We start from the raw sequence: 72,089 nt of genomic DNA on the forward strand, positions 1-72,089 counted from the left end.
GAGGTTTGAGCGTCCCTCTGACGTAAAGGATGGCGGCGCTACGAGCGGGCTTCATCTCGCCGGGAAGCATAGCGGCCGCGCGAGTGCGGAACTGGCCGGCGGTGAGGACGTGGTGGCGGGGTCGAGGTTGGACTGAAGGCGCACGACGATGGACGGGCGAGGGGACGGCCATGGCGGCGCTGGTCGCCGGCATCAGGCCGCGTGGCCCGCGGGCAAGCAGCGAGGGCGAGGAAGGCTGTCACGGGCGGTCGTCTCGCGCGCGGGGTGGCCGTCCTGAAGGAGCTTGGCGGCGGCAGAGGCATGGGACGTGCGGCGAGGAGTTCGTCCATGGCGACGGGAACCTGCGGGGGTTCTCTGGCGCTGCTACTTGGGTGGCCGGCGACCACCGGCGAGGCAGAGGCGCGGGGACAAGGAGGCATAGCCTCGTGCGTTTCCTCGGGCACGCGAGCGTGGGGAAGGAGCTCGAGCTCCTGGTTGCTACTGGACGAGGATGGCCGTGGGGATCTCTGGTTGGAGGGGATGGATCGATGGGGTTGGTCCGGTGGGGAAAACTAGGTGGAGCTCGGGCTGGCTAGGTAAATTTGACCTATGGACGAAATTAATTCACGGAATGAACTGCTCGTGAAACTATTTCACACGCCTGACCCTTTTGTGTAGCGTCCGTCACGACGGCGCCACACTACACTGTGCAACGCCTCACAGGTAGGCGCTACACGGCCAGCGTCATACCCGTGTAATCCGAAAATTTACTAAAACAGTGTGCAGCGCCTGAGAGCTAGGCGCCACACTATACAGTGCAGCGCCTAGCTCCCGGGCGGTGCACTAGTGCAGCACCTAGCTCCTGGGCGTTGCACTAGTGCAGCGCCTGAGAGCTAGGCGCCACGGGTCAGCTGCGTGAAATAGTTTAACGGACAGTTCATTCTGTGATTTGATTTCGTCTATAGGTCAGATTTGTCAAATTTGCCGGGTGGCTACGAGGTGGATCTGGGAAGATCCCGAGGGGAATGGTGAGTGGGTGGCGGCGGCGCGATGGGACAAGGGGAGGATTTTTATGGTTGGACCTTGTGTATTTATATGGCAGGTGGATTAAGTTGGGGCTATCGGATCCCTCTGATCGTAATCGGGCGATCGAGAAATAAATAGTTAGGAAGTCCAAATAGGAAAAAGGAGATGTTTTGTAGACGTTTGGGGATGATCCGGACCCAACGGTGATGATTGTCCGAGTCGGGTACGGGTGAGTTTCGGACACGCGCGAGGGGTCGATGCACTGTGCAAAGAGGGGTAGGCTGGCCTGGCGGTCGGTAGTGAGCTGTGTAGACGGTCTCCAGCTGAGAGAAGAGAGGGAGGCCTGGCGACTATTTTCGGAGACCGAAAACGTCCGACGTTAGACCGGCTATAGTGCCGCTATAGTTTAACGGTTGGGCTATCAAACGAACTCCGAATGCGATGAAACTTGACAGGCGGTCTATCTACACTATAATAAGACCGCACGTCAACTCTCATCCCATTCCGAGAACATATTCCGGCCACTTATAAAATACTATTTCGGACATGCCGCGGGCGCGTGCAAGTGTATCTGGACTCGGAACGGACAACGGAGAGAACTGGGGAAACCCGGACGGATGCAAGTTTTGAAAACATGATGATGCAATGCACATGATGACATGATATGAGATGCATGACAACGACAGCAACACACAGTGACAAAGACCCGAACCCGAGAAAATAAAATAACTTAACGCTGGAAATGGCAAGAGTTGGATTACATATTGGGTAAATCATATCCGGGGTGTTACAACTATGTTGTCACTGGCCAGTCACAACAAAGTCTCTCACCAACCAGTGCTTCCAGTCCTCAACAAAAGTATGTTCAGTGTAGAAGTGGATGCAATGCAACCAAAAGACTAATTTGACTCCGATATCATGTAGAAGTGCATTCTCTAGCCAACGGAACCAAAAGACCAATTTAATGGAAGTGACTAGGCAATACATTTATACGTCAAAATTCAGGAACTCCTTGATCATTCTGGTCTTAGTGAGGCTCACATTGCTGAAACTCCTATATGCGGCCTTAGCTCAAGCTTCGTGTTACCAATGGAGATCCTAAGGAAAAAACAATAGAGTCATCTTTTTTAAGGAGGATAACTCCTGGCCTCTGCATCGAGCGATGCACACATCCATCTTCCTTGTATTATTCAACAAGGTCTTAGAGCAGAGTGATTACAATTCACACAAAAACCAATATATTTCTTGCATGACATTAAGGATATACTTCTCACGTTGTAATAACAACACCAAAGCAAGGGAAAGGTTAGTACCATCTACAAATGGCCCAATACCATCTACAAGAGGCTCCAGTACAAACCAAAGGCTTATCACATGACAGAAGGTACAATAAATTCTTCTCACTCAAGAATATCGACGCCATTACATGGGAGGGCTCCACATGGATGAAGCAAATAGGAGAAGCATCCTGCAAGTGACCAATTATTTGCAATCAGCTAAAGTAGGCAAGAACAAAAAATATAATCAGGCTAAAGTCTTGATCAATCCAATTCTAGTGGCAACATGTACTTCTCTAGAAGGAAGAATATCATACGGAAATCAACATTCGGTGGAAACCGATGAAAACCATGAGAAATAGATGTTTTGAAGTTTCAAAAATATCTGAAAAAACGGGATGTTAAGAGGATGATGTTTTATTGCCACACAAAATTTCAAGTTGAAACACATTACGATATGTGAGCTATGGAAAAGACAAAATTCAGCTTTGAATAGTGTTTCAACATCCCGTATTTTGAGATGTGACACTATTCAAAGCTGAATTTTGTCTTTTTTCATAGCTCACATCTCGTAATGTGTTTCAACTTGAAATTTTGTGTGGCAATAAAACATCACCCTCTTAGCGTCCCTTATTTTTTAGATTCTTTCAAAACTTTAAAATATGGTTTCCACGAAGTTTTCATTGAATATTGGTTTCCGTATGATATTCTCTCTCTCTCTCTAGAATATAACAAATTACCAAGTACAACATAATGTAGAAGATTTTAAGTACATGGCCATTCCTATCTGCCATATGCATCGACATATGAATATATCAAGAGAAAATTATATTTTCCGTCTCTTAACTTCACCGATAGTCTAGAAATAGTCCATCAACTCCAACCTAGAGAAACCAAGTCCTTTAATTGTTGAAACCGATATTTTTCGTTCCTCAAGTTGCTTTGGTTGGTTTTGTGTTAAAGTGGCATGGTTTTGAAAGTTGACCTCGCCGCATCATTGTCCACCTCACCTTCGTATTATTCCTCTCTCTTCTCTTTCTCTCACTCTTCAACACTTTGCGACATCAACGTCGATGTTGGGCGATGAGAAAGCCACTGCCGCCACCGCTACCGCCTTGTGGTCCTTGCAGTTGCACCAGAGCGCAAACCCGACATTGTCGAATTCCTTCCTCATAGAGGCTTCGGGGCTCATCCCTCACCTTCCCTTGAAGCCGCATCTAAAGCCTGGGTGTCACCTCCAAGAAGAACCGACAACACCTGGTCTCCATGGGCTCGCAGCCTCAGGGCGCTCCACACGGGGAGCGGCGACGATGGCTGCAAGTGCATGTTGCTGCTCTCACACAGTGGTAATGAGGCATTCGACTGCGTAGAGGTCGAAGGAGGGCACGGTGTCCATGCTCTCAGACGCCGGTGCACTCGAAGGGTGCCTTCACGCATCCCATCTCAGAGTACAACATGTATGGCAGTAGAAGGTTGAGCACGAATGTGCGCCTCGCCGAACTTCCGACCGCCATCACAGCTACCGTTGACACTGCAGGGCGGGAGCGGGAGCATGGCATCAAGCTCGGAATCAGCTAGGGACTCTACCGGTCGATCTTCTTACACCAAATCCAACCAACATTCATAATTCTAATCCAATATCGTCATGCTTAAATTCCAATATATATAATCATAATCCAAGTTTCAAGCATTCTAGACCACAACACCACCCCCATGGTGTCATCCCAAAACGTGGCCTCCATTTTGTTTGAAAACATTTTTTTCAAACCAAAACATCTATGATCGTGGACATAACTATTCAAATAGTTTGAGACTGTTCTGAGGTTGTACACTTTACCCACAAGATTTAGGATGCTTTCCGTGCCAGCCATGGCTCGCGATACATTATGTACCCGAGTTAAGCACCCGATCTAAACTTTTCTCAATTCTAGTACTAAGTTATTCCCCTGCACCCCATCCAAACACATTCTTCCCATTTGGGCAAGAAATATCCAAATAAGATCATTACTTTCCTTCAACCATAACCTACGGGTGTACCACCGTTGTGCCTAGTAGCGAGGAACACTGAAGATCCCTCCTTCGGAGTTGGCCCGTCCCGAGAGAATTTACGCTGTACCTCATCACTATAGTGTGGGCTCCAAGCCAGGTTATCCAAATTACTAAGTTTACCCCTGTCCCATACCAGGGTAATGTGGTTGCACATGTTAGGCTAGTTTAGCGGCACTTAGATTTATTCCTAGAGTTGAAAAACCACCTTACACCATTTTATCCATAATAGCCATCTTCATTCCCATCATCATAGTTTCATTATAACAATTCCATCACGTCCTTCACATCTTTCTTGTTTCAAAACATTCTTTTCAAGACATTCCTACCTCTAACTACAATATCATTTTCCTTTTCAATTTTCTTGTCAACATCACTCATGGGCAATAAATGTCTCCCAAGAGATTTTATAAATAGTTTTGGAGAAGCTCCCAAGTATGAGCCCTAGGGTTAGAAGGATTGGGTATCCTTTATCATATATACTTAAGAGAGTAATCCTCACTAACTTATTTATTTCAACATGCAAGCATGCCACATCATCACACAAGTATGGATGGGATAAGACCCATCTCAACATGCAATCATGCATGGGAAAAGACCCACTACCATATGCAACCATGCATGGGAAAATATTTTTTATTCTATTATTCTACTTATATTCAATAAAAATTTTACCACTATACATAGTCTCGTATGTGTTTTTAACTTTGGTTCACGTGTTATTCTATAAATATGTCTATTCCACGCAATCAAATGAAAAAATGTTCGTCGATTCAAAAAATTTCACAAATTTCAAAACCTGTTACCGAATATTAAAAAAATTCAAAAAATGTTCCTCAATTCAAAAAAAGTTTGACAAATGTTCACGAATTCAAAAAATATTTGCGAATGTGAAAAATTGTTCCTAGATTTAAAAAACTATCACGAATTCAAAATATGCATGAATCTATTTTTTAGAATTTAAAAATGAAAAAATGAAAAGAGAAGTAGAAATCGAAAGAAAACATAAAAATGAAAAAAAACGCATAAAAGCGTTCACTAATTAAAACAAAAACAAACTGAAAGTAAAAAATGAAATGGAAGAAAAACATGATTTTTTAAAAAACTGGTTCAGGGAATGTTCTAGAACATTCCCAAAACCGGTTGGAAAACAACACAGAAAAACCCTATAATGGGCCGGCCCATGTTGCCTGTTTACATGCTGAGGAGGGTGTACGTTTCCTCGGTATCCATCGACCATCATTATAAATAGGATCCGCCATTTTATTAGCAGGTTAGTCCTCATCAAAATAAATTGCGGGCATATGGTATATTTGGTGGGAACGTAGACAAGCAGTGAGAGGAGATTTAGTTAAAACTGCACCAAGCTCGGCGTTCGCTACTCAGGCAATCACAATGAAGCATGCAGTTCGCCCCACTATCCCTGTTGTCGAAGTAAGATGGCAGAAACCTTCAGCCGGTTATTACAAGCTAAATATAGATGCATTCTTCTTCGAGGATGGAAGTGCAGCAAGCGCAGCTATCCTTCGAAACTCTCGGGGAGAGGTTGTAGCTGGTGTTATGCATATTATGAACGCACAAATGGCAGAGGCGTTCACATTACGACAGGGCCTGGAGATGTTGTACGATGTGAGTTGTACCAAAGTTCAGGTGGAATCGGATTGTCTGGAACCTATCAAGGCTTGCAACGGAACTTTAGATATCTTGAGTCCCTAGTCCCTACGCGCCGATGCTGGCTGATTGCTTCCACTTAGCTCACGACATTCCTTCTATCTCCTTTTCTTTCTGTCCTAGGGAAGCCAATGGCATGGCACACTTTCTTGCTAGATATAGCTATGATCATCAGACTAAGTGTGAGTGGGTAGATGTTGCACCTAATTTCATGCTATCTCATGTACTACTTGATGTAACATTGCCACTGAGTTAATAAAGTGCATTGCCACTGAGTTAATAAAGTGCTACGAGGGGTTTCAAAACAAAATCAATTGTTGTTAGAGATCACACTGCACATTCTCGGAACTATGCATGTTGTTGTATTGGAAAGTTGATGTGTACCGAAATACTTGTAGCTGGGGAAACTAATACAAGGTCCCCCAACACTGGTAGAAAAAGGGCCTGTTGTCCCGGTTCGTAAGGGCCTTTTGTCACGGTTCTGGAACCGGGACTAAAGGGTCGGTACTAATACCCTGTCCCTTTAGTCCCGGTTCAATCCAGAACCGGGACAGATGGGCCTCCACGTGGCCTGTGCGCGGAGCCCAGGCAGGAGACCCTTTGGTCCCGGTTGGTGCCACCAACCGGGACCAATAGGCATCCACCCGTCAGCATTTCTGGGGTTGGGGTTTTTGTTTTTTTTTTGAAAGGGGGGGGGTTTGGGGGTTTTGGGGGGTTAATTTAGGTGTTTCATATATTGTGTTAGCTAGTTATAATTAATAGAGAGAAGTGTCCTCACTTATGTCCGTACTTGGTCGACGCTACGTACTATACATACGTATAGAGAGGACTAGACACGCTAGCTAGCTAGTAAGCAAACGAAGGAAACAGAAGATCGTCATGAACATATATGCATACAGAGAGAAGTGATATCGACCACCTCTCCTTCTCCGAGAGATTGGTCGAACAACAAGTTCTCGTATATCTATCCGACACTACCGGCTACATATATACAATAATTATCTCTTACAAATATAATCATACGGACTCAGGGTCCACATAGTATTCTCCGTCTTCAGGGATCACGTGGTCAAGAAAGAATGCCGCCAATTCCTCTTGAATTGCTCGCATGCGAGCTGGTGCTAGGAGTTCATCCCGCTTCCGAAACATCTAATTTAAAGAAGGGGGTCAATACATATATATATATATATATGAATGAATGAAACTCAACACAAATGATGGTAATAAAATAAAATTGTGAATGTTGTTATTTACGTACTTCATATTGTTCGTCAGTGTAGCCCCGCTCACAGGTCGTGTGGCGGATGGACTCGCAAACGTGGTATCCACAGAAATCATTCCCTTGTTCCTGCCACAACCACTTTACAAGAAATAGAGGTCAATCAAACTGATAAGCAAGAATGTCAAATTGTATTGATGAAACTAGCGCTTGAATGACTAGTAGATGCGCGGAACATGCTACTATAGTACTTACTTTCGGGTGTCTAAATTGCAGCTCCTTCGGCAGTCCCGGAGCTTTTCTGGTGAATTTTCTCCAAACCCTGCCGGACAAAGAAAACAATTACTTGATATATCAGGAAATGAACAAAGTTGCTGATATGGTGGATAATGATCGATTTAACTTACTTCTCGAGTATTTGAGTCATGTCTGCATAGTCCTGGGGATCTTTTCGTCTTGGGTCTAAGACGGTTACTAGTCCCTGCTCAAGCTTAATCTCTAGGAGAATATAGTGGAAACTGCACACGCATGCATAACTCATCAATTACATTACTATAACCTTGACTAATATATAAGGGAAACCGAATACGCACAAGACAGTAACACTCACTTGAAGTTGTAAGGAAAAAGTATTATATCTTTGTTTTCATTTATTACCAACGATCGTAGCAAGTTGACCTCGGTAGATGCAGCATGAAATTTAACCTGAGTTGCATCTATGAGATATGTGTTAATGAACCCAATATCACCGACTTGTCTTTTCTTCAATTCGGCGATCTTCAATCTGCATAATATAGTGAGGATGATTATAAATACATGCAATGAAAGAGCTGAGCTATATAGAGAGACTTAATGACAGAAGTAGTACTACTTACAGACATTAGCAGGCGACCGTTGTTTTATCGAGGGCCAATTGATTGAAAAACTGATAGAACTCCTCAAATGGAACAGGCAACAGTTCAATTCCAACGAGGTCATGCTCCTTTTTAACTTTCACATACAAATTACTCCTCCCCCCAGAGTCTCTGCAGATTTTCAAGTACCAATCATGCAATCTTCGCATCATCGTTGATAGAGATCTTTCATCTTTGGCGAGAGGCTTCCCGTACTCGTATCTTTGTATCTGCACCTCCATGGGTTCATAATGTACATCGTCGGGCAGGTAATCTGCAAGATTGCTATAACCCGGCACCATCCTCGGATCATTAGCGACGTTGTGGCTAGGCACCTTGAGCGGGGGGCACGATTGCTTCGCTTGTTCGCCGAGCTGGGCAATTTGTTTCCCAGCTCGTCGTTCTTTCAGCCTTTGATCACTGACAGTACTTCCCGACCGCTCCGCTTCGGCAAATTCCTTTCCAATAATGCGCTCATAGTTTCCTTTCGGCGGAGACTTGGGTGGTTTTGTCAGGGCAGCCAGAGTGCGCTTCGCTTTCACCGGATCTACCTTCTCCTCCAGAAGTGGATGTCTCTTTGCTTTCAACCCTTGAAACCAGTCATCCACTTCGGTTCATGCGATCTCGGCGTTCTCCTCCGGGGTCCTCTCGTATGGTAACTTCTCTGGAGTCTTCAGAGAAGGACCGAATCTGTATGTCCTCCCGCCTCTGGCTGTACTGCTAGACGCCGGTCGAGCAGACGGAGCGGTTGTCTTCTTTACTTGCTTACGAGGCGGAGGAGAAGGACTACGACGCGCCGGAGCAGCCGGAGTGGCGGCAGGTCTGTTCCTCCCTTGCTGACGAGGCAGAGAAGGAGAAGGCTGGCTGCTCGGGTGCGTCAGCGCAGGAGGAGAAGGAGGCGGAGTGCCGCCACGCACTGGAGAAGGAGTCGGTCGAGTGCCCTGATCGTCACTCGCCGGAGGAGGAGGCGGTGGAGGAGGCGGATTGCCCTGACTCGCCGGAGGAGGAGGCGGTGGAGGAGGCGTAGTGCCCTGACTTGCCGGAGGAGGAGGAGGAGGCGGAGGCGTCCAGTTCGGAAGGTTGATGAGCTCCTTCCGCCATAGGCATGGAGTCTTCAGAGCAGACCCCAGCCTAGTCTCCCCTTCACCGGTAGGGTGGTCAAGCTGGAGGTCCTCAAATCCCTCCGTTATTTCATCCACCATCACCCTAGCATATCCTTCTAGAATCGGCCGGCAGTGAAAAGTTGCGCCGGGTTCAGTAGGATAAACAGAGCCAACAGCCGCCTTGACCTTCAAATTCATCCATTGCGTCATAAGATGGCAATTTTGAGACTCCGTGATAGCATCCACGGGATAGCTGGCAGGAGCCGTCAAGGCATGCTCCGGCTGAAGCAGCTCGGTGGAAGCCACGCTGCTTCTCCGCTGAGATGGCGGGGTAGCTTCGGGGGAAGCTTCGGTAGTACGTTTGCTGCGATTTGCTTCTCGTTCCTCTATCGCTTGTACCCTTGCTTGCAGCGCCTGCATTTGGGTCTGCTGCACTTTTTTCCTCCTCTCATGGGATTTGTAACCGCCTGCGTCCGGAAACCCAACCTTCCACGAAATGGAGCCTGGCGTGCCTCGTGTCCGTCCAGGGTGCTCAGGATTCCCGAGGGCCATTGTGAGCTCGTCGTTCTCTCTGTCTGGAAAGAACGTCCCTTGCTGCGCTGCTTCGATATAGTGCTGAAGCTTCCTGACTGGTATGTCCATTTGATCATTCGTTCAAATGCACTTCCCTGTTACAGGGTCCAAGGTTCCGCCAGCCCCAAAGAACCAAGTCCGGCAATGGTCTGGCCAGTTAATTGTCTCTGGTTCGATCCCTTTATCAACCAGATCATTCTCAGTCTTGGCTCACTTAGGCCGGGCTACGAGGTAGCCACCTGACCCCGTGCGATGGTGATGCTTCTTCTTCGCAGCATTTTGCTTGTTTGTCGCCGACATCTTCTTACTCTTTTCCGATGTCTTGTGGGCCACAAATGCGGGCCAGTGATCTCTGATCTTCTCATATCTGCCCTTGAATTCTGGTGTCTCATTATTTTCGACAAACTTATTCAGCTCTTTCTTCCACCTCCTGAATAGTTCTGCCATCCTCTTAAGAGCAAAAGACTTGATTAATTGCTCTTTAACTGGCTTCTCTGGATTATCCTCTGGCGGTAGGGTGAAATTTGACTTCAGCTCAGTCCAAAGATCATTTTTCTGCATATCATTGACATAAGACACCTCAGGGTCTTTTGTAGCCGGCTTAAACCATTGCTGGATGCTGATCGGGATCTTATCCCTAACCAAAACCCCGCACTGAGCAACAAATGCGCTCTTTGTCCGGAGGGGTTCAATCGGTTGGGCGTCGGGCGCGATTGCTATGATCTCAAACTTTTCATCCGAGCTCAACTTTTTCTTCGGGCCTCGTCTCTTTACCGAAGTTGTGCTCGATCCAAAGAGCTAGAAAAAAGAACAAAGACTTAATTAATATGTGTACATACCAAAACAATGAATGCATCAATTAGCTAGTCAGCAGAAGCTTAACTAATATATATACCTGGCCGGACTCGGTTCGGTCACCAGAGACGTCATCACGGTCTCCTTCTTGCACCGGCATTGGGTCACCGGAGCCGTCCTCATGGTCTCCTTCTTGCACTGGCATTAGGTCACCGGAGCCATCATAATCAGCTGCTTCCAGACCATCGGTCTCGTTGAGAAACAACGAGCAGATGGCATCACTTCCTCGTGCGATTATGTCCCCCAACAACTCTTCTTGTACTTCGTCCCGGGCGGTGTCCATAGTTTCTACAAATATTGACAACATGGCAATTATTATTCAAACATGACAGATGGATATATTAGTGGCAAAAACGTAGAACTAATATTAATTAGTGGCCTCGACACTGCTTCTCTAGGGTTTAGGGTGGCCTCGACGCTGCTTCTCTAGGGTTTGGGGTGGCCTCGACAACGCTTCAAGGATAAAAAAAGAAGAGGAAGAAGAAGAAAAAAGAGGAACTCCTCCATTCTTTCTTATCCTCTTTTTTTCTTCTTCTTCCTCTTTTTTTTATCGGGAACGAGGGTCACCGAGCGATAGAGGAAACCCTACATAGCAAGTATCGTGGGTGTGAGATACTAGTGGGACGTGGATGTAGTGTCCGACACCGACGGCCACATGTATCTCACACCCACGATACTTGCTATTTAGGGTTTTCTCTACCGTTCGGCGACCCTGACCCTCGACGACCCTCGTTTCCGATAAAATAAAGAGGATGAAGAAGAAAAAAAAAAGAGAAGAAGAGAATAAGAAGAAGAAAAACAAGAGAAGAAGAGGAAGAAGAAGAGAAGAAGAAGAAAACCGAGACCAAAGGCCTCTTTTCAACAGCCCAAAGGGTGGGAAGCGGCGGCCTTTGGTCTCGGTTGGTGGCACCAACCGGGACTAAAGGGGGGCATTGGTCACGGTTTGCGCCACGAACCATGACCAATGGGCCCTTTAGTCCCGGTTGGTGCCACCAACCGGGACCAAAGGCCTTGTGCGGCTGCTGCGTCGAAAGTTTAGTCCCACCTCGCTAGTTGAGAGGGGTGCGCAGTGGTTTATAAGTCCCACTGCCGCACCCCTCTCGAGCTCCTCTCCATTGTAGGCTTACGGGCCTAATTGTCACTGCTATGCCTGTGGGCCTACTGGGCCTCCTGCGGGCCTGAATCCTGGCCCTTGGATGGGTTTCTAGTTGTATTCAGGCCGTGGGGGCCCAGTAGGTGGCACTTTTTTGTTTTTTGTTGCTTTATTTATTTTCTTTTATTTTTTGCTTTATTTTTTAATTCTTTATGCTTTTAGTTTTAGAAAAATTATAAACTTTTTGTTAATGCCATTAGTTTTCAAATTTGAAAACACTTTTTTTGTTTTTTGGTTTTCTTTGCTGCTTCATTTATTTTATTTTGTTTCTACTTACAACAAAATACTTATTGTTGCTATTTTTTCCAGTTTTTTTGTTTTGTTTTCTGCATTATTTATTTTCTTTTGTTTTTTGCTTTATTTTTTTATTCTTTTTGCTTTTAGTTTTAGAAAAATTATAAACTTTCTGTTAGTGCCATTAGTTTTCAAATTTGAAAACACTTTTTTAGTTTTTTTGTTTTCTTTGTTGCTTTATTTATTTTATTTTGTGATTAACTTTACTATAAAAATAGTTTTTTCCTGTTTTTTTATTTGTTTTTTGCATTATTTATTTTCTTTTGTTTTTTGCTTTAATTTTTAATTATGTTTGCTTTTAGGTTAGCAAAATTATAAACTTTCTGTTAGTGCCATTAGTTTTAGAAAAATTATAAACTTTTTGTTAGTGCCATTAGTTTTCAAATTTGAATAGTTAAAATTTGAATTCTTTGAAAAAAAATTGAATCACAAGTTTGTGATTAACTTACTAAAAAATGAGAATAGATGCGCTTATAGAGAAAATTCAACCTAAATTCCTAGTAAATTTCTATGAATTTCAGAGAAATTCACTATGAATTTAGGTTAAACTTTTCTCTATTAGGGCATCTATTTTCATTTTGAGAGGAGCTCAACAAGGCAGAGAGGGAAGGTCTTATAAACCGGTGTGAGCCCCCTTCGGTTGGCGAGGTGGGACTAAACTCTGCCCGCAACGAGGACCAACCCTTTAGTCCCGGTTTGTGGCACAAACCGGGACTAATGGTCATGGGACAGGGGCGAGGAGCAAAATTATAAACTTTCTGTTAGTGCCATTAGTTTTAGAAAGTTGAAAGTTGAAAGTTGGCATGGGCCAGGGACTAATGGTCATGTTATTACGAGGGCCGAACCATAAGACATGAAAGCATTTCAAATGAACTCTGAAAAAGTTGAAAGTTGGCATGGTATCATAATTTCACCCACATAGCATGTGCATGTACAAAACGGACAATGGTAGCATGTTCGTGTGTTACAAAGTTGGCATGGTATCATCATAATAGTTGCGGGAAAAAGTCTTCACTTTTTCTTCGCTTGTATTATTTGCTTATTGCGCCGTAACCATGGATAATCTTCATTGTTTATCAGGATGCTTGGGTCAGCCTTGACATTGAAGGGAGAAATTTCATGAAACTTTTCATAATCTTCAGACATGTCTGTCTTGCCGTCCACTCCCAGGATGTCCCTTTTTCCTGAAAGAACAATGTGGCGCTTTGGCTCATCGTATGATGTATTCGCTTCCTTATCTTTTCTTTTTCTCGATTTGGTAGACATGTCCTTCACATAGATAACTTGTGCCACATCAATGGCTAGGACAAACGGTTCGTCAGTGTACCCAAGATTTTTCAGATCCACTATTGTCATTCCGTACTGTGGGTCTACCTGTACCCCGCCTCCTAACAGATTGACCCATTTGCACTTAAACAAAGGGACCTTAAAATCAGGTCCGTAGTCAAGTTCCCATATGTCCACTATGTAACCATAATATGTGTCCTTTACGCTCTCGGTTGCTGCATCAAAGCGGACACCACTGTTTTGGTTGGTGCTTTTTTGATCTTGGGCGATCATGTAAAATGTATTCCCATTTATCTCGTATCCTTTGTAAGTCAATACAGTCAAAGATGGTCCCCTGGACAACAAGTACAACTCATCACAAACAGTGTTGTCACCTCTGAGACGTGTTTCCAACCAACTGCTGAAAGTCCTGATGTGTTCACATGTAATCCAGTCGTCGCACTGCTCCGGGTGTTTGGAGCGCAGACTGTTCTTGTGTTCATCGACATACGGGGTCACCAAGGTAGAGTTCTGTAGAACTGTGTAGTTTGCTTGAGACCAAGAATATCCGTCCCTGCATATTATTGAGTCTCTTTCAAGAGTGCCTTTTCCAGTCAGTCTCCCCTCATACCGCGATTTAGGGAGATCTATCTTCTTAAGGCCGGGAATGAAGTCAACACAAAACCTGATAACATCCTCTGTTTGATGGCCCATGGAGATGCTTCCTTCTGGCCTAGCGCGGTTACGGACATATTTCTTTAGGACTTCCATGAATCTCTCAAAGGGGAACATATTGTGTAGAAATACGGGCCCCAGGATGACAATCTCGTCGACTAGATGAACTAGGACGTGCGTCATGATATTGAAGAAGGATGGTGGGAACACCAGCTCGAAACTGACAAGACATTGCGCCACATCACTCCTTAGCCTTGGTACGATTTCTGGATCGATCACCTTCTGAGAGATTGCATTGAGGAATGCACATAGCTTCACAATGGCTAATCGGACATTTTCCGGTAGAAGCCCCCTCAATGCAACCGGAAGCAGTTGCGTCATAATCACGTGGCAGTCATGAGACTTTAGGTTCTGAAATTTTTTTCTCTGGCATATTTATTATTCCCTTTATATTCGACGAGAAGCCAGTCATGACCTTCATACTGAGCAGGCATTCAAAGAAGATTTCTTTCTCTTCTTTCGTAAGAGCGTAGCTGGCAGGACCTTTATACTGCTTCGGAGGCATGCCGTCTTTTTCGTGCAAACGTTGCAGGTCCTCCCGTGCCTCAGGTGTATCTTTTGTCTTCCCATACACGCCCAAGAAGCCTAGCAGGTTCACGCAAAGGTTCTTCGTCACGTGCATCACGTCGATTGAGGAGCGGACCTCTAGGTCTTTCCAGTAGGGTAGGTCCCAAAATATAGATTTCTTCTTCCACATGGGTGCGTGTCCCTCAGCGTCATTTGGAACATCTAGTCCACCGGGACCCTTTCCAAAGATTACGTAGTGTAAATCATTGACCATAGCAAGCACGTGATCACCGGTGCGCATGGCGGGCTTCTTCCGGTGATCTGCCTCGCCTTTGAAATGCTTGCCTTTCTTTCGACATTGATGGTTGGTCGGAAGAAATCGACGATGGTCCAGGTACACATTCTTCCTGCATTTGTCCAGGTATATACTTTCAGTGTCATCTAAACAGTGCGTGCATGCGTGGTATCCTTTGTTTATCTGTCCTGAAAGGTTACTGAGAGCAGGCCAATCGTTGATGGTCACGAACAGCAACGCCTTAAGGTTAAATTCCTCCTGTCTGTGCTCATCCCACGTACGTACACCGTTTCCATTCCACAGCTGTAAAAATTCTTCAACTAATGGCCTTAGATACACATCAATTTCGTTGCCGGGTTGCTTAGGGCCTTGGATGACAACTGGCATCATAATGAACTTCCGCTTCATGCACATCCAAGGAGGAAGGTTATACATACATAGAGTCACGGGCCAGGTGCTGTGATTGCTGCTCTGCTCCCCGAAAGGATTAATGACATCCGCGCTTAAAGCAAACCATACATTCCTTGGGTCCTTTGCAAACTCATCCCAGTACTTTCTCTCGATTTTTCTCCACTGCGACCCGTCAGCGGGTGCTCTCAACTTCCCATCTTTCTTTCGGTTCTCACTGTGCCATCGCATCAACTTGGCATGCTCTTCGTTTCTGAACAGACGTTTCAACCGTGGTATTATAGGAGCATACCACATCACCTTTGCAGGAACCCTCTTCCTGGGGGGCTCGCCGTCAACATCACCAGGGTCATCTCGTCTGATCTTATACCGCAATGCACCGCATACCGGGCATGCGTTCAGATCCTTGTATGCACCATGGTAGAGGATGCAGTCATTAGGACATGCATGTATCTTCTCCACCTCCAATCCTAGAGGGCATACGACCTTCTTTGCTGCGTATGTACTGTCGGGCAATTCGTTATCCTTTGGAAGCTTCTTCTTCAATATTTTCAGTAGCTTCTCAAATCCTTTGTCAGCCACAGCATTCTCTGCCTTCCACTGCAGCAATTCCAGTACGGTACCGAGCTTTGTATTGCCATCTTCGCAATTGGGGTATAACCCTTTTTTGTGATCCTCTAACATGCGATCGAACTTCAGCTTCTCCTTTTGACTTTCACATTGCGTCCTTGCATCGACAATGACCCGGCGGAGATCATCATCATCGGGCACATCGTCTGGTTCCTCTTGATCTTCAGCAGCTTCACCCGTTGCAGTATCATTGGGCACATCGTCTGGTTCCTCTTGATCTTCACCAGCCCCCCCCCCCCCCCCCCCCCCCCCCCCCCCCCCCCCCCCGTTGCAGCATCACCGTATTCAGGGGGCACATAGTTGTCATCGTACTCTTCTTCTTCGCCGTCTTCCATCATAATCCCTATTTCTCCGTGCCTCATCCAAACATTATAGTGTGGCATGAAACCCTTGTAAAGCAGGTGGGAGTGAAGGATTTTCCGGTTAGAGTAAGACCTCGTATTCCCACATTCAGTGCATGGACAGCACATAAAACCATTCTGCTTGTTTGCCTCGGCCGCATCGAAAAACTCATGCACGCCCTTAATGTACTCGCGGGTGTGTCTGTCACCGTACATCCATTGCCGGTTCATCTGCGTGCATTATATATAATTAAGTGTCCAAATTAATAGAAGTTCATCATCACATTAAAATCAAAGTGCATATATAGTTCTCATCTAACAACATATAGCTCTTCAGAGCATCTAATTAATTAAACCATACATTGAAACTATGTAAAACATTTCAATGCGAAAACAAATGCGATCATAATCGCAACCAAGGTAACAATTGATCCAACGGCATAATGATACCAAGCCTCGGTATGAATGGCATATTTTCTAATCTTTCTAATCTTCAAGCGCATTACATCCATCTTGATCTTGTGATCATCGACGACATCCGCAACATGCAACTCCAATATCATCTTCTCCTCCTCAATTTTTTTATTTTTTCCCTCAACAAATTGTTTTCTTCTTCAACTAAATTTAACCTCTCGACAATAGGGTCGGTTGGCATTTCCGATTCACATACATCCTACATAAATAAAATCTATGTCACGTTGGTCGGCATAATTTTCATAAACAATAAATGAACCAATAGTTATAAAGATAATATATATACCACATCCGAATCATAGACAGGACGAGGACCGACGGGGGCGGATACCAAAACCATCGCACTATATAAGATGCAATAATAAAAGTAAAAAAATAATACAAGTATTTTTGTAAACATACAAATAAGAATATTTTTCTTTTCAGAAAGAAGATAAGAACAAGAGGCTCACCACGGTGGTGTCGGCGATGAGCTCGGCGCGGGTGATCGACGGCGGTGAAGACAGGGACGGGGCGTGACGGACCGCTAAACCTAGACAAATATTATGGAAAATGGAGTTTGGAGGTCGAGCTTGGAGAGGAGAAAGCTTAAGTAGTGTGGCTCGGGCATTCCATCGAACACCTTGTGTGCATAGGAGGTGAGCTAGAGCACCACCAAGCCCTCTCCCGCTCGGCCAGAGAAAAACAAAGCACTGGGGTGCTCTGCTCACGAGCGAGGGGTATATATAGGCACCTCATTGGTCCCGGTTGGTGACATGAGCCGGGACTAAAGGGGAGCCTTTGGTCCCAGTTCAAACCACCAACCGGGACCAATGATGGTGGGCCAGGAGCGAGACCCATTGGTCCTGATTCATCCCACCAATCAGGACCAAAAGGTCCATATGAACCGGGACCAATGGCCCACGTGGCCCGGCCGGCCCCTTGGGCTCACGAACCAGGACCAATGCCCACATTTGGTACAGAGGAAGTACATGGCAACAGAAGCAGCGACTGAAACAGTTAACAACAATGGTTATGAACATGAGCCCTCTTTTGCGTCTCAATGAAAAGGTAACGCTCCTGTCAGTTCCTCGAAAACGGAAATAGTTCTGCGCATATACTCCCACCATTTTGGAACAAAATCGAAGGATTTTGTATCGTCGGGCCAGTGAAGTTCCTTCGAAAAGAGGCAGCTCGATCGCGAGCTCCGAACCACCAGGGTTTCATCTCACGAACCAAGTCGCGCTGAACCGAGTGCACCTGACGTTGTGCTCTAGCTGGCTGGAACACGGAGCACTTGTAGCTCAGATGCCGACATCGTGGATGCCCAAAGAGAAAAAGCTGTAGCATGCGTGTGCGTACCTGCGCACGCAGGTAATCTCGATTTGTATAAGCCCTTTGACTCGCTGAATGTGCTTTCTGATTCTGGTTTTCGCCTTTTGAGGAATCCATCCCCAAGGTCGCCACAAAGTGGACGCCTCCTGATCAAAGTCAACCCACAAGCTAAGCTAAGCTAGGTAGCGCTAAAAGGAAATGCAACACAACACAGCTTTTGAGCTGAAAACTGTAGGGGAACTGTACAAAACATGTACTGATAGCAGAGCTCGGTCGGAGTGCATCAACATCGTGTAGCTCAGTCGGAGGTAATTGAGTACTCGCTCCTTGGCGAGCACCGATGCATCAAGCAAAATAACCATGGCTGCTCACGTATCTGTAATCAGAGGGTTAGAGAGTTATATTATGGGTATGCCTAGATTTCAGTCAATTGAGATTTGATGATGTCTCAGTCAAATAACATAACATATAAAAAATAAAAAATAAATTACACGGATCTCCACGTAAGAGCATCTATAGCCGAGCGCCTCAAATCGGCCTCAGACACTCAGGCGGCCCGCCCGGTCACTGACCGGTCACGAAATTTCAACGCAGAAAGGCGTCTCAAATGGGCCTCAAACGCCTGGGCTGACCGGCGCTCCTCATTTTCAGCCCAAATATGGGGCGGATATGGGGGCGCCCGGGCGCGCTCGCCACGTCGGACCCGGCCCATGGTGGCTCACCCGACCCCATATATATTCCTCCTCATCCGCTCGCCGGACCAAATCCTAGCCACTTTACTCCACTCTCCTCTGCCACCCAAGCTCACCTCTGGCCGTCTCCGACATGGTGGACAGCGGATTTGAGTGCTTCACCTCCAGATCCGTCGACCCCTAACTCATCCTACGCGGCCTCGAGAAGGAGATGGCCGCCTGGCTTGCGCTTTGCCGCTCCCGGGAGAAAGCTTGTGCGAGGCAGCACTCGGACTCCTTCTGTCGGGAATCCATTGTGTCCGCCCAAATGGCGCACAGATCCGGCGCTAGGTGTGTCGTTGCTGCCTCACCTGAGGTGTGCGGTACATCTGGCGTCCGAAAGCTAGGTTAAATGTAATAATATGGATTTGAGGTTTCTACAGTCAGCCGTTTGAGGTGTTGAATTTGACAAGTCCAGCTGTAGATGCTCTAAGATCTCATGGATATAGCAGCGAATGTATTTAGCACTTAGCTAGCAACATGACACTACCGGAATAACTGGCTATCCGACGGTAATTTCTATGCCAACAGCTTATTGTCGGGGCCGTCGGCATAAATGGACATATGCCGATGGCCTTGTTCGACGTCAATCAGGTAGTGTGAAGTAAATCTTATCACACAAAACATTATGCATTTAAAAGGAGGGCGGATTCGACTTAAAAAAGTAGACAATATCTTCCACCAATGCACTCAACGCGAAAGTTAGGCGGCGGGCGCATGCCTCTTTTGGCTGCACCTTTAGTTTATAGATCATCTCACATTTTCAGTGTGAGTGCTAAAAGGACGGAGAACAGAATACATACTCATATTAGCTGTCGCTGGAATGGATTTATCTAGCACTGAAATCATTACATCGTAAAGTGCATTGAATTCGCAAAGAATCGATACAAACATTCGACCAACAGAAAACAAATTTGGAGAGTCTAATGAGGATGCATGCGAATGCGATGCAGCCCGTAGTTTATGCTATGCAATGGGATCGTAGGAGGGAAGATCATGGAACTCAGAAGGCGGTGCAGTTCTTGGGCAAGCCGGTGACGTGGTCGACGGAGACTTGCTGGGTGGCGATGCAGCTGAGGACGTCCTGCCGGAGCTTGGCCCCGGCGGCCTTGAGCCCCTTGATGGACACGGGCTGGTTGAAGAGGTTCAGCACGGGGAGCTTGGACGCCGGCGGCATCTTGCCCGACGGCAGGAGCGGCGCGAAGTCGTCGGCGACGAGCGGCACCTCGAAGTCGCCCTTGTCATGCTTGAGCTTGTTGTCCTTGGCGCTGATGTGGGCGCCGGGCTCCATGTGGTTGGTGGAGAAGCTGGTCTGGTTGGGGAAGTTTGGGTAGAGGCTGACGTACCCCCTAAGGTACATCATGTCGATGAGGAACTTCTTCCATGACGCCTGCCAGCCGTTGGTGCGTGACCTCGGGATCTGCACCGGGTTCGTCTTGGCGTCCTCCGTGAAGCGTGCCGCCATGTAGGCGTAGAACTCGCGCCAGTGCTTGGGGAAGAAGACGGCGCCCCAGCTGCAGGGGAGCTGGTGGAGGTAGGGGGTGTTGGCGCCATGCTTGGTGGCGCCAAAGAAGGCGGTGGCGTTCCAGCGCGGCCGCTCCTTGGTGACCTCGACGAGGCGGGGCGTGTAGAGCGAGATGGAGGAGAGCTCCGGGAGGGAGACGGTGGGGTCGTAGCGGTAGGCGAGGAGGGCGTACTTGACCCAGAGGTAGTAGTAGGGGGACACCTCGATGTCGTCCTCGAGGAGGAGCCCGTAGTCGTCGTCGGAGGCCGGGTACCAGCTCTCGCTGACGGCGCGGATGAGGCCGCCCTGGATGATGCGGCGGCGCAGCGTCTTGCCGCCGTGCGGCCAGGCGAAGGCGTTCACCGTGTTGAGGGTCGCTGCGTCCACCTTGCTGTCCATGTTGAAGCTGATCGGCACCTCGTCGCCCAGGTAGTAGGCGTTCTTCAGCGAGCTGAGTAGCCGCTGCAGGGACCCCGCGCGCGTCTGCGTGATGATGTTCACCGAGATCCTCATCTTGTTCCAGTCTGCAACGTAAGTGTTCAGTGAAATCATTGTAGAAGATCATTGGTACGACGAGGAGAAAGAGGGAGGTCGATGTGTTATAAGATTTGTCTGAAGTTAAATTTCATAAAGTACAACCATGTTTATAGGAAAATAATAATAATATTTACTATGTTAAATCAATATTATTCGATGCATTATGGAATTAGTTTTCTTATATTATATAATTTAAATATCGTAGGTGTTCATATTTTTAATATATATTTGGTCAAATTTTACAAAGTTTGAATTCAACAAATCTTATATGACGAGGAGATAAAAAAAAAGACGGAGAGTACTTACTTGGGAGTGAGGCAGGGCGGAGGGTGGCCATCCAGAGCACCTTGGGGATGGTCTTTCTAGGGAGGAGGACGAGTGCGGTTTGGTTGACAGCGGCGTCGGCGGCCATGCGGAGCGCTTCCTTGACCTTACCGTCGACGTCGGCCACCGCGACGATGACGCTGGGGTTGTGCATCCGGACGAGGCCGCGCATGCTGGAGTAGACGGCCTGCAGCACGGGCACGTCGGAATGGGACGGGCCAGAGAGCGCGCCGAGGGCCAGGTCGAACACCTTGAACCGCCGCTCCTTGCACACCACCTTGGGCCACTTGAGCACGGCCGCGGCCTCCTCGCAGGGGCAGTGCCCGCCACCGGACACGACGAGGTACGCCTTCCGGCCGGCGGTGGTGCGGAACTTCTCCAGCAGCGGCGCCAGCGCCCTGACCTCGGCGAGGGAGTGCGCGTAGAAGAGCGCGTCCACCTTCTGCGGGTTCATGGCCGCCCACTGCGTCACGTAGCCGGAGGTGAGCGCGCGCCACCACTGCTCGTCCCGCACGGTCACGATGTCCTTGAAGATGACTGTCGTCTCGGAGACGTAGGCCAGGCGGTGCTCGCTGTCCCCCCACGTCTCCTTGTCGGCGGGGTCGACGGGGAGCACGAAGGAGCCGGCGCCCATGTACTTCTGCAGCTGGTAGCTGAGGTGCAGGTCCTCGCCGGTCATGAAGGTGAAGGGCGTCTCGATGAAGAGCGTCTTGACGAGCTCCGTGGCGAGGAACCATGAGCTGGAGAGGAAGTCCACCTGCACGATCCGGTCGACGGTGATGTCGTAGGCCGGGTCGGGGAGGTAGAGCCCGGCCTCCCGGGAGCGGAACTTGCGGTAGCTGGGGAAGGTGAAGTCCTTGCCCCGGAAGGGGAGGATGCGGCCGATGCTGCCTAGCACGGCGTTGCGGTACTTGTCGGTGCCGGCGACGTGGCAGAGGATCTCGAGCATGCGGGTGCCGGGGATCATGTCGTCGTCGAGGACGTAGACGAAGTCGGACTCGGCCTGCAGCGCCATCTGGAAGCGGCCGTAGTACTTGAAGTCGTAGCCGGAGGCGACGAAGCTGACGCGGGTGTCGTTGTAGCTCTCGACGATGCGCCGGAGCGAGGCCTCGTTGGGGCTCCCGAAGGCGAGCACCCAGGCGCGGTGGAACGGCAGCGTCTGCCGCCGGAGCGTGTCCAGCTGCGCGCACAGCGTGCGCCGCTTGAAGTGGTTGAGGATGACCGTGACCCGCGGCCGGCCGGCCTCGTCGGACGGCGGCGAGGGCCAGCGGGAGCGCATGCGGAGGAGCTCGGGGAGCGTCTCGGCGGCGAAGGAGCGGCGCTGGAAGGCGAGCACCTCGTCGTAGAGCTCGCGCTTGAGGCGGATCATGAGCGCGTCGGTGGACTTCTTCTGCTCGAACTCGATGCTTTCGTGCTCGCACACCTCCTGCGGCGACAACAGCAGGTCGCCGCCGCCGTCGGGCATGATGCTCTGCTTCCAGCGCTGCGCGATGCGGGTGGCCCAGGCGAAGTCGGGCTTGGCGCGGAGGTCCACGGCGGGGCTCATGTAGTAGAGCAGGAAGGTGGCGTAGATGGCGAAGGCGAGCTGGAGGCAGGTGAGCGCCGCCACGAGGCGCGACGAGTGCTTCGCCGCCGCCCCCAACGACGCGCGCCTCGGCTTGCCGCCGACGTAGTCGCCCAGCCTGTCCTCCAGGGAGTCGTTCTTCACGATGTGCGCGCGGGTGATGCCCATGGTGATGGCGGGAAACTGCTGATTTGAAAAAGAAGTCGTGAGACGTACGAGACTGCACTGCTACTGGCTTCACTTATGCTGCTGACTTTGCTTAACTAGCATGCAAATGTGAAAGTCTCTGCTACTTTAAACAGCATGTAAGCTACGTAGGCGTGATGAATTGCTTGATTAGTCAGCAATATCATCTGATTTATTAATGGATGCAGTAGGAGTTCAGCAAAGCGAACACGGGTTCAGACAAGAACAAGCAACATATTTTTTTTCGAAAAGGACAAGCAGCATATATACTAGTGCAAATGTATGTTTTTCCAAGAAAGAACAGGCAGCAGCATGTTTAGGATGGACTTGCTTGTGAGTTTACCTTGGAATGGATCCTGCAGACCAATTGCTAGCAAGAACGCTAGCTCGATCTTCACATGGACATACGTTCGGCGAAGCAGGTAAAGAAACGGGTTACTGAAGCTAATTCTCTGAGGAACAGTCAAAATGCAAAATGAAGGAAGAAAGACAGAAAGGATCAAAGATAGTAAGAGAGCACTAGTCTACTCTAGTTTGTGATCATGCTCTGCGTGGAGGACTTGAGGATCTAAGCTAGGCTGTGATGCATCGTGTGCTCCCACTTTTATAGGCAATGGCGATCGATGCACGTATCAGGGAGGAAGCAGTGGGAACGTACGTTGTGCGAGCGGCACGAGGATGAGTGTGACGAAAGCAGGCAAGCCAGAGCTTCATGCACGCACAAAATGGCGCCGATCCCGAGCGATCACCTCACATGGATGGCAAAGGATGCATGCATGCATGCTTAAGTTACCTAGCTTGTCATTCCAAGCATATGCACCATGGTAAGTAAACACCTCCTCACGTATATATTGAGATGATGAAAAAAGAAAACGAGTGTGCTTTTCGTCCCTCAGCTTAGCAAATAGTGTTATTTTTTTGTCCTGCAACTTACAATGGTATTAGATATATTTGGTTCCTGGCGGTTGGTTTTGACTTCACATGGCACGGTGGAAGCGGTATTCTACACATGAGAGCTGGTTTTACTCCTCTCATTCTCCCCCCCTCCCTCTTCTCTTTGTACAACTATCCAAGCCACCCAACCACCTTGATCTTTCGCCTCTAGGCTTGTTTGGTACTGCTGGAATTTTGTCTATTTTGAGCCTAGCCCAATAACAGTTTCAGAAATTCCTAATAAATCATAGAGGCCCACGCAGCCCATTCGTGCAAGGCAAGAGGTGGAACTAAAGTTTAGTCCCACATTGCTAGTTTAGAGGAAGTTGGACCTCTTTATAAGGGAGGCTCTTTCTCCACATGTATGAGGATGAGAATAAGAGGGACATCCACACGCGCTCCTCCTCTGTCCTTCATATGATAGGTTCTACGCCATATATGCAACATGTTCTACTATCTGCTTTAGACATGTTTGGTTGCAGTTCATATATGCACATGTTAGATCGCATGACTACTTTTATCCATGTTATATTAGTCATGCTTTATCGAATATTTCTGTTAATAAAATCATTCGGTAAATTGCTCATATTTCCAACAGGTACCACCGCCTTGATCTTCAAACGGGTGATACCTTCGCACGACCACTTTATTCCGAAGCATCGATGGTGCCATAAACGAGCGAGGTCATACATGAGCCAGCAACGCGCATCCAGGTGTCATCCACTACATCTCCATATGTTCGCATCCTTCCTCCATGGCTTACTGTGTATAAATCCCTCTTTAATTAGCCATCGACACATTGCTCTACGCCTCTATCCGACATATCTGCTCGAGTAATTTCCTCCTTGTTGAACGGGGAGGCATGAAGGAAGCATGGGAGCGAGTGGTGACGAAGGTGATGGGCAAAAAAAGAGAGAAAAATAGACACGATGAGGAGACACAGAGAGAGGGGTGGGGGGATGTTCAATGTCGTCTAATCTCGATCGCCACATGGGTTGGTTACGTGGCCAAAACCATGACTTTGACCTTGTTTTACTACTTTCACGAAAGCCATCATGTGTTCATAAGATAGGGTAGAAGTTACACAAAAATTAGTTGACAGACGAAATATACACTATGTGGTAATTTGGGGGATGCAAATTATTCTTGTCTATGAAAAAACTTGTAAAACCAAAAAATTGCAGAATGTAAATTTCTTTTTGGTGCCAAACTCTGACACGGGTCTTGTACATCCGCATGATCATCACTGGTCACATTTGTTTCATCCCTTTCGTATCCTTATTTTGACGTGAAGGGTAGGTTAGAGAGCTGACGTAGTAGTAACTAGCAACGTGACAAAGCACATTAGCTAGCACCTAGAGTACTTATGTGTTCAGTGGGAAGGAGACATTACTGTCGACTATGAAGGCGTCTGTGACGACTTCGTCAATCTTAAAATGATGTGCCGGCTCAGTCTCTCGAAGATGCTCATAGAGGTAGGGTGTGGGTGTGCGTGCGCGCGTTCATGTATGAGTGTCTGCGTCTGTACAGTGTTTTAAAAAAAACGTGACAAAGCACATTAGCTAGCACCTAGGGTACTTATTACTCTAGGGGCATTTTATTTTAGATTAATCAAGCCTAGTAATATTTAACCAGCATTTTTCGTAACCTTTCAAAACTAAGGGAGTTTTCGGAGTCCCTCCGCTTCCAGACTCGGCTTTGCGGAGCCGGTGGAGTTGTAGGCTAAAATATTGAAGTTGGAAATTAGGTGCTCCACAACTTCTTTAATTCCATGAATTTGGTGGATATCCGAACAGGGCCTAAGTAACCAGCTCGATCCTCTCCCGAGATGGTAAGGGAATGATCAATCGACGATGCCCGCCCAAAATGTCAAACACGTAGCGTGAACCCTCGCTAAACCATGGCAGTAGGTGCAATACAGTGTGCCAGCGCAGTCATCCTACTTGCTAAAGTTTTCACCAAATACACACATGATGCGAATGGACGAAGGAAAGGGCCGGGGCATGCAAAAGCGCAGCCTGGCTTGGAGCTTAACCCAAGCGACCGATCGCATGCACATTGGACCACCGGCATTCGTGGATCTGGCGACATGAATTACGTAGGCGAGTAGCACCGGGCGGCATGTCGTCGCATGTGTACGCGATCGAGGGAACGCGTACGCTGCGATCGAGTTTGCTGCAGTTGGGGGGCAAAGATGCTAGTTTTGCTTGGAAAGACCTCCATCTCATCTTTTTATCGGTCTCCGTGCCCCCAAGCCAATGGAGGGCATACAAACAACAATTCCGATACACTCCCTCTGGTATTTTTTACTCCCCTTATTAGATTTTCGGAAACACTAACGCCCATACGTATGGGCGTTAGCATCTCGCTCACACGCGTGGATCCATATATGTTTGTGGTTGCACGAATCTTGGTATGTTTATGGTGCCACGTAGGACTGAGCTGGTGTGTGGGCATTCATCCGGTTGCCCACACGTCCGTTTTCACCAATGGAGGGACCGATGTGTGGTAATTTAGCAGTTCACCCACACAGGGGGCTGGTGTGTGCATTTATCAGTTCGCCCACACGTCCGTCTCCTCTCCCACACTCAAAGTTGCCAGTTGCCATGGGTTTTGCAGGGTACATAGCAACTGCCCTAGTGTGCTTCTAAGCAGATGGCAACTCTCTCTTTTACCCGAACATGTCAGTTGTCATGTGTTTTGTAGGGTACATGACAACTGCCCTAGTGTGTAAGCAGATGACAACTCTCTCTTTTTACCCGAACATGTTATTTTGCCATGTCTTTTTGTAGCACTACACGGCAACTGCCTAGTGTTAGTAGGTGGCAACTCCTAAAGTTTTCAAATCATGTCAACTATAGTAAACCAAACTATACATGGCAACAACTGCAGTTGTCCAAAAATGGCATCTGGCACTTGACCTGAGATGACAATTACAGTTGAGCAACCATGGCAACTGTAGTTCAGCGACATGGCAAATGCAGTTAAACGAACATGGAAGAGAGGTCCGAACCATGGCAACTGCGAGGCGTGTGGTGACTGTCAGTCGGGGAGTGCGGGACCATGAGGCAAGAGGCCTGACATATGGGCGTGTGGGCATTATTTATTTCGCCCACACGTAGGCGTGTGAGAGGGACCGAGAGGGAAAAAAGAGAGGCGTGTGGGCTGATCCTCTTAGACACCACACAAAACGTGTGGGCAGACCCCATAACACCCACACGTGTGGCAGTTATCGGCGTCCTAGATTTTTGTTTAGTCAAAAAAAATTAAATTTTGACCAAATTTATATTAAAAAACATCAACATCTACAATAGCAGTATATGTCTTATGAAACTACATTTCATAGTAATCAAACAAGGTCCATCATCTACATTTCATAATGAAGATCTATGGAGTTGGCTGATTTGGCATTGTGAGTGTTGATACTTTTTTTATAAATTTTATCAAAATAGAGATACTTTGACTTTGGATAAAACTGCAGACTAAAAAGGACCGAAGAGAGTAATACTAGTAAATTTCAGCATAAAAAATGCATTTGCTATTTACTAGTTGTGATCAATCAAATTTAGATCAGTCAATTTCACGAGAGAGAGAGAATAGTGCAGCGCTCCTATGCTAAGACCGGTGCAGATGAGGTAGCTTGTCGACAGGGGTAACATGGGTTGACTGGTGCAGATGATGGACCTTTTCATTTTCGCCGCCATTTGGATTAGATAGCTGTCAAGCTCGAGACGGGTCGCCGACGAGGGCTCGAATAGGAAATCGCGGGAGGTGGGGCGATTGGGCTGTGGCTGGAGGAATTCATGTTGCAAGGAGAAAAAGAAACAATGCGTATCGAAAGGTTGAAGATGAAGGACATCCGTTGCATATCAATCCCGATTGGGGCAAAAACAACCGGAAAAAAATCAACCAACTGAGGAATAGACGGTCCTAGGATTACTTCTGGTGTAGGCTAACACTCCAACATTGATGCCTCGTTCATCTTCCCCAGCCTCTTTAATGGTTGTTTACCACTATCTGCGTTGTTTTGCAATGATCTACATGGTATATTGGTGCTTGTTATGAGCTTGAACTTGTTTGTGCTAATGGAGAAGCACTCTGGTCCTTCGTGGGTACCTGGTGACCTAGCTTCATGTCTTTGTTTTGCCTTCTTTAGGTTGAACTCAATATTTGTTAAAATCGGCGGTTTCCATAATTGAAATGACTGTAGAAAAAGAACTACAATAATGATATCAAGAACCGGCTTCAACTGTCATTTGCAAAAGTCGTCATCAAGCACTTTTTTATTAAGTTTAAAGTAACCAACATCTAAAGAGTCATATAAAGTATACATAATTTCTTTTGGAGCAGCACACTCAAAATAATCAGGTAATAACAAGAAAAATGACTCAATCACCAATCCTGTTATTGGATCACTATCCAATCAAGGTTGAAGAAATCCCTTGCAACCATCCGGTTGGTTGCGCCCAAACTCCATAGATCTTCCATCCTCCACATGAAGAAGGATAAACCAAATACACATTAAATAGTGACTTTGTGGATGACCTGAAAAATGTTTGAAAATCTTACTTTGTTAATATCAAGGTCATTACAACAATTTCATAATGTTCAGACTAAAGCACAAACACCAAATCGTTCAAAATGGAGCATCAAGGGGGTAGGGGATACAAACAATGAATCATATCTGTGGTTTAAGCAACGAAGAAACTTCCCTCAACCAGTTACCCAACATATTCGCCATAATAACTCGGGTGGCCTATCTGGAGAATCAACTATAGGTTGGATGGTTAAGCTTTCAGTAATAAGCAACATGACTGTCGGCAGCGACCTGCCCGTCAATTACTACGATTACCACTTTACCAGCATATTGTTAAGCTTGGCACCTCCAGGATACAGGGGTCAGATTTTGACCCGACCTGTGCCCGTTAACATGGCTGGCACGATCTGCCATGCTCGTGTTATTGCAGCCACAGCCTATCACCGATGTACACGGATTGTACTGCCCCTCCTACAGTTTTCAGCTAAAAAAATTGTGCTGTGCTGCAGTGTACATGCATTAGCGTGCAAGCATGATGCTACCTTTTCCTTTTAGTGCTACCTAGCTTAGCTTAGCTTGTGGGTTGACTTTGATCAGGAGGCGTCCACTTTGTGGCGACCTTGGGGATGGATTCCTCAAAAGGAGAAAACCAGAATCAGAATGCATATTCAGCGAGTCAAAGGAGCTTTTCTCTTTGGCCGTCCATGATGTCGGCTGCTGAGCTACAAGTGCTCCGTGTTCCAGCCAGTCCCAATTGCTTCAGATCTTGGGAGTTAGATTTAGAGCACAACGTTAGGTGCACCCAGTTCAGCGCGACTTTGTTCGTGAAATCTGAAATGAAACCCTGGTGGTTCAGAACTCGCCATCGAGCTGTAATTCTTCGCAGGAACTCCACTGTCCGGACGATGCAAAATCTTTCGAATTTGTTCCGAAACGGAGGGAGTATATGCGCAGAACTATTACCCTTTTTGAGGAACTGACAGGCGTGTTACATTTTCATTTAGACGCAAAAGGGGGTTCATGTTCATAACCATTGTTGTTAACTGTTTCTGTCGCTGCTTCTGTTGCCGTGTACATCAACTGTCCAACACAACAACAGGCATAGTTCAGAAAATGTGCCGTGTCATCTCTAACTACATTTTTTATTTTTATTTTCAAAACGGAGGCAAATGATTTGCCTCGTAGATTAATTAAAAAGAAGAGAATTGTCCAGTTAATTAACGAAAAACCGGGCGAAACCGATACATATAGACCATATGCGGACTACTCGCTAAGAAAGAAACTTCACGACCCCACGGTCAACCAAACAAACACACATAACGCACAACAACCACAATCCCTCGCACTTCTACGTCACAAAGAAACCCCTAACAAAATCAAGGTTGAAGACAACGGATACCACCGAAGCCTATCGGAGATGGTGGTCGAAGAGACTGAATATCATTCATTAAGCAGTTGCGGACGCCTTACCAAGGGCGTCATTCTTCATGCCTATACTTTTGAGAGCCTTCTTCACCTTCTTGATTTTTCCTGTAGAAGCCTCATCCGCTAGGAGGGAAGCAATCTCCTTGCCAGACCCAGGGCCGGCTGCCTCCAAGGAGGTGAGCAAGCGGCAAAGCTTTTTCTTGAAGACCACTTCGTCAATACGTGCCAACATACATTCACAGTCAAAGACGGCCGACCGGATGGACTTCGGCGCCTCAGAATGAGATGCCAAAGCACCTACCTCATCAACGTCGACACCCACAGACGCCACCTTGTCCCTTACAGATACCACCACAAGAACATCTTTAGTCACAGGTACCACCGGCACGATGGACTCTGGCACCTCCAGTTGCCCACACGGCAGAGGCGAACCATGTAGTCGCGCCTCGAAATTAGGTGCCAAAGCACCTACCGCATCAACCTCGTCACCCATAGACATCATCTGCCCCATCTCCTTCGGAAGTACCATTGAACGAGGTGAGGTCGGCTCGCCACAACGCTCCTGCAGCTCAGGCATAATCTGCAGCAATGGAGTCACGACCTCGTTGATGAATGCACTCCCAGAGGAAGTCAGCAGCACAGGCCTCGACGATGGACGTGATGTAGCACGAGGGAAGAAATGTCCATAGAGGCTTGCTTCCTGCCCAACTAAAGACCCAATCTGAGGCTCAGGCATCCAAGACATAACTAACACAACCTTTAGTTTGACGAGTGCGGCCTCCACTCTCCCCAAAACACTCCCAACTCGCGCAAGTCAACCGCGAAGCTCAGTGCGAAGTAACTCAGACTCCTCTGCCAACCCGGTTTGCACAGACAAGACAAACTGAAACTTGATGTGATGACTTCACTGGTGGGTGTAGGCGATGGAGTAGGACATTGGTGCGGCGATGTTTGGTGAACATGCTTCTTTGCACAGCAGAAGCGAACGATGTGATCGGATCGAAGGTAGTCCGTGCATCGGATAAGATCCCTGCAAGAGTTTGCGCGATGACCTCGACTGAGGCATCGGAAACATCTGTCTCTCAACCACGCCGGAGGCGGACGCCACACATTGACGGCAGGGCGACGGAAAGCACCGGGAGTCGAGCAACGCCCTCTCGAGATGAGCTGCCAGCCTCCCAACCCATTCCCGCTAATACAATGGCAGATCCTATTTATCACGTTGGTCGATGGATACCGAAGAAATGCGCACCCTCCTCAGCACGTAGGCTAAATGGGCTGGCCCATTACAGTGTTTTTCCGTGTTGTTTTCCAGCTGGTTTTGGGAATGTTCTAGAACCTTCCCTGAACCAGTTTTTTCATTAAAAAATCATGTTTTTCTTCCATTTCATTTTTATTTTCAGTTTTTTTTTGTTTTAATTTGCGAATGCTTTTATGTGCTTTTTCTTTCATTTTTATGTTTTCTTTCGTTTTATTCTTCTCTTTTCATTTTTCCACATTAAAATTCTGAACAGTTTTTTAATTCATTAATATTTTGAATTTGTGATCTTTTTTTAAATCTGGGGATAATTTTTCAAATTCGCAAGTATTTTTTGAATTCATGAACATTTGTCAAACATTTTTTTGAATTGAGGAACATTTTTTAAATTCATATGGTTTTCAAAAATTCGGTAACAAGTTTTGAAATTTGTGCAAAAAATTCAATCGACGAACATTTTTTCATTTGATTGTGTGGAATAGAAATATTTAGATTAATAACACGTGAACCAAAGTTAAAAACATATACAATATTATGTATGTTGGTAAAATGTTTATTGAATATAAATAGAATAATAGAACGAAAATTATTTTTCCATGGATGGTTGCATGTGGCGGTGGGTCTTTTCTCATGCACGATTGCATGTTGAGATGGTCTTATCCCATCCATAATTGTATGATGACGTAGCTTGCTAGCAGGTTAACGACAGGGGGCGAGCTCGCCATGGACGGCAGGCGGCTGGCCGCAGCAACAGCAGAAGCAGCAGGCCGCAACGCAGCCAGCAGCACTAGCAGCGGCAGCTTCAGCGGTAGCAGAGCAAAAGCGAGCGGTGCGGGGAGCGGCGACAGCAACGGCGAGCAGCTGCAGCAAGAAGCGGCCGCGGCTGGGAGCAGCGCGGGCTGCGCGCGGACGCATGCGGCAGCTGTCGCGGGAGCAGCAGCAACACGGGCGCAGCCGGAGCGGAGTAGGGGCGCGCCTGGGCGCGGGCGGCAGCAACCGGCGGCGGCGGCGAGTGCGAGCGGCCACGGGCGGAGGCAGGCGCAGGAGGCGTGGCCTTGGGCCAGCAGCGGCAGGGGCAAAGCGGCGCGTGAGCGCGGGGCGACGCGCTCGTGGCGCACGAGCTCACAGAGAACTTCGGCAAGGTGGTGGCGGCGGTATACGACGGCAGAATCGAGAGGGGGGGTGGAAGAGGGGATCCGAAGGAGTTGCTCACTACGAGTCCATTGGCGTTCTCGAGGAGGGTCAAGGTGGGCCGGAGCAGTAGGAATCAATGATGGATGCCGGTGATGTACAAGATGAAGATGATGGCGATTGTGAGTGCATGGGCCGCCCTGGCTCGGCTTGGTGCTCGGGACAGACGAATTCGACAGCGGCGGATCTCCATCGGTAGCACGAAGCTTGAGCTAAGGCTGCATATAGGAGTTTCAGCAATGTGAGCCTCACTAAGACCAGAATTATCAAGGAGTTTCTGAATATTGATGTGTAAATGTATTGCCTAGTGTCTTTCGTCAGATCGGCCTTGTAGTTCTATTGGCTAGAGCATGCACTTCTACTCCCTCCGTTTCTTTTTAGTCCGCATATAAGGTTTGGTCAAAGTCAAGCTTTGTAGAGTTTGACTAACTTTATATTAAAAAATATAAACATTCACAATATGAAATTAATATTATCAGATGCACCATGATACGTATTTTCATACTATATAGTTTTAGTATTGCAGATGTTCATATTTTTTTATATAAATGTGGTAAAATTTTGTGTAGTTTGACTTTAATCAAATCTTATATACGGAGTAAAAAGAAACGGAGAGAGTACATGGTATTGGTGTCAAGAGGTGTTGAGTTCAAGACCTGGTTGACTGCAATTAAATTACAGCCCACTTTCGATCTACCCTAGTCTCTTCCATCACTTCTACACTGAACATACTTTGTTATGACTGATCAGTGCCAACATAGTCATCACTGACGAGAAGTTACTGACAGGTCACCAGTCGATCAGTGAAGAGAAATTTTTGCCGGTTAGTGATGACACACTCTATGCTAGTGGATGTCTATTTTTCAGGAAAGAAGCACATGGAATTATTACTGCTAATCCACAATTTTTTTCATGAAAATGAGGCACAATGGTACTTATCAATTTTTAAGGTGATACATACCAGCGAGAAACTATCTTTCCATCCTTTGCATCTGCATGTTGCACACAACTGATAAGTTTTATTCCATCCTTTGCATCCACATGTTGCACACAGCAGATACATTTTATTTTAATGTTTCATGCGGCCACAGAAGCTGCCGAACATTTTACATGGAGTACACACACAAAAATTGGGGAAAAGGGTACATAAAAATATAAACTCGTTACAAACTGCTCCACGAAAGATACTTCACCATGCATAGTTCTTCATTAGCGGACTTGTACACATCGGAATCATATTCAGATCTTCACGCCATCGATGGCTAGTGTCCCTGTGGCATAAGTGTCATGATATTTTTCCATGTAGTCGTGGAGCTTGATCTTCATGTATTGCGCAGGCCTCTTGTCATCCACCAGCTCTGACACCGGCTCAAGCTCTGTCTCTAGCTCCAATGTATAGACCAGGACCAACGACAAGCGCTCTTTCTCTGCATTGGTCACAACCCTATGCACCAGGCTCTTGAAGAACCCATTACTCAAAATCTGCATGCACCAGGATGGAAAATGGAATAGAGAGATGTATCATATCTCAGCTTTACAACCCACAAGACAAGGTCAAACAATTATACATGTAGCTGCCTACAGCCCTACACACACAGTACGTACCTCCATTATATCTCCTACGTTCATGACCAATGCATTTGGAACGATGGGCACGTTGTACCAGACGCCGTTTTTCTGAAGCTGGAGCCCCTCAGCGTCGGCGAAGTTGACTGTGATTATGGAGCCGTCGATGTGGGCCTTGAGGCCCAAGACGTGGTCCGGCCTTGGACACTGAGGGTAGTAGTTGAATATAGCTTGGGTGATGGAGTTGTCGCCGATCATGTTTACCAGGTGTTCCTCTTGTAAATTGAGTATCTTGGCCATGTTTCGAAAGACAAGGTTAGCCGCCGCTTTGCACTTGATGGTGTACTCAGACAGGATGTCTCTGCACAATTATGGATGGTAATTAAGACAATTGTATTGGGTTACTCATCAACTGCCGGAGCACTGACGTATAAGTTTGAGAAAATAGATGCCGCTTTAGGCATGCATGATGCATGATCAGAGTCTCCAGCAGCATGTACCATGTACTCCCTCTGTAAAGAAATATGGTAAAAGCCTAGAGCTAGACGGCAAGTACCTGAAAGAAGGGGGTTGTGTTGGCCACAGTCTGTAGGTTCTCAGGGACTCGGGTTCCACTAGGAGATTGAGCCGGTCGTTCCAGTCAAGGACCTGATTCTCTTTCACGACCATGTCGTTACCGTATCCATCCATGCCCAGCTTCTCGCCGTCGACAATGTTTGAGTACTTCTGTTTCTCTTCCAGCGGGAGGTTGAAGAACTCTCTCGTAACCTTCATCGCCTCGGCAAGAAAGCTAGGCTCCATTCCATGTCCAACAGCCCGGAGAAACATCGGCCGGAGATGAGACGGTGACCACTAGCTTCATCACAATCACATGAAAGAAATGACAACGCAAAGAAGTTTAATTACCAGGAAGAGGTCCCAGTTCTCCAAGGCGGACCGCAGCTTGTCGAACTCTTCGGCGCTGCCGGCAGACAGCCGGCTGAGGTCGATGATGGGGATGGGCTCGGGCATCTCGGAGACCGCCGCGGCAGGACGGTCTTGCACAGGAAGGACGTACTGGCTCGGTGGCTCCTGCACGCCGGCGCCCACCAGCTCTTGCACGATCGGAGGTACCTCGAGAACCTTGAATTGCTGGTCATAAGAAGCCATGGTTGCTTGCTGTGCTGTTAGTTTTGAGCTTCCTCTTTGGTAGTTCGATCTATATATAGGCATATTATAGTAAGGAGGAACGTTTTTTTTCTGTGCGCACTGTGCAGTACGGCTATCATTTCTCCGTTGATGATTTTTCTTGTACTGCACTATTCCACTTAACTGGTCGCTGGCATATTAGAAAGGAACTGGTCGCTGGCTGGTCCTGTTTGTCTGGATTGTCTGAACCTTTCCATATCCAGAGTTTTTTTTCCCCAAACAGTCCATGCATGCAGACAACTAGGAAGATTTGGGAACATCCTATGAGAATTCTCTCACCAACCTCATTGCCCCATTATCTCCAGCTTCACACGCAGCCGGTCTAGGGCTGTACTGATGGGTTTTTTTTTTTTTGCGAATAGGCTGTACTGATGTAGCCAGTCGTTAGTGAGAATCCATATATCCTTATCTATATTTATATCTATATATACCTATACTTATACTTACCTACTATTAAAGAGAATAGGTATTCTTGATTTGGTCCCGTTTTTTCGTATCTTCGTCCGTCATGATCGATTGTTTTTGGCTTCTGGTCTGTTCACCCATCGCTTGGTTGGGCCTCAGCCCGTTAAATTAAACACGGCTGAACCGTGCGCTGTAAGGTACGTACCATCTAGCTACATCACTTTTGTGTTAAATAGAGACACAAAGGTTGGTTTTGTTTAGTCCCACCTCGGTTTCTTGCACACAATATAACCAGTTTATATACATTTTTAAGTTTCCTGGTTATTAAGGAGTTGTCCCAAAAATAAAGAAAGAAGATTCAAGGAAGGAAAGGAAATCGAGAAACGGAAAATAATTGAGGGAAAAATCATGCCACCTTTGAAAAAGTAAATAAGGAAAGCAAATTAAGGGGAAATCGTGCGATTGTGTGCTCAAAGAGGTGTGAGACCTTCGAGCCATTGCCAGCCACACATGGGTGGACTGCATGAGGCAAGAATGAAGCAGCATAAGGCCACACACCAATGTGTTGCAGCCTACTGAAAGACAAGATCAAGCATATACATGTTGAGGCCGTGCTAGCCTGTGGATGAGCTTGCCCAGCTAAATATGAGTTGTCATTCAAAAAAAGAATGAGTCAGACTAACTCCACAAGGTCACAGTAGTATCTTTGGCATAGGGGGCTAAACCTGATTTTTTTGTGTGAGCTTTTGACGCCCGACAAAACCACAGTTGTTGAAATTCTAATGCAAGGCCTGCTTCCTGCTGCGCTGGGGATTTTTCTATGTCCATGTTGAGTTGTCGGTTGAACTAAGAATGTTAACGAAAAAATAAATATCATATATAACTTTGTTTTTAACAAGAACCGTGGTGAGCCCCAAACACTATTTTAGTACAATATTTTTAAAATCTAGAAAATATCCAAATATCCCCACTCGAACAAGCCCAAAAATATAATAGTTATTGCGAAGGTATGCTATCTCTCTCCGAATTTTGTGACCGGTATTGGCTAAACTTTACCGAGTTCCTAATTTCTTTTAAGGAGAAGTATGTTGATGTAGGTAAAGAAATATTCTATAAGATTAGCATGTCCTATTTCGACAATTTTGGATCTTAAAAAAATTGACTAAAATTTGCATGAACAATGAATGTATTTTTGCACATATTATTATAAATAAATTTGAATATAAACTGTTTTTTCCCGTTGCAACGCACGGGTATTTGTGCTAGTCTATATAATAAACTGTCCAAGAGAAAGAAAAGTCCAACCTAGCGCTGCTCGTTCTCCGCGTGGATATGGTGCCACTTGCCCAAAGAGAAAAGAAGATCAATCTTTGCGCTGCTATCTCGCTGAATTGTCATCGAACTTCCAGAGAAAAATCCAGAATTTTTTTTGAACGGTCTCTTTTTTTTTGAACGGTGATATTTATATTGGACAATCATAAAATATAGAAATAACAATAAAACTTATATTTCCTCGGGTCAAACTTCCTCTCTATTAACACGGAAGTTTTTCCAGATATACAAAATAATAATTCAATCAGTTCTAGAACCCTGTCATCTGCCCGGCTGCTCCTAGCAATAGGATCACAACACTCTACCCACGCGGCAGGCTCTTCCCAAGTCAAATGGGAATTGAGAAAATTAAATCTCTTTCGAATGGTCAACAACAATAACAAAACGATCCCACTTTGAACATATTCTGAAGGAAAAAAAAACACAGAAACAAGAATTGTTCTTGTAATCACGCTATTCAATCCTATCCACTTTAACTAAATCTGATCAATTTGCTCAGCATCAACCATTTCAACATTGAACAAATGCATGCATGAAGAATACAAGAGAAATCATTGTTACCTCACTCCACAAAAAAAAGAGCCTAGGGTTCCTCTGCCTCCCGTCGACGCTGCTGCCGGTCTGTCTCGTCTTAGGTGACCTTAGACCATGGGGCGCAGTGGATCTCGGCCCTTGCCGACGGGAGGGCTTCGTTTTTAAAATGTTTCTTCGAGTTTTGTGATAGTCCATGTCCTACTCAGGAAGACGAGATGGTGGCAGCTTTTTTAAGATGGAATAAGATTCTCCTCGCCTATCCCTCGTCCCACAGATGTGTCTAGCATCGTCGATGGGCGTGTGGAGGTGTGTCTCCGGTGGTTATGCCCATGGTAGGTCTGCTCGGATCTGTTCGTCTACGTTCGTGTCGCTTCAGGTTGGATCCTTTCGATCTAGGCTACTCTTCGTCGGCGGCGGTTGCTGTTCCGGTGCGCTGGTCCTATGTGGTCTTAGCACGGCGACTTCCCGACTGTCTACAATAAATTTTTCCTGGCTCCTGCGAGGGAGGGGCGATGACGGTAGCGCGTCTTCGGCTTGCTTCAGTGCTTGTAGTCGTCGTTAGATGGTTTACGGATACGGATATAATTTTTATTATTTTCGTTGTTCTATCAAAAGGCTTTCGCCCCGCTATGTTGATATAGCAACCACCCTACCATGATTGAAGATAAATAGATCGAAAGTTAAAAAAAATGCATACAGCCAATTCAATTTCAAGTCGTTGAACTACAACCGTGCAGCTGCAGCAAAATGGAAGAACCGCGATTCACGGCCCATTCCTTGTGTTTACAAGTTCTAATTGGTCAAATGATCCACGGGTACCAAAGAATATGCCGTTGGTGTTTTGGAACCGATGTCATTGAACAGCGAATTGTCATTTCCCAACTCAAATGCAAGTTTTTCTTTTTCTTTTTTTAGGGAAAGGCCATCATGGCTAGCTTTATTTATAATTTAACCAACGTTTACATCGTCCGCTAAAAGTTCCAAAATAAATGCCGGAGGTGAGTCCAACCACAAGTTCAGTGGATCTACACGTCCATTTTACGCTAGCACATGAGCTACCATATTAGATTCACGATTACAATGCTTTAAAATGATCTTCCCGAAATTGAGTAACAGTAACCGGCAATCCTCCAGAATTGGAGCTGCTATTGTGGAGTGGCCTGTATTTTGCTGTAGACTTTCGACAAGATTCAAACAGTCCATCTGTACCAGAATGGAGTTGCAGCCAACAGAATTAGCAAGTTTTAGACCTTCTACTAGGGCTGCAGCTTCGGCACTAAAAGCATCTGGCACATGATCAAGCTTTGCTGTAGCCGCACAGACGAACATACCCGCACTATCTCGGATGACTGCATCACACGCACCCATATTATCATCATCCGAAAACGCAGCATCAACATTCAGAGCCAGTTGATTTTGTAGAGGTTTTTTCCATCTGTTCAAATGCGGAGTTACAGGCATTTTACACGACGCCCGTACAAAATTCAGAGCTAAAGCTCGGATAGCCTGACCCGTCCGCGTGGGAGGTTGAACTGGTTCCTGTCGAACAATAAGCCTCCGTTGCCACCATAAGTACCAACTCGCGATAGATACCAGCTCAGGTAGCTCCACCACATCCATGTAGTTTATTTGGTGCGTGGAGTCACAAAGAAGAATCTCCAGTATCTCTGCACCTGTACGCCCTGGCACTGCTAGTTTGGTCATGAGTTCATGCAGTCCAAGACTTGTCCAAATCTCTTTGGCTCGCCCACATTTAAAAAGCAAATGCGCTGTGTCTTCAGCAAACAGAGAGCATATAGGACATTGTGCAGAGTTTAAGATATGTTTGTTTGCTAAAACACAGCAGCATGGTATAGCATTGTGTAGGCATCTCCACAAGAATATTTTTACCTTACCCGGGACTTTCAAACTCCATAGCCTCTTCCATACTGGATGAGGGCAGGATCCTTGTACGCCGAATAGATTTGCATTTTTTGATTCATAACTGACCTCCCACTGTTTATAATACGCAGACCGGACGCTAAAAATGCCCGACTTGGTGAGGTGCCAGGCTATAAAATCCTCTGTATCATACTGATAGATTGGAATTTGTAGAATCCTTTCCGCATCTATATGCCAGAAGTTATCCTGAATCAAAGTTTCATCCCAGTCACCATTAGATGGATCTATGAGCTCATTGACTATAGTAAGGAGACAGTTACCTCTTGGAGTAATAATCTTCCTCGAACTACTGTTGGGGATCCAACAATCATCCCAGATATTGATTTTCAAACCGTTTCCCACTCTCCAAATGCAACCATTCTTAACTGTTTGAATGCCTGACCATATGCTCTGCCATATATAAGATGATACCTTTTTTAGAGCACAATTCAAAAGATCACCAGAAGGATAATATTTGGCTCTCAACACCTTTGCACAAAGGGAGTCATAATTTTCAATAAGCCTCCAGCACTGTTTGGCAAGCATTGCTAGATTAAAACTGTGGATATCCCGGAAACCCATACCTCCCCAAAGCTTGGGTATGCACATCTTCCACCAAGCGAACCAATGTAATTTGCGTTGGTCCTCTCCGTCACCCCACCAAAAATGTGATATAGTATCAGTGATCCCCTTGTAGATTTTCTTCGGGAATTTGAATACACTCATTGCAGATTTTCTATTTACTTCAGCCCAAATGCAAGTTTTTCTTAACGCCAGTACGCGTGGCGCTTGTTTGGCTTAAGTTCAGTGGTGTTGGACCACAAAGCCGTCGTTATCCCCATAAATTTATAAGGATTTTCTTACCCAGTATGCGGCGTGGCGGGTTAGTATGGTCATGTTCAACACCAAAATGGCTGGCCCTCTCAGCAAAATGGTCAGATTTGGTTGAAACTTCAAACTACGATTATTGTTTGCTGGGCTTCCTGGTAAGTGCCACACATCAGGTACGAGTATAAGCCAACTCCAAACATTTTTGATGGCAAATTTAGTTACGTGAGTATGGAAACTTTAGTTGACAAGCATGACAACTTCGTGCTTCAGTTTATTTTTGACAGAAACTTGTCGTGTGTCACTGAAATTTGTCATCCTTACATCACTGAAATTGTCATGAAAAAATGACAAGACTGGAATGCCATGACCCTGACGTGTGGCATTATTATTTGGGTTAAAGAAAAGGTCATGATACCTGCGCGGCTGCCTTTTCCCACCCACACTAGCCACACAACGCGGAATCCTATTCCGCGCGTAGGTCACTACTACACGCTACATAGCAACCTAGCGTGTACCCCTCTAGTGCACCTGGTCCTCTGCTAGGCCGACCCATTTCGGTTTTTCCCATACTGGTTTTAGTTATGTTCTAGAACCTTCCCTGAACCGGTTACTTTTTCATTGTTTTTTCTTCCTTTGCTTTTTAGTTTTTCCTTCCTATTTTTCATTTATTCTTTTCTTTTCTGTTTCTCTTTTTTTTGCGAACATATTTTTAGATTCGTGATTTTTTTCCTTTTTTCTTCCTATTCACAATATGAGTATGGCCTTTTGTTCATAACACTGAACAACTATTGTTTTCTCATGAACAAGCTCCTTGCAATTTCTATGCAATGGGCTAAAGTGTACAAAACTCCAAAGTGAATTATAACAATAAATACAAAGGTAATATGCTGATTAAAAAGTATCATAACTTTTGCAAAGTTTTCACCAGATATTTTAACCTCATTATTTATTGGTCATTTAGGTCATAGTAGTTATTGCATCAATTCGCAACAACATGCAATCACGTCGGTATCCTTGTGATCAACTTTTAACCACAATCCCGGAAAATTAGTGTTCAACAATTTAATCAAAATTCCCAAAAAATACACTTACTTGACCAACTTTCTCTACATCTTATAACTTGTATGACATTCATAACTGAGTTGGGCATTCCAGTTTTCTTTCTTTCTGTCTTTTTACTTCTTATAGTTTTACTTCCAATATTTCTCCGAATCACAGAAGAAGTATCCGACTTTAAGAGTGGCGTGAGCCCCAAACTTTCCTAGGTGTGTAAGTCTCATTACATCCTTCAAATTTGTTCTTTCTCTTTAAGTTTTCACCATCAACTGACGACTGATCTTTTTCCGGATCCTATGCATTCCAGTCTTATACCTAGTTGAATGCTTCACTAGAACTTGCAAGCAAATACTTCTTTAGATATCACATATCTTTTAATCTTTTTTGTTTCTGAAAACAATTTCAGTTTCAAGAATATCACATGACTATCCCAAACATTTTTAAGTTCAGATTTCTTGGAAGCAAGTAGTCCGTAATAGGATTCTAGCCTTTTGGATCGAAAGACGTGAGTCTCATCATCCATGACATCTGTGGGAGAGAATTGAAAGCACGCAATAGGACAAAATCATTCTCGACACTTTAGAGGACGAGCATCTCATTAAGTTTACCAATTGTAAAGATTCAACCAGATAAAAAATAGCTAATCAATTTCAACAAGAACGATGGATCTGCGAGCCATTATTCCACAACCATTATGCAAGCTACACAGAAATGTTCATAATTAGTTGCACAAATGATTAAACTTAACTAATTCATAATTGTGCTCCCACTCAAATCAATATCTCTCATAATTAATTTTGAGTGATTCAAGACCCATATTTAATTCACCGCCATTCATGTTGACATCACTGATGACGTGAACTTCAATCGGCAGGCCAACTTGGTGATCAAATCTCAACGTGACTCTTGTTCATCTTTAGATGCTTCGTGCTCCGAGCTCAGGACAACTGCTAGAACTTCAAGAGAACCAAGTGTTTCCATCATGAGGTCTGACCTTCACTCGGCTTACACCTCACGATCCGTTCATACTCATGTGGGCATGACGTACCCGGGAATGCTACGAGTTATAGACGGTTGCTACACTAGAAAGAGCACTAAAAACTTGATATTTTCAGTGAGAGATCACCCTAATAAAAACGGCCACTGCACAATCAAAAGGGTGCAATCAGAAAGGGATAAACGTCTTAGGAAATTCATAATAGCATGATATGGTATAGCCCTTGGCGCTGGGGATGTCTTCATGGTCCTCCAGGGTCTTCATGAAACTTCTCTGAAGTGCTGTCGTGGCAACAATCTTGATCCCATCCGCCTGGTGAAGCCTCCTTGCGTCGGGGTCCTCCGTAACATGTCTGTCACTCCCGTCAATAAAAAAGTTAAAATAACGAGGTTGACACGTGGGTCATTAAAGTGACAATCCTTTGGCTCTAGCCATCATGTTGTACTATGACGCGAGGCCACTTAACGTTACATCATATAAGCATCTCATACATAAATTCATTATCATGACGAAGGCTATACCACATCACATGCATCCTGCAAAACCAAGTTAGATGGCCTCTAATTGGTTTGGGAAATTTAAATTTACGTGGCTTCTATGGTTAACGAAGAACACTAGCTACCTATGTCCACCATCAAGTATGATTATTCTTCTTGCTAGATTAACTTTGGGGTGTGTGTGAGGGAAGAGACTTAACTAAAAATCTCTAGCCTCACACTAAAATTCGTCCAAATGCGTGACCCCTATGAAGATCAAACATCTCCATGCCCTCTCGTGTTTGCGATGGTTTACTATTCTTTACTATGATGTAGCCCAAAGAACTGTGAACAAATCATTGATAGCGAGAGTCAATCGATTGTCAGATCTCTGTAGAAAGCTATATCATGCTGCCCACGAACAAAACTGAAGCAACACTCGTGGGAAGCAAACAAGAACATCAAGTAGAAGATCTTATCTTTTACTCGCACAATTTAAGCTCTAGAACTCATCTAGTTCTTAATCCTTTTGGCAATTCATTACTAAAATTTGTGTGCAATACCCTCACAATCACATGTGATCTAGATCGAAACCTGCATCTACTCATAGAACCGTTCATGATGCCACTATTGGAAAACGTAGTAGAAAACAAAAAAAATCGCCCTACGGTCAAGGTCCCGGATCACTATGAAGATGTATTCGAGGTTAGATCGGATCGTTAACAACTTTGAGATGCAGCCAAAACCATGGTTCACCTTCGAGCCAGGACCCTAGAATGCCTGCTTAAATTACCGCCAGCCCCCTGGGCCTTGAGGCTAGCCCAATGTCATGCCTCTCGTGTGATGGGACCCCCCGGACTATTGTATCGTCACCAATGCCACAGGTGCATCCGGCTCGTTCACGCTTCCAAGCCCAAGAATTCCTAAATAGGAGTTTGTAGGAAGAAATGGTGGCCAATATACTAAAGGGGTCCAAAGCAAATGATCGCATCAGATACGACCATGCTAGGTCATACCGGCAGTTGTAGCAGGCTTAGAAAGTTGCGAAATCGCCCAAATCTTTCGTGATTCTTCATGGACTTCGTCTCTGTTTGTTCCCATGTTTTCCTTGACCACCAAAGGAGGTATTGGGATTGGATTTGGCTCATCTAGAGCCCTTTGATAAAAAAGGGAGGAGCTACATCAACGGAGGAGACTCGAGGTGGCCTCCTATATATGCACCTCCAACACTAGTCATCGAGCATCTTTGCCAACCATTGTGATCCAAGATCGATATCCATAACCTCAATTGTTGCTCCAAGACCACCTCCATAGATGAAGGGACAAGATGAGAATAAGGAAGAGGAGGCTTCACCACTACGTCGCACTGGCCTTCAGGCCGGTGCCATATCCACCAACACCGCCATGCCTTTCTCTTTCCTTGACTCGGTGTCAGCTTGTATCATGTCTGTCCCTTCTATGTTTCCCCTTTTAATGTTTGAGTAGTTGTATTAGTTCTTGAGGATATGGATGACTTCCATGATTAGAATTGAATTCCTATAAGAGATCATATCATCCTCTTTTCTATGTGTTTGAGTAGTTGTATTAGTTCTTGAGGATATTAATTTCCTCATGATGTTATGAAGGTCGACCACTCAACACTAGCCACTTTTGTCTTGAGGGATTTATTATTGGTGTGACGGTAGGCTCGCGAAGGTTTGTAGTGATAGTACCTATCTCCCTCCTTCCCTGAACATTGAAATAAGGGAATAACAGAAAACCCTAAAGCTGTATGTCGCGTTCATGGGAAAGCCCTTAATCACCATTGTGAAAACCGGCATGGGGAAACTAAAGGAAATATGCCCTAGAGGCAATAATAAAGTTGTTATTTTATATTTCCTTATTCATGATAAATGTTTATTATTCATGGTAGAATTGTATTGATTGGAAACCTAAATACATGTGTGAATACATAGACAAACACCGTGTCCCTAGTGAGCCTCTACTTGACTAGCTCGTTGATCAAAGATGGTTAAGGTTTCCTAGACATGGACATGAATTGTCATTTGATAACGAGATCACATCATTAGGAGAATGATGTGATGGACAAGACCCATCAGTTAGCTTAGCATTATGATCGTTCAGTTTTATTGCTATTGCTTTCTTCCTGTCAAATACATATTCCTTCGACTATGAGATTATGCAACTTCCGGATACCGGAGGAATGCCTTGTGTGCAATCAAACATCACAGCGTAACTGGGTGATTATAAAGATGATCTACATGTATCTCTGAAGGTGTTTGTTGAGTTGGCATAGATCGAGATTAGTATTTGTCACTCCGAGTATCGGAGAGGTATCTTGTCAGAGCCCTAGAATTTCATTGCAAATAGTTGCACAAGCATCCATGCATCATGTCCAAATTTCTTTGAAAGTTGAAATGGGGATTGTTCAAACCCTAACACCAAATGAATTCAACTAGGTTCAATAAAAATATTTTCAATGAACCCAAATGCCCTTTAGAAAAGTCCATGATTTTTGTTAAAGGTGAAAACCTCTGCCAAAAATGATGTACATATTTCTAGGCCATTCTGGATTTTTGAATTAAATCTTATTGTATTTGACTTTGGGCATTTAAATACTATAAATAATTTAAATGTTCAAATAATGTTGGAACTATTTTTGGGCCACTGAAATAATTCAGCAAGTGTCCAGGAATATTTTCAGGATTCATAGAAGTGATTTGGTGTTGCTACTAAATCAGAAACAAATTTGCAAATTAGAAAACAGAACAAAGTAGAAATTAAAAGAGAGAAAGAGAGAGAGAACTCACCGCGGCCCAGCTTACCTAGAGGCCCAGCAGAGGCCCAGCCCACTGGCCTTTGCCAGTCACCACCTACCTCCCGCCAGGAGGACAGCGCGCGCGTGGCCGCCCCGTGCGAGCACGCGCCCCGCCACCTCCTGCTTCCCGCCACTGCCTCGACGCGTCTGGACGACGCCACGCATCACCCCAGACCCTCTCGCCCACTCCCTTGTCCTCGTCCCCTCCTCTCTCTCGCTCGACACCTCATGCCCGTGCGAGCTCGCCGACGCCGATCGCCGTACCCATAGCCAGAGCCACCCCCTCGCCTCTCCGTCACGTCCCCGAGCTCCGCATCGTCGTCCTCTTCCTCCATGCTGAGCCAAGCAACCAGGGAAGCACCGCATCGCCGTCCCTGACGTCTTCTTCAACCTCGGTGCCGGCGATCCCCGCCGCTTGATTCATCGCGTCCAGAGCTTCCCCGGCCCGCCGTCTGCACCGGCCGACTCACCGTGAGCCACTGACCTTCTCCCCTAACTCAGCATGCTCGTCCCCATGCCGTAGCGTCATTCCCCACGAGCACCGAAGCCGCCGTCCGCCATTGCTGCTGCACGCATAGCCCACGTGCTCCCCTGGCCTCACCATGCTGCTCTTAGTGCTCCCCGTGTCTAGCAGGTGCTGCCCAGCCTCTCCATTTGCTCACTGATGCACCGTAGCGACACGCCCGTGCACCACCGAACACCACCACCGCCAAAGCTCGTCGCCGGCATGAGTTCCGGTGAACCCGCGACCTCCCACTTGGTTCTCTGGATGCGCGAGAGCAAGGGCTCTCCCCTGGTGCCCTCAGCGTGCCAAGCTGACGCCTCTAGTGCAAGTCTGGCGTGCCCCCCCCCCCCGCCGTGTCTTGTGGTCGCCGTCGGCTGGTCTCCGGTGGCTGACGTGGCACCGTCGTTAGGGACTAATTACCCTGCTAATTAACCCACTCTCCAACTGACATATGGGCCCCGCGCCCAAATTAACCCTGGGATTTATTCCCTCTTTATTTTAGATTAATCCAGTGGCCCCACACGTCAGCTTTGACCCTGCTGACGTGGCCGTTGACCAGGGCCACATGTCAGCTACACTAGCCAGCTCTGTGACACTGACCAGTGGGTCCCACGCATCAGGTTTGACCCGGGCCGTGCCCCGTTGACCAGTTGACGTCATGATGATGTCAGGCTGACGTGGTAATCCTTTTCTGGAATTTAAATAAATCTTAAATGATTTGTTTAATTCGTAAAATATCCAAAACTTTGAAAAATCATAGAAATTCAACCGTAACTCCAAAGAAGATAAATTATATATGAAAAATGATCAGAAAAATCCAATCTATCCATTCATGCTATTTCCATGCATGTTTGAGCAACTTATGCCTGCTGATCAGTTTAAATCAAATGTTGGCATTTAAATAATCACATATGGAGTTTGAATTTGAACCTTTGGTTCAAACCAACTTCATTTAAATCATTGCTAGTAGCATTACCTCAAATCACAGCATATTGCCATGTCATGATCATGCATCATATTGTGCATCGCATTGATTGTGTTCTTCCTTGTTTGCTGGTAATTGTCCCCTCTCAGTAGACGACGTTCCGACGATGAGATCGATGACACCGATGAAGAACTATACTATCTTCAGAAGTGCCAGGCAAGCAAAAACCCCTTGTTCATTCCGATACAATCCTATTCTCTCAGTCCTGCTCGCTTTTACTGCATTAGGACAACAACGATTCAACTATTACATGCTGCGGTAGCTGAACCCCTTTCCTCTGCATGACCTGTCATTGCCACAGTAAATAGATGAAACCCACTAGCATGAGTAGGAGTTGTTTAAGCCCTGATGTGCCTACTCATTCATGCTTGTTTGTCATGCCTGCTACTGCTTAGAGTTGAGTCAGGTCCGATTCATCGGGGATGAATTGGAATGTGGTGAACATGTCCTACTGTTGAGAGCTAAGTGTGTGAACACGATTTGGTAAAGGTAGTGGTGAGAGGCCATGTAGGAGTACATGGTGGGTTGTCTCATTGCAGCCGTCCTCAGGAACTGAGTTCTGTGTTTGTGATCCATGAATAGTTACTACCACACATTGGGCTCCGGGCGCTCCAAGCTCTCTCGACTTATTAATCAACCTGATATCTGTCCAGGAGTTGCAACTAGTTTCTGGTGTTTGTAGGTAGTGTTAGTAGTCTACTAGGTGGTACCCGGTACAAGTGGGCTTGGGACAGACTAGGCACAGTGGCCCGGTGTACCAAGTGGCACCCGGATGGTGGGCTTGGGAACCCTGCTCACATCGTTTGGGGCCATGAGCGACACCCCGGCCGGATCTCCTTGCGGATGGAACCCGAATAGGCGAGAAACCTGGACGAGAGACTTGTGTGATTAGTCAGGTCGTGGCCGACTCCCTCACCAGGCTTACGCTTGAAGGTTGCCGAGATACACGACGTGTACATGGTGGCAAGTGGCGAGAGCGTGTGTCAAGAAGTACACCCCTGCAGGGTTATCACTATCTATTCGAATAGCCGGATTCCTCGGATATGGAAACTTGGACCCCTTGCATAGTTCATAGACAAGTGAAAGTGGATACTCTAAAATGCGCAAGATAAGCGTGAGTGCTATGGATGGCGTTCTCGTAGGGAGACAGGAGCGGATCCATAGTGGTGTATTGATATGGTGAATATGTGGACTCGTGTGCGCCACCTCAAAAGAGTTACTTGCAGTCGTAGTTTAGGAAAGCCACCGAGTCAAAGCTGGCTTGCTGCGGTTAAACTCCACCACCCCTTTCTTGATACTATTGCATATGTAGTTAGTTCTGATGTAAGTCTTGCTGGGTACATTTGTACTCACGTTTGCTTAATTTATGTTTTTGCAGAGAGACTTCAGTCTCACTAGTAGTTCCGCTTGGACTTCGACGTTTAGCTCGTTACCTCAGCTACGATCTTGTACCCTTGGGAGGGTCTTGTAGATAGTCAGGATTCTCAGCCTTTTTCATTTGTAGTTGTTTGTACTCAGACAAGTTAAGCTTCCGCATGTGCTCATTGCTTCTATGACTTGTATGTTGGGTCATGAGACCCATGTTTGTAATATCTCGCTCCTTGGAGCCTAATGAATAAATACTCTGAGTCGTAGAGTCTTGTTGTGATGCCATGTTGTATTGCACATATTGAGCATATTGTGTGTATGATTGAAATGCTTGGTATGTGTGGGATCCGACAACCTAGTTGTTTATCCTTGGTAGCCTCTCTTATGGGGAAATGTAGTCTTGTGCTTCCATGAGCCATAGTAGTCCGCTACAGCCCGGTTCACCGGAGTCCTGCTAGCCCAGCACTACTGCTCCGGAACAATTGACTGGCCGGCATGTGATTCACTTCGTTCCTGTGTTTGTCCCTTCGGGGAAATGTCATGCGGTGACATCCGGAGTCCTGCCTAGCCTGCTACAGCCCGGTTCACCAGAGTCCTGTTAGCCCAGTGCTACAGCCCGGATTCGCACGCTGCTGACCGACATGCTCGATGTTGATTCATGTATGCCTGTCCCCATAAGTTAATGCCACTTTGGGTTCATGACTAGTCATGTCGGCCTGGGTTCTCTGTCACATGGATGCTAGCGACACTATCATATACGTGAGCCAAAAGGCGCAAACGGTCCTGGGCCATGGTAAGGCGACACCCGTGGGAATACCGTGTGTCAGGCCGCAAAGTGATATGAGGTGTTACCGGCTAGATCGATGTGACTTGGAATCGGGGTCCTGACAGCTTTGGTATCAGAGCCTGACTGCCTGTAGGATTACCAAGCCAAGCTGGTCGAAGTTGAGTCTAGAAATGCTTTAGTTATATAAGGGAATTGATTGTGGATGGGAACGTAAGGCTCTTTTTACTCCTTTACCTTATGCCCTTCTGCTCTGAGTCAACCTCTTCTTTTCTACGGGGGTTAAGAACTAGGCTTCTCTTCTATCTCTCAGGATGGCATGTTACTAAACCGTAGTTGCCTAGGATTGTTGAATTCAAGCCTCAGTTCAGTTCCTACTACTTCCATATGTTCATAGCTGGCCTCAGAACCTTGATATTGTGATGTTGAGTGGTTATGCCACCATTTTTGCAGGATGTCTCAAATCATTTTGAGCATTTACAGCCGTTATGCTGTCAGAGTCATCCCAGGTTTCTAAATAGTCTGATGCACATGCAAATATTTCCTCCATGTTCCCGTTGTATTTCTGGGCCAGATTAAGCACACTAATCGGTGTGTTGAGGTACTCTGTTGCCTTGACGTGTATGTTGGAGTTAGTATTATGACCCTAGGTGTCCTCAAGAATTTAGCAATGCTTCCGTATCCCCAGTGTGATGATTCTGGCCATCATTCTTGAAAGCATCCCGTGATGCCATTTAGTAGTAGGTATTCTACTCCTGGGTTTTGAACCCGAGATTCACCCTACTTCATGTTGTTAGTATTTGCTAGTTCCCTTAAGATATTAGTAACCTTGTGATAGTCCTCGAGGTCCGTGGTATTTCCTTCTTCCAAATACCATGAACCATTAAGGCAGAAGTTCTTTGAACCAAAAGTTCACCATTAGAGTACTCCTGAGGAGTTCTCCATTCATAATTGTGATTCTGCCAGTTCTACCTTTCTGCATGGGTTATCCGGAAGAAATATGTTGAACTCGTTCGACATACTAATCTATGCATCCACAACTCAGAAAGTTATATGTTCCTTTGAGTTGTCCCCCTTCAGTTATATTCCGACCTTCATCTATCAATTGATAGTCAAGAGTATATGAGCATTCGTTCATCGGTGCCTATCGTTCTTGTGGTCTGTCAAGCCATTCTAGTTCAGAATGACTAGGACAAACAAACTCCAGTACCTCATCCATTTCTAGGATTGGGTCAAAGCAGTTGTATTCGCAGATCAAATGCAATCAAGCTATTGGTCTGTTCTACCCTGAAGTATTATCCACTTTATGTCAGGAATGTCATGAGAATTGCACCTTCCCTTATGAATTCTTTACGTAGTGATACTTCTCGCCATCATTATTCATTCCTCGGTGTCGCGTTGTCGCAACCGGAATACTGACAAGTGAATTGTGATGTGTGAAATCAATACTCCTAGCAACTGTGTTGCTTAGTAGTTAATGGACAATAACCTCATACTTAGCATGTTGGCTATGGAATCATGATTCTAAGATAGATTGTGCTACCTAGACCATTTTCCTGGTGTACCCTTCGATCTTTGAGCTAGGATTGAATCCCTTGCTTTTCTGATCATGTCGTCTTGCCTTGAAAAGCAAGATTGTTCTCGAGCTTAGAGACATATTAGTGGTTCGTGATTTTCCGGATATCTTCTCTGAAGTACTACCAGGGTTTCCCCTGACTATTATGGTGAGCTCGTGATCATGTTGGTTTTCCTCTAAACCACCCATTCTCCAAGATTCTGTGTTGGATACCCGTGAACTAGTTCAATAAGCTAAACAATAACTTGGAGAGTTGGAAGATGAAAGCTTGTCCCACTTAGTTCATTTTCAAAGGGATATCCTTGTGTTTGTGTGGTTGTTGGAGAAAGATGATATCTTCATCGATTGGTCCCTGTGATCAGTTGTTGGACCTATCGTGTTGCCCCAAACCTTGATTTGAGTGTGGGCCATCGTCAAATCAAATCAGAACCAACGATATTCGTAATGCTGTCTTACTCGTGGTTGATCCCTCGAGCATACGCCATTATATCTTTTGGGTCTGACCAATGCTATCACATTGTTCACATAATGGTGGAAGTCCAATGATATGGAAATTCCGATGAGTTGCTGTTGAGCCCATTGACAACATTTCATCTTGTCCATGATTCGTGTTGAACATCCAGCTAGTATTGGAAACTTCTATAAGCATTATCTTCGTGCCCTGTTCATGAAGCTTATGCTTGGATGAAAGAAGTGACTTTCTCTAATTCTTGTGCAATTGATGCAATTTGCCGCCATGAATTTGAGAAGACTTGTTTTACCTCATCTGGAATCATTCCGAGTCAGCCATGCACGTGCAAAGTATTCCATGGTCTGTTAGACTGATCATCTTCATTCCATATGAATTCCGTAGCACACTAAGCCACTGATTGACTTGTTCAAGGAAAAGGAGTTGTTGTGCTATCCTAGGTCATGCACAAGATTCCGTTGTCCTCGATGATGGTTCCTCACCTAAATTTTGGTAGTGTTTTATTGTAAGACTACTCTATGGTCATGCTTGTCTTGGACAACATGTTCACATGTGTGTAGCATAACCAGCTCATGTTTTGCAGCTTACTACCATAGTCCATTTCCCGAGAATATCACAACGCCATCTCATCGATTTGTGTTGCAAACTTTATTTCCAGACACATTGTCTGAATTATCATGTTACCAACTAGATTTGAATCTCAGGCAGATGTGATGGTTGGAACTTCTTCCGAGAACTATGATATAGGTTCCAGTGGAGTGGACACACCTAGCTGGAAGCACCGTTGTTGTAGTATCTTGATTAAGCCGTTTGGTCACCTCCCATGAGGATTTCACATGACTTATTCTTGAAGTTGTTCCTTAGGGATCCTTGTGCTCTCAGTTTCTTCGATGATTCTATAACCATTGGAACGTTGGAAACACTCTCGACTGTTGACTTCTTCCCCAGTTACCAGAATCATTCCCAACATTTGCATTTTGTTCCCAACTTGCACCTCAGTAGTTGTTGTTCAGGATCATCTTCAAAAGTGGACTTACCATGGGTCCCATCTGTTTCCGATGATAAGCAAAAATCATCCATTGCGTTGTCTTCAACAAGGTAGCCCACATCATTCATTCTAGCCCGAATATGTCGTTCCCTCGAACTCCGTCAAATGATCATTTGTGAATTGCCTTAGGCTGGTATAAAGAGTTTCAATGATCTCTGAATCAAAAGTAATTCTTTTTGCCACTTAAGGGAATAATTCTACGAGTCGCCCTCCCTGAGGTGCCCCGTTATGGAATCATGGCAATCAACTCCTCGCTACCTTGAAACCTATGCACCATCCTACTTAAGTGTGGGAGTGTTTCCTACCAAATTGAACTTTCATCATTTGTTCTCTCCATCCCTCTTGATGTGTGTTTGTCTCTTATATCAAGAGATGATTCAATGTCTCATTCCATGAGTTGATCGTGTATCGCTTGATTTTTGAGAAGATCGATTCCTATAGAGTTTCTTTTTGTCATCGTCGTGTTGGATGGAGTTCTCAGAGCAAGACATCGAGGCAAAGGTGATGATCAAATCAACATTCTTATGAAGTGCAACCTGGATCGTGAAGATTGTGCTAGCTTTGTGTCCCCTCTGTCTTCTTACCTCATGTCTTGAATCTCGAAACAAGATTTTCGTTTAGCGGGGGTGAGTTGTCACAGGCCTAGAATTTCATTGTAAATAGTTGCACAAGCATCCATGCATCATGTCCAAATTTCTTTGAAAGTTGAAATGGGGATTGTTCAAACCCTAACACCAAATGAATTCAACTAGGTTCAATAAAAATATTTTCAATGAACCCAAATGCCCTTTAGAAAAGTCCATGATTTTTGTTAAAGGTGAAAACCTCTGCCAAAAATGATGCACATATTTCTAGGCCATTCTGGATTTTTGAATTAAATCTTATTGTATTTGAATTTGGGCATTTAAATACTATAAATAATTTAAATGTTCAAATAATGTTGGAACCATTTTTGGGCCACTGAAATAATTCAGCAAGTGTCCAGGGATATTTTCAGGATTCATAGAAGTGATTTGGTGTTGCTACTAAATCAAAAACAAATTTGCAAATTAGAAAACAGAACAAAGTAGAAATTAAAAGAGAGAAAGAGAGAGAGAACTCACCGCGGCCCAGCTTACCTAGAGGCCCAGCAGAGGCCCAGCCCACTGGCATCTGCCAGTCACCACCTACCTCCCGCCAGGAGGACAGCGCGCGCGTGGCCGCCCCGTGCGAGCACGCGCCCCGCCACCTCCTGCTTCCCGCCGCTGCCCCGACGCGTCTGGACGACGCCACGCATCACCCCGGACCCTCTCGCCCACTCCCTTGTCCTCGTCCCCTCCTCTCTCTCGCTCGACACCTCATGCCCGTGCGAGCTCGCCGATGCCGATCGCCGTACCCGTAGCTAGAGCCACCCCGTCGCCTCTTCGACACGTCCCCGAGCTCCACATCGTCGTCCTCTTCGTCCACGCTGAGCCAAGCAACCAGGGAAGCACCGCATCGCCGTCCCTGATGTCTTCTTCAACCTCGGTGCCGGCGATCCCCGCTGCTTGATTCGTCGCGTCCAGAGCTTCCCCGGCCCCGCCGTCTGCACCGGCCAACTCACCGTGAGCCATGGACCTTCTCCCCTAACTCAGCATGCTCGTCCCCATGTCGTAGCGTCATTCCCCACGAGCACCGAAGCCGCTGTCCGCCATTGCTGCTGCACGCATAGCCCCTGTGCTCCCCTGGCCTCACCGTGCTGCTCTTAGTGCTCCCCATGTCTAGCAGGTGATGCCCAGCCTCTCCATTTGCTCACTGATGCACCGTAGCGATGCGCCCGTGCACCACCGAACACCGCCGCCACCAAAGCTCGTCGCCGGCATGAGTTCCGGTGACCCCGCGACCTCCCACTTGGTTCTCTGGATGCGCGAGAGCAAGGGCTATCCCCTGGTGCCCTCAGCATGCCAAGCTGATGCCTCTAGCGCAAGTACGGCATGCCCCCCGCCGTGTCCTGTGGTCGCCGACGGCTGGTCTCCGGTGGCTGACGTGGCACCGTCGTTAGGGACTAATTACCCCGCTAATTAACCCACTCTCTCACTGACATATGGGCCCCGCGCCCAAATTAACCCTGGGATTTATTCCCTGTTTATTTTAGATTAATGCAGTGGCCCCACGTGTCAGCTTTAACCCTGCTGACGTGGCCGTTGACCAGGGCCACATGTCAGCTACACTAGCCAGCTCTGTGACACTGACCAGTGGGTCCCACGCATCAGGTTTGACCCGGACCGTGCCCCGTTGACCTGCTAACGTCATGATGATGTCAGGCTGATGTAGTAATCCTTTTCTGGAATTTAAATAAATCTTAAATGATTTGTTTAATTCAGAAAATATCCAAAACTTTGAAAAATCATAGAAATTCATCCGTAACTCCAAACAAGATAAATTATATATGAAAAATGATCAGAAAATTCCAATCTATCCATTCATACTACTTCCATGAATGTTGGAGCAACTTATGCCTGCTGGTTAGGTCAAATCAAATGTTGGCATTTAAATAATCACATATGGAGTTTGAATTTGAACCTTTGGTTCAAACCAACTTCATTTAAATCATTGCTAGTTGCATTAGCTCAAATCAAAGCATATTGCCATGTCATGATCATGCATCATATTGTGCATCGCATTGATTGTGTTCTTCCTTGTTTTCCGGTAATTGTCCCCTCTCGGTAGACGACGTTCCGACGATGAGATCAATGACACCGATGAAGAACTATACTATCTTCAGAAGTGCCAGGCAAGAAAAACCCCCTTGTTCATTCCGATACAATCCCATTCTCTCGCTCCTGCTCTCTTTTACTGCATTAGGACAACAACGATTCAACTATTACATGTTGCGATAGCTGAACCCCTTTCCTCTGCATGACCTGTCATTGCCACAGTAAATAGATGAAACCCACTAGCATGAGTAGGAGTTGTTTAAGCCCTGATGTGCCTACTCATTCATGCTTGTTTGTCATGCCTGCTACTGCTTAGAGTTGAGTCAGGTCCGATTCATCGGGGATGAATTGGAATGTGGTGAACATGTCCTACTGTTGAGAGCTAAGTGTGTGAACACGATTTGGTAAAGGTAGTGGTGAGAGGCCATGTAGGAGTACATGGTGGGTTGTCTCATTGCAGCCGTCCTCAGGAACTGAGTTCTGTGTTTGTGATCCATGAACAGTTACTACCACACATTGGGCTCTGGGCGCTCCAAGCTCTCCCGACTTATTAATCAACCTGATCTCTGTCCTGGAGTTGCAACTAGTTTCTGGTGTTTGTAGGTAGTGTTAGTAGTCTACTAGGTGGCACCCGGTACAGGTGGGCTTGGGACAGACTAGGCACAGTGGCCCGGTGTACCAAGTGGCACCCAGATGGTGGGCTTGGGAACCCTGCTCACATCATTTGGGGCCATGAGCGACACCCCGGCCGGATCTCCTTGCGGATGGAACCCGAATAGGCGATAAACCTGGACGAGAGACTTGTGTGATTAGTTGGGTCGTGGCCAACTCCCTCACCAGGCTTCCGCTTGAAGGTTGCCGAGATACACGACGTGTACATGGTGGTAAGTGGCGAGAGCTTGTGTGAAGAAGTACACCCCTGCAGGGTTATCATTATCTATTCGAATAGCCGGATTCCTTGGATATGGAAACTTGGACCCCTTGCATAGTTCATAGACAAGTGAAAGAGGATAATCTAAAATGTGCAAGATAAGTGTGAGTGCTATGGATGGTGTTCTCGTAGGGAGACGGGAGCAGATCCATAGTGGTGTATTGATATGGTGAATATGTGGACTCGTGTGCGCCACCTCAAAAGAGTTACTTGCAGTCGTAGTTTAGGATAGCCACCGAGTCAAAGCTGGCTTGCTGCAGTTAAACTCCACCACCCCTTTCTTGATCCTGATGCATATGTAGCTAGTTCTGATGTAAGTCTTGCTGGGTACATTTGTACTCACGTTTGCTTAATTTATGTTTTTGCAGAGAGACTTCAGTCTCACTAGTAGTTCCGCTTGGACTTCTACATTTAGCTCGTTACCTCAGCTACGATCTTGTACCCTTGGGAGGGTCTTGTAGATAGTCAGGCTTCTCAGCCTTTTTCATTTGTAGTTGTCTGTACTAAGACAAGTTAAGCTTCACATGTGCTCATTGCTTGTATGACTTGTATGTTGGGTCATGAGACCCATGTTTGTAATATCTCGCTCCTCGGAGCCTAATGAATAAATACTCTGAGTCGTAGAGTCTTGTTGTGATGCCATGTTGTATTGCACATATTGAGCATATTGTGTGTATGATTGAAATGCTTGGTATGTGTGGGATCCGACAACCTAGTTGTTTATCCTTGGTAGCCTCTCTTATGGGGAAATGTAGTCTTGTTCTTCCATGAGCCATAGTAGTCCGCTACAGCCCGGTTCACCGGAGTCCTGCTAGCCCAGCACTACTGCTCCGGAACACTTGACTGGCCGACATGTGATTCACTTTGTTCCTGTGTGTGTCCCTTCGGGGAAATGTCACGCGGTGACATCCGGTGTCCTGCCTAGCCTGCTACAGTCCGGTTCACCGGAGTCCTGTTAGCCCAGTGCTACAGCCCGGATTGGCACGCTGTTGACCGACATGCTCGATGTTGATTCATGTATGCCTGTCCCCGTAAGTTAGTGCCACTTTGGGTTCACGACTAGTCATGTCGGCCCAGGTTCTCTGTCATATGGATGCTAGCGACACTATCATATACGTGAGCCAAAAGGCGCAAACGGTCCCGGGCCATGGTCAGGCGACACCCGTGGGAATACCATGCGTGAGGCCGCAAAGTGATATGAGGTGTTACCGGCTAAATCGATGTGACTTGGAATCGGGGTCATGACATATCTCTGGGCCCTCTCGGTAATACACATCATAAGCTTGCAAGTAAAAGGCTAAGGAGTTAGTCATGAGGTGATGTATTACAGAATGAATAAAGAGACTTGCCGGTAACGAGATTGAACTAGGTATGAAGATACCAGCGATCGAATCTCAGGCAAGTAACATACCGAGAAACAAAGGGATTAACGTATGTTGTCATAACGGTTCGACCGATAAAGATCTTTGCAGAATATGTAGGAGCCAATATGGGCATCCAGGTTCCACAATTGGTTATTGACCGGAGAGGTGTATTGTAAGTGCATCTAGTGCCCCTTAGTGATTTTGGTGTATTGAAGACTTATAGGTTAAGGGACTAATGTGTTTGTGAGTGTACACATGTCTATAATTCTATGAGGAGCTTGATATTTACAGAGAAAGTCGACCCCTAAAAATGAAGTTCTTTGACTGAAGACTTTGGATTTCTGAAGACTTTCTGAAGACTTTGAAAGTGAATAAATTGGTGTGACCTTGAAGACTTGGTATTCATTCGAGGAACATGAAGTGTGAAGACTTTTGTTTTCGTAGTTTCATTTTCTCTTTCTTGAGTCATAGGAAACACCGTACTGTTAAAGGGGCTCGAGGAAATACTAAGGAAAAATTTCCATGTGATGCTCAACTCAAAATCCTACACCTGCCAATCCCTTCGAGTGAAGCCATTGGAAATCTCATACAGTCCAGTCATATTCTTCAGTGACAGAGACGAAGTTCTTCTGGTCTCTGAGGAATTTGCTCTGACTGAGGAGTTAGGAATTCGCCAGTGCGGATTGCCAACATAGTGAGGAACATGATAGCCCTGAGGATTTTGCTACTCAAAATTCCGACCGTCGTTGTGCTATGCGCCAGCTGTCCCAAAATATCTATCCACCTAACGGTCATATCATTGAAGGGCATTTATGTCTTATCATGTCGGGTTGCTCCCTAGGCTATAAATAGCCACCCCCTACAACCACTAGCTGGTTGGCTGCTCCGAGAGAAACTGACACTTGTCATTTGAGAGCAACCCATCCTCCGAGGACTTTGAGCGAAAATCATGAAGTGAGGAAAAACCCAAACCCAAACACCTACAAACCCCAAGTGATTGAGCATCACTGAAGAGATTGATCATGCGTGGATCTGACGCTTGTTACCTTTGAAGACTGTGCTTCTTCCAGACGGTTAGGCGTCATGGTCTAGAGCATCCAAGAGGAATTGTGGATCGCCGAGTGACTAAGTTTATGAAGGTTCAGAAGTCACCTGAAGACTTACCACGAGTGATTGGGCGAGGTCTGTGTGACCTTAGTTCAAGGAGAATACGGTGAGGACTTGGTGTCCTGAGCTGCGTGTTCAGGACTGGGTGTCCGAGACTGTGTGTCCTCGAGTTTAAATACTCAGCCGCTCCAACCAGATGTACAACTGAGACAGCAGTTGGAACTGGTCTACCAAATCATTGTCTTCACCAAGCTTACTGGTTCTATTCCCTCAACTCTTCCATTTCCTCATAACTGTGTTGTGTGTTTGTTCATATCTGTGTTTGAAGACTTTCTCAATTTCCTTAGTTCAATTTCTTCAGTCTGTTTGTCTTCATCCTGTGTTATCCTGTGCTTACTCTTCCTGTACTCTGTGCCTGTCTTCATTTCATCATGATGACTATGCTTGTGTTCTATTATGTTTACTTTTGAGTACTTATTCCGCTGCTAGTAGTTCTTCGCTAAGGAATTTCCTCACCGGCAAATTCCTCAGTGAAGAATTTCATAAAAATCGCCTATTCACCCCCCCTCTAGTCGATATAACGCACTTTCAATTGGTATCAGAGCAAGGTACTCCCTTGTTCTAGGTGATTTTGGTTTAACCGCCTAGAGTTTTAGTTATGTCAATCGCAGGTATGATCAAGGTCTCTGCTGGGTGTCCTACCTTCGATGGGACGGACTACCCCTACTGGAAGAATAAGATGCGAATGCATCTTGAGGCAATTGATAACGATCTCTGGTATGTTGTGGAAAATGGTGTTCCCTCAGTCACACCTTCTCTGAATGTTGCTGATGTGAAGAGATTCAAGCAACTCGATTCTCAAGCGAAGAATATCATATGTGGCCATCTGAGCAAAGGACAGTATGGAAGAGTGAGTGCTTTGGAAACTGCTAAGCTTATCTGCGATAGACTGTCCAAAGTGAATGAAGGAGTCTGAACACAGCGTGACTCTCGAGTTGATGTTCTTCGCAATCTCTTCAACTGCTTCAAAAGACTCGACAATGAAAATGTTCAACAAACCTTTGATCGCCTCACTGACATCTCAAATGAGGTTCAAGCACTTGGTTCCACTGACATCACCGACCATGAGGTGGTGAAGAAATTGCTGAGATCACTTGATTCCTCATTTGACACTCTGGCATTGATGATACAAGAACGTGCTGATTACAAGTCACTTGATCCGCTGATATTCTCGAGAGGCTAAATACTCATGAGTTCCAACTTGCTGAAAAAAGAGATCTCTATGGTTCGAGCTATGGCAGATCACGTGCACTGAAGGCCAAGGCAGTATCTGAGTCCGAAGATGAAGACTCTGGTAGCAGCCTTGGTGATCCTGAAGAACTAAGCCATGATCTAGCTCTGCTCGTGAAGAAGTTCCAAAAGTTCTCAAGACATGGTCGCCTTGGATGACCCTCAAGGAGCAATGATTCCTCATCCAGTGACTACAAGAGGAGGCTCTGTCACAAATGCAAGAAACCTGGACATTACATTCAAGATTGTCCTCAGTGAGAAAAGGAATCAAAGAAGAAGAAATACAAGGATTACAGTTCTGATGATGCGAAGAAAAAGAAGAAATCCACAAAATCTTCATCATCAAAATCCTCAAAGTCTTCATATCACAAGAAGAGCAGCTCCAAGAAGGCTAGGGCATTCATTGGCAAGGAAATGGACTCTGAGGCTGAATCTGAAGAAAATGAGGAAGAGGAGACATCTGAGGAGTTCGCATCCGGAGTGGCGAGCCTAGCTCTCACTACTGCATTCGTCAGTAAGTCTATCTTCAACACTGAAGAAAATGACCTCGCCAACAAGGCTGATGAAGGCGATGATGACTACGCTCCCACCTATTGCCTCATGGCAAAGGGTGCCAAGGTACTCAAATATACCTCCTCTGAATCAAATGAGAATGAATCTGATGAAAACCTTAAGCCCAGCTGAGGGAGTCCTGGATTAGGGGGTGTTCGGGTAGCCGGACTATACCTTCAGCCGGACTCCAGGACCATGAAGATACAAGATTGAAGACTTCATCCCGTGTCCGGATGGGACTTTCCTTCGCGTGGAAGGCAAGCTTGGCGATGCGGATATTCAAGATCTCCTACCATTGTAACCGACTTTGTGTAACCCTAACCCTCTCCGGTGTCTATATAAACCAGAGGGTTTTTAGTCCGTAGGACAACTTCATCATACAACAATCATACCATAGGCTAGCTTCTAGGGTTTAGCCTCCTCGATCTCGTGGTAGATCTACTCTTGTAATACCCATATCATCAATATTAATCAAGCAAGATGTAGGGTTTTACCTCCATCAAGAGGGCCCGAACCTGGGTAAAACATCGTGTTCCTTGCCTCCTGTTACCATCCGGCCTAGACGCACAGTTTGGGACCCCCTACCCGAGATCCGCCGGTTTTGACACCGACATTGGTGCTTTCATTGAGAGTTCCTTTGTGTCGTCGCCTTTAGGCCCGATGGTTCCTTCGACCATCAACAACGACGCAGTCCAGGGTGAGACTTTTCTCCCCGGACAGATCTTCGTCTTCGGCGGCTTCGCACTGCGGGCCAATTCGCTTGGCCACCTTAAGCAGATCGAAAGCTACGCCCCTGGCCATCAGGTCAGGTTTGGAAGCCTAAACTACACGGCTGACACCCGCGGGGACTTGATCTTCGACGGATTCGAGCCACAGCCAAGCGCGCCGCACTGTCTCGATGGGCATGATAAAGCTCTGCCGCCGAATAGTGCCTTGGAGGCCGCACACGCACCGGTTCCGACCATTGATTCGGAGCCTACTGCGCCGATAAAGGATCAGCGGTTGTACGCTGCCTCAGGGGCTGCGATCTCAGAGGCAATCGAGCCGAACTCCAGCCCCGCACTCCGCATGGCCCGTGACTCCGAGGAGCCGGATTCCTTTCCGAACTCCGAGCCCCCCGCGCCCCTGCCGATCGAATCCGATTGGGCGCCGATAATGGAGTTCACCGCCGCAGACATCTTTCAGCACTCGCCCTTCGGCGACATCCTGAATTCGCTAAAGTCTCTCTCTTTATCAGGAGAGCCCTGGCCGGACTACGGTCAGCAAGGATGGGATTCGGATGATGAAGAAATTCAAAACCCACCCACCACCCACTTCGTAGCCACTGTCGACGACATAACCGACATGCTCGACTTCGACTCCGAAGACATCGACGGTATGGACGACGATGCAGGAGACAACCAAGAACCAACGCCTATAGGGCATCGGACAGCCACCTCATCTCACGATGTGTACATGGTGGATACCCCTAAAGGAAGCAACAACGAGGAAAACGGGGATGGAAAGAGGGATCGATCTCTTGAAAAACAATCAGAGCGTCGGCGCAAACGCTGACCAAAGCCCCGCCTCGCTAAAGACCCAGCCATAAAGCAAGATGAGCCGGTAGACGATGAGCATGCCTTAGATCAACCGTCCCAACAGGACAACCCGGATAGAGAAACAGAACATCCCTCCCCCGGCGAAAATGGCATTCCGGACGACCCTACGCCGGACAAGCCCACGAAGCAGAAGAACCTCCAAAAACGGCTCGTTGCAACCGCACGCAGCCTGAAAAAGCAGAAGCGGAAGCTAAAAACTGCGGAAGATGCACTCAGGATCAGATGGAGTAAAGTAATCAATACCGCAGAAAAACACGGCGACAGTCGCCGCACTAAAAGCTATCCGAAGAGAAAGCTACTGCCTGAATTCGACGAGGAGGCCTTAGAGCCCTCGCATTCCAAAAGTGAGAAAGCCACACGGTCGGATAGACGACCCCATGGCCAGCATAAAGCGGCAAGCAGCGCCGCACTTAAGCCGGCATGCGACCACTTAAGGATTGCATCATGGCCCAGCCAGGTCCATTTACGGGCCAAGAAAGCAAGCTCTCGTAAGAAATGCAATAAAGCCATTATCAGAATCTGGCACACCCAAATACAAGGGTGCCGCACACCCCCTATGTTTCACCGATGAGGTCCTGGATTATGAATTTCCAGCGGGATTCAAACCCGTAAACATAGAGGCATATGATGGAACAACAGACCCTGGAGTCTGGATCGAGGATTATATCCTCCACATACATATGGCTAGAGGAGATGACCTCCACGCCATAAAATACTTACCCCTCAAGCTTAAAGGGCCAGCCCGACATTGGCTCAAAAGCCTTCCTGAAAACACAATCGAAAGTTGGGAAGAGCCCGAGGACGCTTTCCGAGCAAATTTTCAAGGGACCTATGTCCGCCCTCCGGATGCAGACGATCTTAGTCACATAACTCAACAGCCCAGAGAGTCAGCTCGGCAATTCTGGAATAGATTTCTTACTAAAAAGAATCAGATAGTCGACTGTCCGGACGCCGAAGCATTAGCGGCTTTTAGGCATAATGTCCGAGACGAATGGCTCGCCAGACACCTCGGCCAAGAAAAGCCAAGAACAATGGCCGCACTAACAAATCTCATGACCCACTTTTGCGTAGGAGAGGACAGCTGGTTGGCAAGATGCAGCACCAGTGAACCAAGTACATCTGAAACTAGGGATGGAAACGGAAAACCGCGACGCAATAAGGACCGTCGCTGGACTAAGGAAAAAAGTCCGAAGAGCACGGCAGTCAACGCCGGATTCAAAAGCTCACGACGGAATCAGAAAAAGCCGCCCCTCCAAGATAACAGGGACGACCTATCCAACCTAAACAAAATCTTGGATAGGATATGTCAAATACATAGCACTCCCGGAAAGCCTGCTAACCATACCCACAAAGATTGTTGGGTTTTCAAACAATCCGGTAGACTCAACGCCGAACACAAGGGGCTCGACACACCAAGCGAAGACGAGGACGAACCCCAAAAGCAGAGTACCAGGAAACAAAAGAATTTCCCACAAGAAGTAAAAATAGTAAACTTACTCCACATAACAAAACGTGCGGCGCCCATAAAGGTACGCGCCCCACGGCCTATCCCAAAGGAATCCCGCCACTGGTTCTCAAAACCAATCATCTTCGATCATCTGGATTATTCTAGAAGTACCAGGAACCCAGGCTGGACTGCCCTGGTACTCGATCCAATAATTGGCGGACTCCAGTTTTCAAATGTCCTCATGGACGGTGGCAGCGGACTCAACCTGATATATCAGGACTCAATCCGCCACATGGGGATCGACCCAAAAAGAATTCACCACAGCAAAACCTCCTTTCAAGGAGTAACGCCAGGTCCGGACACCCATTGCATGGGTTTTCTCCGGCTCGAGGTTATTTTCGGCTCTGCCGATAACTTCTGTCGCGAAAAGCTAACTTTCCACATCGTCCCATTCTCAATTCGCTACCAAGCACTACTGGGACGCGAAGCTTTCGCCCGCTTTAACGCAATACCGCATTATGCATCTCTTACGCTTAAGATGCCCGGTCCACGCGGCATCATCTCCTTAAAGGGGAAGCAGTGAGAACACCTCCCCCAAGCGGAGGATTGTGCGGCCGCTTTAACAGCCCCACAATACAATGGCTTCACCAGCCAGAACATCGGAACAGGTCATTAAGACCACAGACACGGATAGACGAGTCCGGCACAAAAGTATCGTTGATAAAGGCTTAGTGGCCATATGCCGCTGCACTAGGGGCTTCACACGTATAAAATAAGAGACAATAAAGCTCAATTTTTCATATTTTACTTTACACTTTGTTTATTTCATATAACCTTTGTTTGGCACGCCCCTTTTTCAACTTAGTTGCTCTCTTTTTACAGATGAACGTCGTGTTGCGCCCGTCCAGGATACGGCACAACGGAGACACAAGCGCAGACATGCAGTAGGGACCCGTTCCAAGGATTCTTTTCAGATTAAGACCCTGCGTAAACCTTTTTTACTGTCTCTTGTTGATACACATCCCCTGGTTCTATGACCAAGGAGGAGGCTGGCGTCTTGGCATGTGGCCACGTTAGAATTCTTGCGCGTACCTGGACACTAGGGGCTTATACCTCAGAGCGTTACCTCGCCCGCTCTCATAAAGACCGAATACCTTAGGGAGTGTTCGGCATCGCGAGTTTGGCCTTATATGCATCAGCTCCGAGTCATGATTTTGGTCAAATGTTGGGTTTCCCGGCTCCTGTGTTCGGCCGCCTTACTTTCCGCTCTATCGGCTAAGGCGGCACCAGGAGAACTACTGCGATTGTGCCCTGGTTCGGCCAGGCGAGCACCTCAGTGGAGAAAGCCAAAAACCGATTGTCATGATATGGCGTGAGACTGGTCAACCACTCGATGACTCTCCGGAATCTGTAGGATTCCTCCGCATTAACGAAGGGACGTTTCCCGGCCAGGCACATACGCGCCCCGAATTCGGGCGAGCGCAGTCGCCACCAGGGGCTACCTAAATAGTCCCATTGTCAAGCTCCTATGGCTAAGTGAAAGTGTTAAAGCATTATAGTCCGGTTGCCTAGCTCGCTGCGCTATCACCTCCTTTGTAGGACCAAGACGTTGGATTAAGTGTGAAAATGCGCCTTCTGCGAGCACCCCCGCACTATGTGCGTGGGGGCTGAAGCCAACGACTGCAATCTTTCAGATTTTGTATATATATCTTAAAACGGCCGCACAGGAGGTGTTCCAAATACTTGAAGGCACAAGTATAAAAGGCTACTACAATTCATCAAAATATTGCTTTATAATTACATATGCTATCAGAACATAGCATCCTTCGAGCATTGCGCCTCTATTACACGAGCGCCTTCAAGGACTTCCTGAAAATAGTGCTCGGAGGGTACTCGGCTTTTGTCCGAATCTCGGGATGCAACAATGGTGGTCTCCATCTCTGCCCAGTATGTCTTGACACGGGAAAGAGCCATCCGTGCGCCCTCTATGCATGCTGACCTCTTCATCGCATTGATATGTGGCACCGCGTCAAGGAATTGCTGCACCAAGCTGAAATAACTTTTCGGCTCCGATCTCCCCGGTCACAGATGACCCATGACGTACTTCATGGCGAGTCCGGACAATCTATTTAGTTAGGCCCATTGAGCCAGACGTCCACTGCCAGTGGACGCTCTGAATTCTGGAACTGCGACCAAAAAAGCCTTTCCACTTCGTGATCTTTTTGATCTTGAAAGTATTCGGTCGCATCAGCAGCACTCGCTGCCAAATCCAGATAGGTGTCCTCCGCACTCCACATCCGGTCCAACGGAGCAAACTTCGGATCGCAAAACTTCCTCCACAGCATAAAGGGCTTTCCAGCTGCAATCTGTCCATCCTGACGTAGCTCCTCCTTCGCAGCTCTCATCACAGAGCGAGCGTCCTTGGCATCAGGAACGGCCTTCTCTAAGTCCGTCTGTCTCGCCCGGTCTTCTTTCTCAAGAAACTTGCAACGGTCAGCAGCACTTTTTAACTTCACGGCCATCTCCTTCTTGCTTTGGCGGTGAGCAGCCTGTTCAGCTTTCAGCTCTTCAAGGGCCTTCTCGGCAGTCGCATCACTTTTCCTGGCTCGTTCCTTAGCTCGGGCAAGTTCCGCCCGAAGATTCTCCATGGCGGCCGCACCATCTGTGTCAAGCACACACATTGTAAGATACTGGCATAAAGCTCCTCTTACCAGATGCCGCCCGAGGAATTGCATACCTTGAGCCTCATCAAGCCGCTCATTGACGAGCGCGATGTCGGCATCTGCCACGTCAAGTTGCCGCTTTAGTTCGGCAAAATCATAAGTTCGGCTCGATTCCGGACACTTCACCACCTCTATACAAAGGCGACATTTTAGACCTGGGATTATGATCCTCTGCGCGCCATCAATTTTGACAACGCACAGAGTCTCAGGGGCTACTATCTACACAGGGCGCATCTTATTTATGCGCAACTGACAGAAAAGTACATTATCAAACGTACCTCAAAACCCGTCAGCAAACTTCTGACAGCCTCATGCAATCCACTTTCTGCAGATGAAATCCTTCCAATCACCGTACCCATCAACGCACGGTGCTCCTCTGAGATAGAAGCTCGCCCCAGCAGAATCATCAGCTCCTCCGACCGCGCATCGGACGGTGCCAGACTCTTCCTATGACCTCCATCGAAGGCCGGACGCGGAGAACCTTGGGGGGCATATGGCTACCTTCCACCCCTGCCGGATTCGGAGAAACCCTCCACGACGACACCTCAGGGTCGCTCGCCTCGCCAGGCGGTACGGCAGGGGGAGGCGTTCCACTCTCCATCATCTCCGAAAGAAGATCCCCCGAAGACGAGCTCTGCTGAGAAGGGCTGAGGTCCGAGCTACAAAGTAAAATTTCGGTTAATCTTCTCAGATAAAAAGCAAGGATTTCTCTCATCCCTCTAAAGGAAAAACTTTCTCTACTTACGGCTCGCTGGAGGGCTGATCCCTTTGAGGGCGTAGTTCGGCCGAGGATCTCCCCGGTGTCGGACCCTCTGACTAGGACTTTTTCCCCCGCTTTGAGGCCATGGTCTCCGGGTCGTCAGAGGCGGCCCTCTTCTTCCCCTTAGGAGAGGAATTGTCGGTTCCTCCCTTCGGAGCAGCCCCCTTCGAGGAGGCCATAGTTTCCTTGTCCTCCCCCTCACTTCCCTCCAAGGGCACGATCTTCAACATCCTGACTAGCACGGGATCCGGCCTGGTCTCGGGAAGGGGAGTCGGACACCTGATCAGCTTTGCCTTCACTATCCACTCCTGTTTAAAAGGACAGCTCTTTTAGGGGCGAATTTATGACAATTTTACGGATAGCGAGTCCGGGCACAAGGTTACTTACTTGAGTATCCGGGCGATTGCAGCTTAAACCTGCGTCCTCGGTCAAATCCGGACACATTGCTTGTGATCCGAAGAACATTTTATACATCTCCACGGGCGTTGCGCCCATAAAATGCTGGAGAGCTCGTGGTCCCTCCGGATTAAACTCCCACAGACGAAGGGAGCAACGTTTGCCGGGCAGTGTTCGGCGAATCAGCATGACCTGCGTCACCTTGACCAGGTTGAGGTCTCTTTCTAAGAGATCCCTAATGCGGCCCTGCAAAAAGGGCACGTCTTTGGATAACCCCCAATCTAATCCTTTGTTGACCCATGACGCTAGCCGTGGTGGGGGACCCGAGCGAAAGGTAGGAGGCGCCACCCACTTGGCGCTCCTGTGAGCGGTGATATAGAACCACTCTTGTTGCCACAAGCCGAGCTCCTCTTGAAAGGAGCCCTCGGGCCATGGAGCATCAGCATTCTTACTTATGACAGCGCCTCCGCACTCTGCGTGCCGTCCCTCGATCATCTTCGGCTCCACTCCAAAAGTCTTGAGCCATAATCTGAAGTGAGGAGTAACACGGAGGAACGCTTCGCACACAATGATGAATGAGGAAATGTGGAGGATGGACTCCGGAGCTAAGTCATGAAATTCCAGCCCATAATAGAACATCAGCCCCCTCACGAAGGGGTCCATCGGGAAGCCTAACCCCCGAAGGAAGTGAGACATGAACACTACGCTCTCACCGGGCTGGGGACTGGGAGTAGCCTGCCTTTGAGTAGGCAACCTATGCGAAATTTCGGCGGTCAAGAACTTAGCCTCTCTCAACTTTAGCACGTCCTCCTCCGTGACGGAAGAGGGCATCCATCGGCCTTGAAGGTCGGAACCGGACCTTGTCAAAGGTCCGAAGCGCCTGAAATCTGGAGCCTAGGGTGTTGGAACTCGAGGCGACGGGCGAACTTGTTTTAAGATTGGAGAAAAGGAGTAAGGCCCTGGTCTCTTTATAAGAGGTTGAATACCAGGAGCCCTCCCCGTAACCGTTTGGGACTCGCCTTTAATCGAGAAGACATGCTAATGGGCACGATTGGGTTACCCACGTCCGTATTGATGAGAATCCCGTAAATAAAGGGGACACGATCTCTGCTTTGACAAGACGTGCCAAGGAAACCGCCTCGCAAAACATGCTGAGGTGGAAAAGTGAAAATGATTCGAATAAAGGCTTGGCCGTAGTGTGATGTCACGCTGCGGAATACGTCAGCAGATTAGATTTGTGTTAATATTATTCTCTCTGTGGCAATACGTGGAAACTTATTTTGCAGAGCCGGACACTACTCTTGGTGTTTACAAACTTTTATGAAGAATTTGGAGGAGGAACCCGCCTTGCAATGCTGAAGACAATTTACGTGCCGGACTCGTCGTCATTGAAGCCTGGTTCAGGGGCTACTAAGGGAGTCCTGGATTAGGGGGTGTTCGGGTAGCCGGACTATACCTTCAACCGGACTCCAGGACTATGAAGATACAAGATTGAAGACTCGTCCCGTGTCCGGATGGGACTTTCCTTCGCGTGGAAGGCAAGCTTGGCGATGCGGATATTCAAGATCTCCTACCATTGTAACCGACTTTGTGTAACCCTAACCCTCTCCGGTGTCTATATAAACCGGAGGGTTTTTAGTCCGTAGGACAACTTCATCATACAACAATCATACCATAGGCTAGCTTCTAGGGTTTAGCCTCCTCGATCTCGTGGTAGATCTACTCTTGTAATACCCATATCATCAATATTAATCAAGCAGGATGTAGGGTTTTACCTCCATCAAGAGGGCCCGAACCTGGGTAAAACATCGTGTTCCTTGCCTCCTGTTACCATCCGGCCTAGACGCACAGTTCGGGACCCCCTACCCGAGATCCGCCGGTTTTGACACCGACACCAGCTATTCTAAACTTGCTAAGGTTGTTGTAAAACAACAAAGGGCTTTTGAAAAGGTTCAAAGCATGCTAGACAAAAGTGATGATATGTTGGGTGAAGAAATGGATCGCACTAAAGCCTTGACTGAAAACCTTCAGAGACTTCAGACTAGGTTTGACAATCTTCAAGGTCATCATAACACTCTCTTATCTGATCATGAGAATCTTTCTTATGAATTTCTTCAAAGAAAGCAAGACCTTGAGAAGCTAAGAGTGAGTTATGAAGATCTTCAGAAGGAGCGCGATTCATTACTTGCTCAACAAATCAGCGCTTCTCAGGAAGAATTTGTCCCTCCATGTTTGAAATGCATTGAACGTGAATCTGCTAACTCTTCACCTGAATGTTCAAATGCTGCTAATGTTTCAAATTCTTCACATGCCTCTGCTATCACTAATTCCTCATCTGAGGACATTGCTAGTATCACTGACGATGCAGGGCTGAAGGAATTGTACATGACAGGCATGTACAAAAGCCTCAAAGGGCATTAGACTCTTTGTGATGTGCTTAAAAAGCAGATCCTCAACAGGAACCCTAGGAAAGAGGGTATTGCCTTTGAGAGGAAACTTAATGCTGATGGTACATATTGGAAGCTTGAGTAGTACCCCAAAACTACATGGGTTGCTGCAAAGGGACCTCCAGGTGATCCATCTAACTTATCTGGATTTGCATGTGAATCTCCTCGTTCTGATGATGAATCATTTGACTCCAACTATAAAATGTTCAAAAATCAGAATGGTGAAGTATTTGCTAGATATGTTGGCACTAACTGCAGGAACGGCCCCCCTATGAAGAAAATCTGGGTTCCCAAAAGATGCCTTGAAAATCATCAGGTGAATGTCATCATGACACCACTTGTGAAGAATAGGAACCCGAGATCAAATTCTTCATATGGATCCAAGTCCTCATACGGACCAAACTCCTCACATGGATCATATTCCTCAAAAGGATCAAAGTCCTCATATGAACATCATTGTGCTAACCCGTCTGTTTCGTAGGGAAGATCTAAGGATTATGGATATGTGCATTATTCTTCAAATCATTATGTCCATAAGTCCTCGAAGAATTTCTCTGCTTACTCTTATGCTTACTCTAACCCCTCTTATGTGAAACGAAATGGACTGGCATCTATGCCACCTTTCTCTTATGGAGCTCGCAGAATGATGAACTCTTTGCCACCCCTTCAGATGTGGGTGGTGAAGAAAAAGAACTAATTTCTTCTGCAGGGTCAGGTCTCCAGACGTACGTAATCGTCTGAAGAATTTGCTGGAGACCTAAGTATGCCTGAAAGGACGCAGGCTAATCATGAAGAAATGAACTTTCATTTCTCACGTCCTCATACTGCTTTAACTGTTCTTTTGCTTGATGAAATTGATCTGATGCTTTGATGTCATATTCTTCACTGATGAAGTATATGAGTTTGTAAGCTGCACTAATTCATCTGCAGGATGATCAACCCAAAGCCACTGAGTGGGTCCTCGATAGTGGATGTACAAATCACATGAATGGTGACAAGAATCTATTGATGGATGCTCCATTATCTCTGTCGCATCTGAAGCATATCATCTTTGCCGACAAAGGCAAAAGTCAGGTATTGGGTCTAGGTAAGGTTGCGATCACAAAGGATCGACACATGGACAAAGTCATGCTTGTTGAGTCCTTAGGATACAACCTTATGTCTGTCTCAATGCTTTGTGATCTTGATATGGTTGTTGTCTTTGGCAAGTACCGTTGTGTTGTGGTTATGGAAGCTGACAATTCCAAAGTCTTCGAAGGCTTTAGGAGAGGAGACCTGTATATTGTTGATTTCTCTACAGGACCACAACCAGCCGTGTGCCTACTTGCAAAAGCTTCAGAAGGCTGGCTCTGGCATCGACGACTTGGTCATGCGGGCATGAGGAATTTGCACACGCTTGCGAAGAAGAAGCATGTCATCGGCATCAAGAATGTCAAATTCCTTAAGGATCATCTATGCGGAGCCTGTGAAGCTGGGAAAATGACAAAGGCTAAGCATCCAGCGAAGACTATCATGACCACTACTCGACCATTTGAACTGCTTCACATCGATCTCTTCGGTCCTAACCATTATTCTGTTGTTTCAAATGATGCATCTCAATATGGCTTTGTTATTGTTGATGATTACTCTCGATACACATGGGTACTCATTGTTACTTACAAACATGAAGTGGAGGAAGTCTTCAAATGATTTTCCTCGAGGGCTTCAACCAACTTTGGTGTGAAGATCAAGCACATCAGAAGTGACAATGGAACCGAGTTCAAGAATTCTGGTCTAGATGACTATCTTGATGAACTTGGTATTACTCATGACCTATCTGCTCCTTACACTCCTCAGCAGAACGACGTCGTGGAGCGCAAGAACATGACTCTTGCTGAGATGGCTCGCACTATGCTTGATGAATACAAAACGCCTCGTCGGTTCTGGATTGAGGCAATTGATACTGCGTGCCACATCATCAACAGAGTATATCTTCACAAATTATTCAAGAAGACTGCCTATGAACTCCTCACTAATAAGAAACCCAATGTAAGTTATTTCAAAGTCTTCGGTGCTAAATGTTGGATTAGGGATCCTCATCACAACTCAAAATTTGCACCGAAAGCACATGAAGGTTTTATGCTTGGTTACGGAAAGGACTCGCACACCTACAGAGTCTTCAACAACGTTCTTCACAAGGTTGTTGAAACTGTAGATGTCTGGTTCGATGAAACTAATGGCTCGCAAAGAGAGCACCTACCAACTGTGATAGATGAACCAGCACCTGAGGAAACTATCAAGTTCAAGGCTACTGAGGATGTCATTCCTACTGAAGAATCTGCTGAAGAATTCATTCCAGAACATGAAGAACGTCGAGCTAATGCACCTGAAGAAAATATTGAAGAAAATGGTGCTGAGGAGAATGCTGATCAAATTCCTCAACGACAACCAGCTCATCCTCGCATTGCAAAAGAAGTGCAAGTTGAAAAGATCATCAATGACATCAAAGCGCCAGGTCCTCTCACACGCTCAAAAGCTTCACATTTATCTAACTTTTGTGGGCACTATGCTTTTGTCCATATCACAGAGCCCACTAAGGTAGATGAAGCATTTCTGGAGCCTAAGTGGATTCAGGCCATGCAAGAAGAATTACATCAGTTCGAGCTCAACAATGTCTGGGAACTGGTCAAACACCCAGATCCTCGCAAGCACA

The 72,089-nt window shown here is 46.5% G+C and overlaps 2 protein-coding genes across 2 annotated transcripts; both read right to left on the reverse strand.

Annotated features, from left to right (window-relative positions):
* Positions 1–19,509: 19,509 nt before the first annotated feature.
* On the reverse strand, positions 19,510–23,464 carry LOC125515282. Its single transcript, XM_048680726.1, has 3 exons — positions 23,249–23,464; positions 21,138–22,902; positions 19,510–20,818 (listed from the first exon to the last, which is right to left on the reverse strand). The coding sequence occupies exons 2-3, from the start codon at positions 22,885–22,887 to the stop codon at positions 19,794–19,796; spliced, it is 2,775 nt and encodes a 924-aa protein (XP_048536683.1). The 5' UTR covers positions 22,888–22,902; positions 23,249–23,464; the 3' UTR covers positions 19,510–19,793.
* A 9,972-nt stretch (positions 23,465–33,436) lies between these two features.
* Positions 33,437–34,990, reverse strand: LOC125512918 (protein SRG1-like). Its single transcript, XM_048677982.1, has 4 exons — positions 34,722–34,990; positions 34,372–34,631; positions 33,855–34,176; positions 33,437–33,731 (listed from the first exon to the last, which is right to left on the reverse strand). The coding sequence occupies exons 1-4, from the start codon at positions 34,962–34,964 to the stop codon at positions 33,489–33,491; spliced, it is 1,068 nt and encodes a 355-aa protein (XP_048533939.1). The 5' UTR covers positions 34,965–34,990; the 3' UTR covers positions 33,437–33,488.
* Positions 34,991–72,089: the final 37,099 nt, after the last annotated feature.

This window comes from Triticum urartu, chromosome 6 (assembly GCF_003073215.2).
Source record: "Triticum urartu cultivar G1812 chromosome 6, Tu2.1, whole genome shotgun sequence".
Classification (NCBI taxonomy): Eukaryota; Viridiplantae; Streptophyta; class Magnoliopsida; order Poales; family Poaceae; genus Triticum; species Triticum urartu.

Excerpts from the sequence above, each read along its gene's own strand:
- LOC125515282 (XM_048680726.1), bottom strand. The coding sequence starts at position 22,887 with ATGGGCATCACCCGCGCGCACATCGTGAAGAACGACTCCCTGGAGGAC. Across the intron at positions 20,819-21,137 it reads CCGCCCTGCCTCACTCCCAA|ACTGGAACAAGATGAGGATC; the intron begins GTAAGTACTCTC and ends CTTACGTTGCAG.
- LOC125512918 (XM_048677982.1), bottom strand. The coding sequence starts at position 34,964 with ATGGCTTCTTATGACCAGCAATTCAAGGTTCTCGAGGTACCTCCGATC. Across the intron at positions 34,177-34,371 it reads ACACAACCCCCTTCTTTCAG|AGACATCCTGTCTGAGTACA; the intron begins GTACTTGCCGTC and ends ATAATTGTGCAG. Across the intron at positions 33,732-33,854 it reads ACGTAGGAGATATAATGGAG|ATTTTGAGTAATGGGTTCTT; the intron begins GTACGTACTGTG and ends TGGTGCATGCAG.